Consider the following 72,089-nt stretch of genomic DNA (forward strand, 5'->3'; position numbering starts at 1 on the left):
GGAATTTGGTCTTTTTCCCAAGCCCCAAATCATGAAAAATGAAAGATTAAACCTATTTCAAGCCTATTATATTGATTTTTCATCAAATTCCTCTCCAAGAAAAACCCTATAGATTTAATTTCAAATTTCAAGAAGCCCAAATTCCATCATTCCTTTTCTAAATAATCCAAACTTCAAGGTTCCCAATTCAATATGTTCAAGAATAAATCTTCAAGAGCATAACTAGGAATTCAAATTCAAGTTTCTTCATCTATTTGATCAATTAAGGTATGTGGTGTTATGGACAAGGATACTCTTTTCATTCTTTTTCCTAAAACTAGCTTTTAATGATGTATTTACATGATTTACATGATTTTACATGAATTTCTATTTAGGGTTCATGCCCAATTATCATTATTTTAAGATTATGATATTACAAGTGTTTTAGATGATAAATTGTATGCCTATTCTTACACATTTCTGCTTGCGAAGTGGTTTTAGATATATTGAAGGTTGAATTCCATTATTTTTACTAGAATTGTACAAGAACTTCATGATTTTGACTATTAAGCATGATTTGTGATAATTTGAAGCATACGTTATTAAGCTCTAGTTTGAATATTGATATTCCAAGAATGATTATGCTTTTAAGCATCCTATGATTAGTTTACAATCATCTTTTGAATCAAGATTTGATCTTTTGATCCTCAGTTAAGACATAGAATTCATTTTACTATATTGCCTATAGTTTTGATTACAGATTAGTTTGATTACAGTTTTAAATAGATGAATGCACAATTGTTTTTTATTTCAAACCCTTATGCTAGTTTTAAAGTGGATTTCCTATAGAATGAGCATATAGATTAAAGGGAGTAGTATTTAGCATCGAGCGGGAAGTGTAGGGTTAGCGCATTCTACTTCTCAAAACTACGAGCCAACATAGGTACAAATTCAAATTATTCGTATTTATATGGATGACAGATACAGATTGTGATCACTTAGCTCAAGTTATACTCCTTTACATGAGTATGATATTTCTTCCTAACGTGAGATTTTTCCCTTAGGGGAACTAGACATTGGACTCCATGATAGCTCATATGGTTTATGTCGGTTAGAAGAACCTCCCTAGAGTAAAGTCCCTAACCAAAAAAGAATGACAGAAAAACTTTCAGAAACTAAGTGTAGAGGCTCACAACCTATTTCAGATATAGTTTTACATATGACATTAGCTATGAGATTTCAGTTTTCACTTTACAAATAAAAAAAAGTGAGTCCTTTCTACACTTAGCCTGCATGATTTAAAGATAGAATAAAAGTACAACTTTTAGAACTAAATGTGATGGCTCACAAAACTTACATAGTGTGCTTTATTATTTATGATCTATGATTCTAAGCTTTAAGTTATTCAAGCCAATATGAGTTATTACACTTAGCATGCATTCTTTCATGAATTTTTATGAACATTGAAATATTGATTCACTTATTCATTCACCCCATATGCTCAGTACATTATAAAAGTACTAATCCATATATATGTCTATGTATTACATTATTTAATAATGATGGTTTAGGTGCTCAGTTTCAGCAGCGTGAGTGATTTCGAGTATCTCCATATACATCCCGAAAATTGGTGAGTCCTCATAGTTTGGGGACCTATTTATCCAGTTTTCATCTTATTAAAGTAGTTTGATTCAATATTTTCAGTTAGTTCAAGTCAGCTGGGGGTTTATCCCAGTGATTCTCTAGTTACTAGTGTTACAGGCTTGTCAGACTATTAGATATGTTAAGTATTGTAGTTTTGGTTGTTCAGATTTCCTAGTTAAGTAGTTTCAGATGCTGTGTTCAGTTAAACTCAGAGCAGATTAGTTTAAGTTCAATATTTCAATAATGATTGTTTGCTTAAACCTCTTTAACATGAGTTTTAGATTTAGTAGAAGGCTTACATGGTTAGCTTAAGACAACTTGTAGTCTTGAGCATCGTGTGATGTCTCGGGACCAGATTTTGAAGAATTATAAACTTGGTATTAGAGCCTAAGATTTTAAAGAGTCCTAAGGAATCAAATAATCCACGCTACCTAGATTCTAGATCGTAGGTGTGAAGTGCCCCACATTTATGAGCAAGAGGCTACGGTACATTTTAGGAAAATCATTCTTTTATTTCATGATTCATCGTGCTTACATTTGTCTATATCTTCTTTTAACTCATACTATTATGTTACAGAATATGCCTCTTCGCTGAGATAATGCCCATAAAAATGATAATCAACCACCCAAGCCTAATGATCCTCTGAATGAGAATATGTCTCATGCTGAATTTTGTGCAATATTTCAGGTATTGGCCCAAGCTGTGACTGCTAATGTTCAGGCCAACCATCAGGTTGCAGTCTCTTATTTGTAAAAGAGTGATTTAGCTACAGCTAGACTTCCTGACTTTATGAGGATAAATCCACCTAGATTCCTTGGGTTGAAGGTAGGTGAGGATCCACAGTTGTATCTTGATGAAGTGAAAAAGATCACCCAAGTTATGTATGCTACTGAAGATAAGAGTGTAGAATTGGCTTCTTACAGGTTGAAGGATATTGCTTATGATTGGGCTGTTATGTGGAAGAAAGGTAGGGCTAAGAATACAACTCCCATGAGTTGACAGGTATTTTAGGATGTGTTTCTAGATAGGTTCTTTCCGCATGAATTATGAGAAGTGAAGGTTGAGGAGTTCATGAACCTGAGGCAGGGCTCAATGATAGTGAAGTAGTACTTCTTTATATTCAATCAGTTGTCTAAGTATGCTCCTGATTTTGATAACAGACTCTAAATCTTATATGAGTAAGTTTGTTACCAGAATGCTTGGTTTGGTAGTAAACGAGTGTAGGACTGCTATGCTTATTGGGGATGTGGACCTTTCTAGGTTGATAAATCATCCCCAACAGATTGAAGTGCAAAAGTTAAAGGGGAGAGATAGAGAAAATAAGAAGGCTAGAATTAGGCAGTTTGAGTACGACCAACCAGGATCTATAGGGGAATCATCCACAGTTTAAGAGTCACCCATCTTTACTGATGCCATCTTCAGCCAATGCTCCTGCACCCATAACCAAGTAGGAATAGTGGGGTGAGACTTCTATGCCTAGGTCTCAGAATAGTATGAGTGGAAATCCCAGTTATCCTGCATATGATAGATATGGTAAAAATTATCTTGGTGAGTGTTTGCTAGGACAGAAAGGTTGTTTTGGATGTCATAAGTTAGGTCACAAAATCAAAGCACACCCGTATACTAAGCAAGGAAACAGGGATGTTCATCCCTAGACTCAAGCTACTAGTGCACCAGCTCAACTAGGTTGCCTATCCTCTCCTCAGGGCGAATAATCTAGTACCATTGGCAGGCAGCATTAGAATTAGTTCTATGCTTTATCATCCCACCAAGAGTAGGAGAGTTCACCAGATAGTGTTACTGGTATTCTTTATCTCTTTCATCTTGATATTTATGTGCTATTAGACCTAAGGTCAAATCTCTCTTATGTGACTTCATTGGTTGCGGTATATTTAGGAGTAGATTCTGAAAAGCTTTATAAGCCTTTATAAGTTTCTACCATTGTGGGTGAGTCAGTTGTTGCCAAATAGATCTGTAGAATATATCCTATCACTGTCCTTCATAAGATCATAATAACAGATTTAATAGAGTTAGATATATCGACTTTGACCTTATTCTAGGCATGGATTGGCTTTATTCCTGTTATGCATCCATAAATTGTCACACCTAAGTGGTGAAGTTTTAGTTTCCTAATGAGCCAATCATTGAGTGGGACGGTAATTCAGTGTCTCCCAAGAGTCATTTCATATCTTATATTAAGGCCAGAAAGTTGATCTTAAAAGGATGCATTTATAATTTAGTTTGAGTCAAAGACACTAAGTCTAAGGCTCCAACAGTTCAGTCAGTCCGTGTAGTCAATGAGTTTCTTGAAGTTTTTCCTGACAATTTACCAGGGGTACCTCTAGACAGAGAAATAGAATTCGGTATTAATCTTCTTCTTGATACTCATCCCATCTCTATTCCTCCATATCGTATGGCTTTACCCAAGCTTAAAGAGTTAAAGGAGCAACTCAAAGATCTCTTAGACAAAGGTTTCATAAGGCCCAGTGTTTCTCTATGGGGTGATCTTGTCCTATTTATGTGAAAGAAAGATGGTTCACTGTGAATGTGCACTGACTATTGTCAGATTAATAAAGTCATAGTTGAAATAGTTACCCTCTTCCCAGAATTGAAGACTTATTTGATCAACTCCAAGGTATTTGTTACTTCTCTAAGATAGACCTTTGATCTGGTAATCACCAGCTTAGAGTAAGGGAATGTGATATCCCAAAGATAGCCTTCAGAACTTATTATAGTCATTTTGAATTCCTAGTAATGTCTTTTGGGCTAATAAATGCTCTAGTAGCCTTTATGGACTTGGTGAACTGGGTGTTCAGACAGTATCTAGACATGTTTGTCATAGTCTTTATCGATGATATTCTTGTCTATTCTCGTAGCGAGGATGACCATGCAGACCATCTTAGAATTGCGTTACATATTCTTAGAGATCACCAGTTGTTTGCCAAATTTAGTAAGTGTGAATTCTGGATAAGATCAGTATCTTTCCTCAGTCATATTATTTCTGTAACGGCATTAGGTTGACCCCCAAAAGATCAAAGTAGTGAGGAACTGGCCTAGACCTATTTCTCCATCAAACATTAGGAGTTTCTTTGGTTTAGCTAGCTATTATAGATGGTTTCTTGAGGGGTTTTCGTCCATTGCATCCCTCATGTCCATGTTAACTTAGAAAAAAGTTATGTTTTAATGGTCAGATTCTTGTGAGAAGAGTTTTCAAGAGTTGAAGGCTCGACTTACTTTATCCTAGTCTTGACGTTACTTGATGGTACAAATGGCTTTGTTGTCTATTGTTATACTTCTATAGTTGTTCTAGGTTGTCTTTTTATGTAGAGTGGTAAGGTCATAGTCTATGCCTCTAGACAGTTTAAGCATTATGAAAAAAACTATCCTACTCATGATCTCAAATTAGCTGCTGTTGTGTTTACTTTGAAAATCTGGAGGCACTATCTTTATTAGGTGCATGTTGATGTGCTTATGGACCACATAAGTTTGTAGTATGTGTTTACATAGAGAGAGTTTAACCTCCATCAAAGAAGGTGGTTAAAGTTGTTAAAAGATTATAACATGAGTGTTTTGTATCACCCGAGTAAGGCCAATATTGGGGAAGATACTCTTAGTAGACTGTTGATGGGTAGTGTCGCTCATGTAGAGGGTGATAAGAAGGAATTAGTTTGAGAAGTTCATTAGTTGGCTAGGCTAGGTGTGCAGTTATTTGATTCAGCGGAGGGAAATATTTATGTGCAGAGTAGTGCAGAATCTTCTTTAGTTTCTGAGGTAAAGGAGAAACAAGAAAAGGATCCCAATTCAGTTAGGTTGAAGGAGTCAATTATTTATCAGAAGATAGAGATTTTCTCCCAAGAGAGAGATGGTGTATTGAGGTACCAAAGTAGATTATGTGTGTTGTGCGTTGATGGTTTGAGGCAATGCATTATGGCTGAAGCATATGGTGTGTGTTACTCCATTCACCCAGGTTCTACTTAGATGTATCGAGATATGTGGGAAGTCTATTGGTGGAGTAGTATGAAGAAATATATTTTGGAGTTTATGGCTAAGTGTTATTTTTGTCAACAGGTTAAGGTGGAGGACTAAAGGCCTTGTGGTACCTTGCAGGAGTTTAGTATCCCACTTGGAATTGGGAAGAGTTGAACATACATTTCATAGTAGGGTTACCCAATTTGAGTCATCAACATGAGTTAATTTGGGCTATTATAGACAGATTGACCAAATTAGCCTATTTCCTATTAGTTCATACGTCCTACTCAACTAAAGATTATGCTAAAGTTGTATATCAGAGAGTTGGTTAGGTTGCATGGGGTTTCTTTGTCTATTATTTCAGATAGGGGTACTAAGTTTACCTCTCACTTTTGGAAAGCCTTTTAGAAGGATCTTAGTACCCAATTTCATCTTAGTTTAGCTTTTTATCCTCAGAAAGATGGTCAGGCATAGAGGACCATTCAAACCCTAGAAGACATGTTGAGGGAATGTGTTCTTGACTTCAAGGGTAGTTGGGTTGAGCACTTACCGTTGATTGAGTTTTCCTACAATAAAATTTATCATGCTAGCATTCAGATGGACCCGTTTAAGGATCTTTATGGGCGGAGATGTAGGTCACCTATCGGTTGGTTCAAAGTGGTTGAGGCCACTTTTATAGGGCCATATGTGGTATTAGAAGCTATGGATAAAGTCCAGTTGATTCAAGAAAGGTTGAAAATAGCTCAGAGTCATCAAAAATCTTATACAAATGTGAGGACAAGGGATCTTGGGTATGGAGTTGATGACTTATTTTATTTGAAGGTTTCACCCATGAAGGGGGTGAAGAGGTTTGGCAAAAACGGGAAGCTTAGTCCCCGATAAGTTGGTCCCTACAGGATATTGAGTCGTGTTGGAAAAGTAGCATACGAGATTGAGTTTATTTTACCCTGTGTTCCATGTATCCTTATTAAAGAAGTGTATTGGTGATCCAGCTGTTGTAGCACCCTTAGAAAGCATAGATATTCATGATAGCCTTTCTTATGAAGAGATTCTAGTTGAGATTCTTGATCATCAAATTTGTAAAATAAGGAACAAAGAAGTTCCCTTGGTCAAAGTTCTTTGGCAAAATTAATCCATTGAGGGAGACACTTGGGAAGCGGAAACAAATATGCGAACCAAGTACCCTCATATTTTCTCCACAAGTTCAAATTAGTGTAAGTTAACAAGTTTCCTTAGATCATCTCTTTTCATTCTATGTTTCAGGTTTACATAGTAACTTTCTTGATAATGCATGCATTTACAAATCAGTTTAGTCATGCTTTCAGTTGTGCATGCCAGTTTATAGTCTCAGTTCCTAAGTATCCTCAGCTTAATTAGTCTCATTTAAGGACGAATGTTCCGAAGGAAGAGATATTGTAATATCCTGAACTTTCCTAGCTTAGCTCAAACCTTAGTACGTTCCTATAGCACTTAGAACCTAAAAATAAAGTTAAGTGTTAAGGGGTTAAGTCATTTCTAACTCCCTTTAAACTTCGATGATTTTTTAAGTTGACATTCTAGGCCCTGAGACGATGATTTTTGAGTTAAATTAAATTCAGGGGTGTAAATAGCATGTCTGGGTAATTTTCAGATATTTTAGGCAGGGTTTGGATGGTGTTTTACTTGGCAAAACAGTAGCTCACCATGATTCCATTGCATCGGATTCACTTATGATTCCACGTCGCACCTCTCAAGAGATAGAATTTCCCATATATAAGTAGGAGATGATTAATGTGGATTTTGTTACTGGTCTTCCGCGATCTCGGAATCAATGTGATTCTATTTGGGTTATTGTGGATAGAATGACCAAGTTTGCTCACTTCTTTCATGTAAGGAACAATTAGTCAAGAGAGGATTATGCAAGGTTATTCATTCAGGAGGTAGTTTGGTTGCAAGGGGCCGCGATGTCTATTATTTATTACTAAGGTACACAATTCTCTTCTCATTTTTGGCATTCTTTTCAGAAGAGTTTGGCACTAAAGTGAATTGTAGTACTCCTTTCCACCCTCAAACAGATGGATAAGTAGAGCGTACTATTCATACTCTAGAGGATATGCTAAGGGCCTATGTAATTAACTTTAAAGGAATTTGCGTTGATCATTTGTCACTCATTGAATTCATGTATAATAATAACTATCATTCCACTATTCAAATGGCCCTTTTTGAGGCCCTTTATGGTAGGGGGTGTAACTCTTCAATTGGTTAGTTCGAGGTAGATGAGACTAGGTTGTTTGGGCCTGATTTGGCACATCAAACTATGGAGAAAGTAAAGTTAATTTGATAAAGTTTTAAGACTTCTCAGAGTCTCTAAAAGGATGTAAGAGGAAGGGATTTGGAATTTGAAGTCGATGATTGGGTATTCTTGAAGGTTTCTCCTATGAAAAGAGTTATGAGATTTGGAAAAAAGGTGAAGCTCAATCCCCGATTCATAGGTCCATATCAAATTATGAGGAGAGTTAGAAATATTTCTTATGAATTAGAATTACCCATGAGCTTCCTTTAGGTTGATCTCATATTTCATATATCTATACTCAAAAAGTGTGTCGGTGATCCTTCCTTAGTGGTGCCTATTTAGGATATCGGTATTAAAGATTCGCTATTGTATAAGGAAATACTCATTGAAATCTTAGGTAGGCAAGTTCAAAAGTTTCCAACTAAGGAAATAGCTTCGGTGAAGGTAATGTGGAGGAACAAAAAAGTAGAGGAAGCTACATGGGAATCAGAAGTGGATATTAAAGCTAAGTACCCATTCTTGTTTCCAACTTTGGACGAAAATGCTTAAGGTATGAATCTTATTCTTTCCCTTAGGGTATTTTGAATTTGTTATTGAGTTCCTATGCGTCCTTCCGTATATCAGGCTTAATATTTCCAAATCTCTCATTCGAGGGAAATGATCCTATGGGGGGAGAATGTAACACCCTGAGTGGTATGGAGTATACGGTACAAGAAAATGGGCATAACCATGATAACCCCATAGACTTTTCAATGACTTTAATTTGGTACCTCCTTAGTGTTTAGTGATAATTTTTTAGTGGAATCATGATGAGGGAAGGTAATGGGAACCTTAGGGAGTATTTAGGGATTTCTAACCACTTTTTGGGATATATCGGGACCCCAAAATAGTAAATTTCTACAATAAGGGCATGCCACGAAGGGGTGGCACACTCTTACGTGGAACGAGTGAATGTCTATGATAAAAGCATGCCACGTTCTTTTGGTTCCAAAAGAAGAGTGTTCCATACCTTTTACACATCATTATATGGGAATGACATGCCCTTGGGCTGGAGCGATAAGGACGTGCCATGACCATGGGTCCAAAACATTAATTTATGTTCTTTTAGGTTTGGGTGGGGGCTTTTTTGTCCTTTTACCTTTCAAATTACCTTACACGTCCTTTAACACTTATTTTTCATCAACTATCAAGGATTTTCAATACATTTCCTCCTCTCAATTCTCAAGAAAATCAATTAGGGTTATTATAAAACCCTAAAATTTGGGTATTTTATTTTTGGCCTTTCCATTCTTGAAATATCCTTTTTTGACTCAAATCATGTTCGGGATGTAAACAAGGCAACCTAGAGAGTTTCAGATAATGGGGTTTGGGGTAGTTTGGGTCACAAAGGCAGTAAGCCTCCGCGATAGCCCCACAACATAAGAGGTAATCACGTAATAAGGTCTGCTACAGCCCTGTAGCGTGGAAGGTAATCACTGCAATGAGTTCCACAATGCGGACTTGTGTATATTTGTAGTAGTTTTGTTTAATTAAAAAGTGAAGAAGGGTAGTAGGGTCCTTTCACTTATACACAACCTTTGAAATATATAAGGACCACTTATCATCAGTTTTTCAATATGCGAAGGTCACTATAAATCTTAAACATCCTCTCTCAAAAGCACCTTTTTAACTCAAGGCTAGGGGTTCAAGGAGGTGATCATCTAGGGTCCTAGGGGTGTGGTATTCTTCAAATTTCTTGAAAATTAAGGCATGTATCTCTTTCCCTTTAATTTTATTTTCTCAATGGTATAAGTTGATTATAAATGCATGATCTTGATATGGGTTTTGACATAGTTGAGGGCTTTTGACATGATTGATCATTAAATTGATTTTCCATGGTTTTCTATACAGTATTCTTGCTTTATTAATGATTTTGTACATTGTGTAATACATGGGAATGGTGATTAAACTGAGGGGTCATGGTTAACCCCTAACCTGATGAATTTACCTTAATTATAAATTTGAAAATTTTATGCCTTCAACATGTTTGTGAAATTATTAATAAAAAGGGCTTTTGTCACATAGTTGGTTTACCACTGGTAATAATGTATTTCTATAAAAAGGATAATGAAATATGCATGTTTTCGTTGAATGACCTTGGTGACCCTGTATAAATGGTGGGATTTGAATCTTGTGGATTCTGTTGACTAAATGGGTTCGAGTCCCAAATGATTAACAATGAGTTTTGAATAATGAACCTTGTTCTGTTTTCAAGTGAGTTCACATGGAATGCATTATAGTATGTTCTAAATATTATGACGTCCACATCGTGTTCATATGAATTCAGAATAAAACCCTCAGCTTATGATTTGGTTATGTGACTATGCAATCTTTTCATGTTTAAAAGGCATCCCTATGTTAAAGTCTTAGTCCCCATGTGTTTGATGAAATGCTGAGGTGAATAATTGTGAACAATGATTTCCTTCTATGGTTTCAAAGCTTCATGGGTCTTTGTTGTTATTTTTATCGAGTCCTAGGGGTTATGAATACCAAAAACTTAATTGTTTATAGAATTTTAGTAGTTACAGAATAGTTTTTATAAACCATAAGCATATTCAGCCAGTTAGCCATCATGATTAGTTCCTTGTCCAATTATGCTTAGTTTAGTATCATAATCAGTGTCAGTTCAGTTGGGAGTAGGATTCATCACTGAGCAAACCTAAGGATGAGGGCTCACCCATCAGTTAGGAATCGGTCCTTAGAAGTAATCCCTATGTTCCAGAACTACGTAGCCAGAATAGGTTATGAGATGTCACTTGCCAGTTTAGGATTGACACTCTCAGGGGTCACCCGCTAGATTAGGACTGACTCTAAAGCCATTTTTAGTACTCATGGCATGGTACTAACACCTTTCCAACTGGGGTCACAGGTTGGAACTCAATTAGCTCATACTAAGGAATGTCGATTGGATGATACCTCCCACAGTTTCAATTTATGTACTCAGCTCATAATTCAGTTTTAGTTTTGGTTGACCATAGTCTACAGATATCAGTTAATCAGTTATTAAATTTTAGTATTTCAGTTTACTAATTATATTCAAAACATATTTATGCTTGGTCATGAATTTTCAGTATTTACAGATTTCATGTATTCTATTTAGTACATTATGTTATTCATTCAGTTAGTTAATTACTCATGTACATGATACTATGCATATCAGCCTACCTCATTTAGCATACCAGTGCATTCATAGTACTAATTGCATACTTATTCCTTATGCTATGATGTCTTATATCATAGGTACAGACGCTCAGATTTCTAATTATACTTATACTCTCTAGTGCATTAGCAATAGCAGACGTGGTGAGTCCTCATCCTTCGAGGATAAGTTACCTTATATTTAGCTATGTCAGTAGTTCAGCTATTTAGTCAGTCGAAGTTAGTTGGGGGTTTTTCCCATCAAATCAACAGTTAGACAGTTTAGTGGCTTTCAGACTAGTACAGGCAGGCAAGCAGCTTTCTGTTGTTATTATTAGCCATTTTATCAGTAAGGTCAATATTATTTTATAGACATAATCAAAACTATGATTTAAAACCTTATGGTAGTTTCAGTTAAATTTTGCATATGACTTCTATCAGCAGTACACTATTCAGTGTTTACAGAAGGTACCAGCTCATGGGTTAGCTTGTGTTCCCTCAGGACTATAAGCACCGTGTGGTTCCCAGGGTGTATTCTTGGGGCATTACAAATTCTTTCTATGAAACTTTGTATTTCAGGTATATTACTCTTCTCTAATTGCTAATTTATTAAAAGCATATGTTTTAAAGTGTTGTTCATATGGTATTGATGTTGGTTTTGAAACATGAGTTGGGGGTCTTGAATAATTGTCATTTATGTGATGTTTCATATTTTTTCCTGTATGAGTTACATTTAAATGGTGGTTTTTAAAACAATTTGATGCATGGATATGGTGAATAAACTAAGGAATTGTGATTTTTCCAAACTTTTGACTTCTTAAGTGGTTATGACCTCAGCCCCATATTGTGATATTGGTTTTTGAATTAGAAAAGTATGCATATTGAGCTACTCTTGAACTATTGCCAAAGGTGAAAAACTAATGAAGCATAATGATTTTTAAATTTAACCAAGGGAGTTGTGAATTCCCCTAAGTTATAGTAATTGGTTTGGCATGTTGATATTACCTTGCAAGTTTAGTTGGTATGACGATACCAACAAGGTATGCCTAAATGTATATCATGGTTCAATAAATGATAATATATGTGTTAATTATTTTAATTGGTCTGTAATGAGGGTTGTGTAGCTGAGCCATGAAAGTAGAGGTCTTAAAGAACCAATACTGGAAATCACAGTTGCTGATGCAGGGGTCTAAATAACCAATTGGTTCAAGTCTCCCTTATTATTATCATATAATTGGGAGGGTTGATTCTCCCATATTATACTACGTGATTTGGTTTTTGCGTCACCTTGATATGCTGGGAGGTTTGAGTCCCTCATAGTGAATATGTATACTCTCTTATTGATCATGGAATTTGTTATACTTATCCCCGAGTTACATGCTAGTGTTCACCCTACTAACCACCTTTGGACGTTGTATCCCTATGTGATGTAGGCATTGGAGATACCTCCACTTATAAGGGAGAGGCTATGAGGCATTAACGAATGTTTTTTTTTCTTGTTGTACTATTTTAAGATATAAAGTCTAAGATTTTGAATCTCTTCTAATTTCCATATGTTCTCTTTTTAGATCATGCCTTCAGAAGATCTGATGTTTGTGGAAACTCTTCTATCCCATTTAAGTACAATATGGATAGAAATCATCCTACTCCAGGAGTTAAGACCTGGACAAAGGTTGCTCATTTGGATTGCCCTGAGGGAGCTCCACCAGTTTCTCCTATCCCTCCTCAGGCACCCTAGGCTGGTGTATCAAATGCAGAGTTTCACCAATCAATTTATTTGCTTAACCAGTTAGTGGCATCCCAGACTGAGTGTGTTGTTTCTGTTGCTCCATCCTCCGAGGCTACTAGAGTTGGCCAATTTATGAGGTTGAGTCCTCCTACTTTTACTAGTTCTATAGTTGAGGAGGATCTTTCGTGTGATGCATGCTACTGATATAAAGGGTGTAGAGTTCACAACTTATTAGTTGAAGGATGTAGCATACCAATGGTATAAAGAGTAGGAGCATCTTAGGGGAGATGATACTGAGTTTGCTATGTGGGATGACTTCTCTAGTATTTTTTCTTGATCGCTTCTTTCCTCAGGAGTTCAGAGAGGCGATGGCTGAGGAATTCATGAATTTGAAGTAAGTTAGGATAATAGTAAACGAGTATGCCTTGAAGTTTTATCAGTTATCGCGTTATACTCCTGAATTAGTGTCTAACATGAGGGCTAGAATTAAGAAGTTACCTCTAGGTTGTCCCATGAATTGATCTTCGATAACAAGGCTGCCTTGTTGAACAAAGATATGGACATCTTTAAACTTATGGTGTATATGCAATAAGTGAAAGAGGAAAAAAAGAAGCAAGCAAAGATAAGTGAAAGGAAGAATAAGAAGTTTCACTATTCAAATTAGGGTAGAGGTCAGCACCAAAGTAGTAGAGATGGGGGAAAATGGTCTAAGAAGAAGTAGGGCAATTCTGGTTCCTACTCTATGTCTAGTGCTCCTTATCCAAAGTCGTTGGGTGATTTTTGTTCTTAGTACGATAGTGGTTTTAGAGCACCAAGAGTCCAGCCTCAAGATAGTGGGGCTCAGTCAGCTATATCGTACCATCCTTGTAGATTCGGTGGTTAGGTTCTTCGTGGTATTTGTGAATAATAGAGGAATAAGTGTTTTAAATGGGGTTATATTGGTCATATATAGAGGTATTTTCCTCCTTCTAGGGTTGTTTTTGGAGAAAATAAGATTCCTATTTCTACCTTATCAGCTTCTACACCAAAAGGTATTACTTTTGCTTCTGGCTCCAGCACTGGTCGAAATTGTATGTATGCTCTTGCCACCCACCAGGATTCTTAAGTGTCCCCTAATGTTGTTACTGGTACGTTCAAACTCTTCTCTCATGATGTGTATTGTCTATTTGATCCTGGGTCTACTCTCTCTTATATGACCCCTTATATGGCTATCTTTTTTGGTTTTCATCCTAAATGTATTTCGGACCCTTTTTTCTATGTCCACCCAGGTGGGTGACTCTATTATGTCTAAAAAGGTCTATAGGTATTGTCTGATGTAGTTCTATGGTAGGGAAACCTTGGTAGACCTAATAGAGTTGGAAATATTAGACTTTAATGTGATTTTGGGGATGGATTAGTTGCATTAGTGCTACGTGTCTTTTGATTAGCGAACTCAAAAGGTCAGTTTCCATTTCCCAAAATGAGTCGATGATTGAATGGGAAGGCAGTTTCCTAGTACCTAAGGGAAGGTTCATTTCGTATCTTAGAGCCTGAAAATTGATTTCTAAAGGGTGCCTTTATCACTTAGTGCATGTTAAGGATTCTAGATTCGAAGGTCCTTATTTGAAGACTGTCTCTATGGTCTGTGAATTTCTCGAAGTGTTTCCTAATAATTTTCCTGGTATTCCTTTTGTTAGGGAAATTGATTTTGGGATTGATCTTCTTCTAGACACTCTTTCTATTTCTATCCGTCTTTACAAAATGGCTCCAGCAGAGTTGAAAGAACTCAAGAAGCAGTTGAAAGATCTTCTTGATAAGGGTTTTAGCCACCTTAGTGTGTCTCTGTAGGGTGCTCCTATTCAATTTATGCGCAAAAAAATGGGTTCCTTCGAATATGTATTGATTACCGCCAGATGAATAAGGTAATTGCGAAGAATAAGTATCCCCTTCTAAAGATTGCTAATCCGTTTGATCAGCTTCAGTGTACTAAGTTTTTTTCTAAGATTGATCTTCGGTCGGGTACCATCAATTGAAGATTAGAAAGGTAAATATCTCTAAGACTTCTTTCTGAACTCGGTATGGTCATTTTGAGTTTTTGGTGATGTCCTTTGGTTTGACTAATGCCCTTATAGCATTTATGGATCTTATGAATAAGGTTTTTTGTTAGTTCTTGAATTTGTTCATAATCATCTTTATTGATTATATTTTGGTGTATTCTAAGAGCAAGGCGGATAATGCTGATCACCTTTACCTTGTGTTGCAAACCTTGAAAGACCAACAGTTGTATGCAAACTTTTCTAAGTGTGGGTTCTAGTTAAATATTGTGACTTATTTAGGTCATATTTTTCTAGTAAAATGATCATGGTATATCCATAAAAGTTTGTAGTAGTTAAGAAGTAGCCTAGACCCATGACTCCATTTGATATTCAGTGCTTCTTGGGTTTAGCTGGCTATTATAGAAGGTTTGTAGAGAGTTTCTCTTCTATTGCTGCCCTATTGACTAAGTTAACCCAGAAGAAGGTGAAATTCTTATGGTCTGATACTTGTGAGGGTAGTTTGAGAAGCTAAAGAATAAGTAGACTTCAGCTCCGGTCTTGACTCTACCTAAGGGCACTGATGGTTTTGTTATCTATTGTGATATATCCCAGGTGAGACTGGGTTGTGTGTTGATACAACATGGCAAGGTGGTTGCTTATACTTCTTGACAACTGAAAGTTCATGGGAAGAATTATCTGACTCATTATTTAGAATTATTGGTTGTGGTGTTCACATTAAAGATCTGGTGATATTATTTGTATGGGGTCCATGTTGATATTTATTCTGACATAAGAGCTTGCAATATGTGTTCACTCGGAAGGAGCTAAATCTAAGGAAAAGGAGATGGCTTAAGTTGATCAAGGACTATGACATGGGTCTTTGCCATCATCTAGGTAAAGCTAACGTGGTTACTGATGCTCTTAGTAGGTTGTCTATAGGAAGTTTATCTCATATGAATGAAAAGAAGTAGGATTTGGTAAAGGATATTCACCGTTTAGATAATCTTAGAGTTCATCTTTTAAACTCCAAAAATGGTGGTGTGATTGTTCAAGAGGTGGCGAAGTCATCTCTTGGTGCTGAGGTAAAGGAAAAATAGATGTTGGATCCTATCTTGATGAAAATTAAGAATAATGTATGTAGGAAGAAGGTGATGATTTTTTAGATCAGTGGTGATGGTATCTTGGGGTATCAAGGTAGATGATGTGTTCCCAATATTGATGGGTTGCGAGGAAGAATTTTAGCTGAAGCCTATGAGTCACGTTATACTATTTATCTGGTTTGATAAAAATGTATCATGATCTTAAAGGGATTTATTGGTAGAAAATATGAAGAGAGATGTGGCTAATTTTGTGACTAAGTACATAGTGTGTCAGCAAGTGAAGGTGGAGCACTTGAGGCCTGGTGGGTTGACTCAAGAGATTGAGCAACCAGTGTATAAATGGGAGATAATTAATATGGATTTTGGTTACCGAACTTCTGCGGTCTCGCCAGTAATTTGACTCAATTTGGGTCATCGTGGATAGGATGACTAAGTCTACTCACTTTTTGCTAGTAAGGACTAATTTCTCTTCTGAGGATTATGCCAAGTTATTCATTGAGGAGATTGTGAAGTTGCATGGCACTCCAGTTTCCATCTTATTTGATCAGATTACTCAGTTCTCATCTTACTTTTGGAGGTCGTTCCAGCAAGATTTGGGGACTAAGGAGACCCTTAGTACCATTTTCCACCATAGATGGATGGGCAAGCCAAAAGGACAAATTAGGCTTTAAAAGATATGTTTCGGGCTTTTGTTTTTTATTTTGGTGGTAGTTGGGTTGATCACTTGTCTCTCATAGAATTTTCCTACAACAACAACTATCACTCTAGAATTGGTATGGCCTCGTTTAAGGCCTTATATGGTAGGAGGTATAGGTCTCCTATTGGGTGGTTTGAGGTCGGTGAAAATAAGTTATTTTGTCCTGATTTGGTTCACCAAGCCATGGAGAAGGTAAAGGTGATTTGGGATAGACTTAAGACCACCCAAATCTCCAAAAGTCCTATGTGGATGTGGGGTAGAGGGAGTTGGAGTTCAATGTTGGTGATTGGGTGTTCTTGAAGGTGTCTCCCATGAAGAAAGTGATGCATTTTGGTAAGAAGAGGAAGCTCAGTCCCCGTTATGTTGGTCCATACTTGGTTTTGAAGAGGGTTGGTAATGTTGCATATGAACTAGAGTTGCCTTTTAGTTTGAGCTCCATTCATTCGGTATTTTATGTTTTAATGTTGAGAAAGTTTGGGGGTGATCCTTCGACGGTTGTTCCTTTGGAGGAGGTGGGTATTTTGGATTCCTTGTCCTACAAAGAAGTCTCGAAAGAGATTTTAGATCTGCAAGTCCGTCGGTTACAGACTAAGGACATGACTACGGTAAAGGTTCTTTGGAGAAACCGATAGGTTGATGAAGCTTCTTGGGAAGCTGGGGAGGACGTGAAGTCCAAGTATCCATTCTTGTTCCCCATTCTAAAAATCGTGCTAGAGGTATGTGTATTCCTTGTGTCTTTGTTTTTTGTCTTTATTAAAGGTAAGTGTAGTTGTGTGTGGAGTCAAATTGTGCTAATAAATACCTTATCCTATCATTTGAGGATGAATGATCCTAAGGGGGGAGCATGTAATGCCTTGGGTTTTTGTTCCTTAAAAATTTCTGAAGTTTTATCCTCACCGTCCTAACTATGACTCCCCTGACGAGTCGTAGGGAGTCTTGATGAGTCATTGGACTTGAATCGTAACCAAATTAGTAAGTGTGTGACTAAATTCTACTCTGAGTAAGAGTGACTCACTAAGAGCCATAAGGGCTTATTATGATTTGTTAGATTCAAATCGTAGGGTGTCCAGTGTATACCCCAAATGGTTGTTGGGTTGACAACATATGGATCCTACGAGTCGTAGGGTCCTATTACGAGTCATATAAGTTGAGTCATAAGGTCAACAGATTATGAGTGCCTTGGAGACTGTCTTAGCAACGACTTGTGGTGATGAGTCATAATGAGTCTATACGAGTTGTATAGTGACCCATAGTCACTGACGACTAAATTTTAGCTTGTAAATTGAAGGCACTTTAGACAATTCCCTTTTCACCCAATTAAAACCAAACGTTTATAAAGAACTTAAGAAGGGTTATTTCTCATTCATAATGTACTCAAACACTTCCAAAGCTCTATTAAATTCTCTCAAGCAGTCATACTTAGGGTTTCCAAGAAGTAGGTCATCCAAGGGCTCAAGGGATGAATTATTTCCGTGAAACTTGGTATTTTAGGCATATTTCTCTTACCTAATTGATAATTTGTTAAAAGCATATGTTTTAAAGTGTTGTTCATATGGTATTGATGGTGGTTTTGAAACATGGGTTGAGGGTCTTGAATAATTGTTGTTTATGTAATGTTTCATGTTTTTCCCTGCATGTGTTATGTTTAAATAATGGTTTTAAAATCATTTGATGCATGGGTATGATGAATAAACTAAGAGATTATGATTTCCTTAAACTTGTGACTTTTGAAGTGGTTATGACCTCAGCCCCATATTGTGAAATTGGTTTTTGAATACAAAAAGTATACATATTGAACTACTCTTGAACTACTGCCAAAGGTGAAAAACTAATGAAGCATAATGATTTTTAAATTGAACCTAGAGGGTTGTGAATTCCTCCAAGTGATGGTAATTAGTTTGGAATGTTGATGTTACCTTCTAAGAGTAGTTGGTATGACGATACCAACTATGTAAGCCTAAATATATATCATGGTTCAATAAATGATAATGTATGTGCTAATTGTTTTAAATAGGTTTTGATAAGGGTTGTGTAGCTGAGTCGTGAAAGTGGAGGTCTTGAAGGACCAATACTTTGAGGTTGCTGACTCGGGGATCTAAATGATCAGGTGGTTAGAGTCCCCTTATTATTATCATATGATTGAGAGGTTCAAGTGCCCCGTATTATACTACATGATTTGGTGCTTGTGTCACCTTAATATGCTGGGAGGTTTGAGTCCCCCATAGTGCATATGTATACCCTCTGGTTCGTGTGGCGACACGCATTGGGCCCCTACCAGCTGAGGGTAAGCTGGGCCCATATATACCCTGGGTGCCTTTTTATGTTATGATGGTTGAGCTAACAATCCAGATTAAGGTTTTCAAAGTTCATGTTAAACCTTATGCCCTATCCCGGTATGTGATATTTATATATGTATATGTATTTTCTCATGTGCATGGGTTTTGAATGATTTTGAACTATTAATCATGGCATTATGTTATCCTTATCCCCGACTTACATGCTAGTTTTCACCCACTAACCATCTCCGAATGATGTATCCCCATGCGATGCTGGAATCGGAGATACTTCTATTTTTCTTGTGCAGAGTTAGATGGATCGGCTTGGTTCATCGGTTCATTATGGTAAAGTGGTGAGCTTCTACACTTTGAAAGACTTAGACATTTCATCAGATCTTATCTTAGATTAGAGTTAAGAGTTTCATCATCATTAACATTTTCATTGTCATTGTCATCTGTCAGAGTCAGGGACAAGTCCCGACCAATAATGGTTTTTAGGTCATTTGTTAGAAGGCTTTGTCGGATTAATGTGGACTTAGGTGATGTTGGTTGGTTATTTTGGTCGGTCAATGGTTATCGGTTATAGACATACCCTTTATATTTTAAACTTACCTTGTTATATGTTTGAAATTCATCCGACATCGAGGATATTGTGTTGTTTGTTTAGGAGCACAGGGGTGGTCTCTGATACTCGATGGAGTTGAGATACCCGTCATGACCAGGCCCTGATTTGGGTCGTGACAATATCGGTCGGTTTAAAGAATATTTTTGTGTAAAAGTTATTAACTTTTATTTTATAACCTGTCTAAATTTAGTTTGTTCATACCTATATAATTAGTGGTTCGGAGATTCTACATATTTGTTTCACCATAATTTGAATGGTATGAAATTAAATTGCACTTTGCAACTAAATACAACAGCAATATTAAGTGTCTGTAGTTTCTTGTTCATTGTGTTTCAGTGATGTATAAGATTTTGGATAGATAGTTTATAATATTGCCTTGTGTGTGTCTTGTTTCCTTCATTATCAAGCTGTGTATTATAGTTTTGTTGTGTGTTTTTATATTTGTTATTTATTATACTTTTATTTGTGATGAGTCGGGGGTCTATCGAAAATAACCTCTCTACTTCATTTGAGGTAGTGGTATGGATTGTGTACATTTCACCCTCTCCAGACTCCACTTTATGAAAATACATTGGGGATGTTGTTGTTGTTGTTGCTGTTGTAATTGTGTATTTTTTTAATATTAATTTGTCAATATGTAGTTCACTTGATAAAATTATATTAAATATTATGATTATTTTTTTAAGACACTATTGTAATTGTTACTCTGAATCTATGTTACAAACTAAATTTTAAAATTATGGGTGAAGTGCGGAGAAAGAGCATGACTATATTTAGAGCGATCGAAAAGTGATACCGACTATTTGATCAAGAAGAGGGATTGAAATGGTATGAAATTTGCAGGCCAAATTTTTCACTTCTAGGATGGAACCAAGTCAAATTATCCAACTTTGTGAATTATCAAGCACTAATCATCGGCTTACTAAAGACACCAACAGTAATTTAAGAAGTTGTCAATATATTTCACCTACCTCATGGTATCTTAGATATTTACAACTACGATATAACTAACAAAATAAATTTTTCATCTTTACATGTTCAAAAGATGTTGCATTTAATTATTGTATTCATATTTATTATTTAAATTAATATCTTATTTAGTGTAACATTTAAGTCCATTAAAGTGAGGTACATGTAGGGGCTGACCTATGTGGGTGTCAGGGATTCACCCATACCCCCTCGACAAAAAATTACGTTGTCTATATACGATAAAAAATTTATATTTCTGTACATATATTCTTTTTGAACCTTTTGAAACAAAGAAATGAGACACCCTAGTGGTACTAGATTGCACTACTTGGGTTGCAAGCACCAGCTCCATTTTTCGGGCTTGATTATCACTACGGGTGCAAGTTGTCTAAATTTTTTAAAGTTCACTGCTGCCTAAATTACTACTATTGCATTTCTTAAAATTGTATTTTGTTGACTTATTCACACATTTATATTTTAAATTTTCGAACTTCCTGAAGAAAAATTTTAGATCCACCATTGAGTACACGCACCTCGCACGTACACCTAAATTAGTTATCTAAAGTAGGAAGATAAAGATGAGGTAGTGATACTATATTTTTATTTCTTTCCAATGTTGAAGTATTACAATAGTGGAGTTGGATGTAAAAATAATTAATAAATTTTTATAATATAACAACAACAAACCCAGTATATTCCTACATCGTGGGGTTTGGGGAGGATAGAATGTACGCAGTCCATATCATTACCTCCAAAGAAGTAGAAAGGTTGTTTTCGATAGACCCCCGGCACAGAATATATAAAAATAATTAATAAATTTTTATAATATAAAATATTATTTTTCTATTTATAAGAAAAGGTGGTTTCGACATACGACAGTTTTCTGTCATTGTTGACAAAGATATAGGGCTATTTGGTCATTGAACGTACTTGCAATCAAATGATCAACAAATTATACTGTCTACTAAGTCGCCACAAGCATCCTCTCCTTCTATTTTTTATTGTTTACTCCATTCATTTGTTTATTAATTGGTGTATTAATTTCATTTATTTATTTAATCAATCGAGTTCTTACTATTTATTTTTATATTTTTTTTTATTTGTCACATTTTGATCTTTGAAGCTAAATAAATTAAATTAAACTAATTAATGTCTTAAATGTAAATTTTAGATGTTCAAAAACTTTTTTTTTTATTTAATTTGGGGTTTTATTCATAATAATCAATTATTGTGCATATACAATGGGCCAGCCCATCCAAACAAAACAAAAATAACAAAATAAAAGGACCGATCCATAAAGAGATCCGATCCAAAAGCCTAAAAATGAACATATATCAGTAGGGTTTCCAAAAAGGTGCAACTTCAGCTCCCTCTTCACCGTTGCTCTACGTACTCTTCCATAGCTGTCCTTGAAAATCATCAGTTCGTGCTTCTTCTTTTGTGGGTGATAAACACCGTGCCATGGATGGATATTAGCATCTTGCCTTCCAGCTTGCAAGAGTAAGAGACTCTTTCCATTTCGGTAACATGAACTACCTCTCTCTTCAGCTTCTTGTTTTGATAGTTGATATTTGTTTGCAGTTGTGTTCTCCAGTGTAAGGATCCCTTCTGTTCTTTTTGGTGCTAAAAATGTGGTCTGGTCAGTTGAGCTTTGGTACTTAGTCCAGGTAATACACCTTTCCTAAAGTACTTTAGATGACTGATTGAGCTCATTGCTGAAACTGATTTTGTTGCTTGTCCATAGCTATGGAAGGGAGGAAGATTGTATGGAGCTCGAATCCACTTGTAGTCGAACAAGACCAAAAACCTCAACGGCATGAATTGAAGATCTGACCTAAAGACCTCCCCATCTACTGAGAGTCCTTTTTGTTTGGTTGGTGTATGTAGGCTAACTTTTTTTTGTAGCTGAAGAGGTTGTAAATATAACCCTTTCCCTTTAGCCTTTCTAGTTCATTTAGCTTGTTGCTACTACTAATCTCAGATAACATCTTTGCTGCTTATCATTATTCAATATCTTCCTTTCTGCACTTGGTAACTGATTGAAGGAAGTATATGCGAATTGTTCATGTTCCAAAGTTATGTTGGCTAAGTCATCTACTAATTGATTGTCTTCCCTGTAAATGTGTTGAATCTGCATCTGCTTGCTTGATAATGTCTGTCATATTTGATTGATTACATCTGCTAACCTCCATGAAATTCCTCATTCCCTATTTAACAACTTGTGCATCAAAAGTGAGTCAGTCTGAATAATTACTCTGGCCTGCATTAAATTCTTTGTTGTGAATTGTTGCATGTAGAATAGCCATTGCCTCAACTTCTATACTATTTGTATCCTCTATCGTAGCCCCTTCTGCATGTATCAAGTCACCTTGTGAATCTCTTAAGCAAAATGCCCAAGAGTTTCTACCTAGGTTACCCTTTGAGACCCCATCAATATTATATAAAAAAAATACAACAAATTACTATCTTTGTCATATTAATATGATAAAAAAAAATAGCAACCTTCATATATTTGCCTTTGAGAATACGATAACACAACCATGTAGATATTCTAGAACTTTGCTTTTGTAATATGCTCCTTCCATCAAACTTAATATGAATTTGTACTAAATAAATAGTATTTCAAAAGAAAACAATCTTAAATTAAAGATACACAGAATGTAACAAAATATTTTTTAATTTTGTGATTTTAAATATGTCAAATAGGAGTTGGAATTAAAAAATTTTTAAAAAGAGAAACATTCTTTTTAAAACGAATTAAAAAGGAAAATACGTTAAATAAATTAATTTGTACAGAGAGAGTAATAAGCTTGCCTTTTTAATCTTGAGATCTTTGCATTTTACAATTTATCGTAAATACTTTTATAATCAGAAAAGTGATCAGAATATTTAAACTTAAAACATAACGATCACCTTCCAATTTACCTTCAAGTTTTTGCAAATAAAGTTGTATAGCATTTAATTAATCATACTACTCCAAGTTAATAGTTTTGGTAATTGAAACTTTAAGCATTAATTGTCTGTTGGCTTGTAATCATTTTAATCACATTAAATATACTACTCCTATTAGTTAAGATGTTTTGTAATGGAAATTTTGAGCGTTAATTACTTGTTTGCTTATAGTTGTTTTAATCAACTCAAACTCAAATCAAATATTTTCATGTTTCATTTTTTCAACTTAATATATAAAATTTATTTTACTCATAATTTATTCAATGGATTTGATTTTTTCTTGATTTATTTTTCTAAACTGAAAACCTACTGAATCTATGATTTAATTAAAGAAACCCAATAAAGTGTTTCTTTGATTTCTAAAAATTCAGTAACGTTCTTAGAATCAATTAAAAGATTGAAAAATGTCTTTTTAAAATACTTATGATATTCCTAGACAATTGAGAATTTAAAATTTATTTTAAAACATCAATTGGCAGTGAAAATATTTGTATAAAATACAGATGATGTATATTTTCTCTATGTTTCTTCTAATTGTATTTGGAAAAAAATATATATATTAGTAGTTTTGATTTTAATAATGTTAGGCATGTGTTGACAATGACCATTTCTGTTAGTAGTAATAAAAATGTAACATTTATGTTTTATAGTGGTGATGGTGATGGTAATTGGTGATGTTAGTGTCTAATTAAATGTAGTGATACTAATTGTGATGGTAGAGATAGTTGATATTGTAACTGTTGGTGCCACGGTAATCGTTAGTAGTGATAATTATAATGATGAAGTTGTTTGATATTAGTAGTTGACAACGTTGATGCTCATAGCTAAAAATGTGTGATTAGTGATGATGGTAGGGTGATAGTAGGAAATTAGCTGCGCCAAAAAGGTTAAATCCACTATAGTCAATTTGCATGCATCCTCTTTTTTTCATCTTGGCCTTAGATCTAGTTTGACCATTGATTTTGAAGATAGATTGTCAAAAGAAATAAATTAGCGTTCATGAAATTTAATCAGTTTTTTAAGATTTATCTTTAAAATTTCATATTCAAACACAATTTTAAATTTCAAAACTAATTTTCAACAAACTTCAAGAACTTTTTTTCCAAAATTCAACAAAATCTATGCTTGAACACTAAATTTTGCCATTGTGACTTAAAATAGACAAAAATAAACATCTAAACTATTTGATTTCAAAATCTAATCAAATTTCTTGATTAAACAGACATTCGAAGATAATTTTTAAAAATTTATGATCAAACGCTTAGCGCTAAGGCACCGCTTGATATCAAATCCCGTCAGTTAACAATTTCACCTACTATTTTATTCCTTTTTTTTGGGGTGGGGGATGGGGGTGGGGGTGGGGTGGGAAGTTCGGGTGTTTGGTTGGTAAACGCACACTTTTGTTCGACTTGCTATACAGCAGCACAAATTTTGACAAGTATAACAAGAAGATTTCACATGTATTAGAATCATGCTTCGTTGTGCTTTAGAGTAGCAACAAGTATTAGAATCATGCTTCGTTTTGCATTAGACTAGGCAATGTAATATAACATGACTCTAAGACAGACACTTTAGCGCAATAAAGGAAGAATTCAGCACCTTGTAACGGATGAGAACAAAGTCTTAAAATCTTTTGCATTACACACGAGTGTTGCCTTTTAAGACGCTACAGCCAAGAGATTATTGCTAATCACCAAATCACTTTCCGATTTCAATCCCAGCATGTGTAGGACCAAAGTCTAGTTACTACGTCGTTATTAGAAGATCAACAGTAGTTAATGCAAGCTCCAGCACAGGAGCAGAACAAAAATTCATATAACATCAAAAACAAATCCCAAGATCCATCCTCGTTCTTCATTCAGGAGTATCAGATCGGAGGGCTGTAAAAAGAATAGCAGAAGTATTTGTTAGAAGACCGAAGATGCAGTTTTTGCCATGACAATAAGATAAAAATTATGCAATTATAACATAAACGACCAGTCAACCCTACACTCTATCCCCTATACCTTCTGACTCTTGCAAGATCGAGAAAGAAACACTGCACTCATATCGAAACAAAAACTTGATACTCCTATTCTTCACCAAGCAAAAAGTATAGGAGCATAATGACAATTGCATTAACATCTTGCATTCTGGGTTCTCCCCATATTATTGATGAAAAATTGTCGTTTAACCAAAGAAATAAACAACGATAAGATACAAGCTTATGGCCTTCACTTCTTTTTTTTAAACTGGCCATGAATCACATCCCCTTTCCCTTCATTTAAGTTTCTCATCCACCGTCATCCCTCACTAGTTCAATCTTCAGAGGTAAATATAGGTCAACAACCCCTAAGAGGGTGGCCTAATGGTCAAAGAACTGGAGTAACAACCTTGTGATCTAAGATTCGCCTCCTATTTGAATACGCCCACCTACTTAAACCTAAACCTTAGTGGGCAACAAGTGAATTCACCGAAAGTACGTGCAAGCTAGACACGACACCATTGTAACCAAAAGACTATATAACAATCACTACCGTATCTACACAACAGACATGTTAACACGATTCTTTTTTTTTTTTTTCTGAAAAATAGATGAAAAACAATACAACTATTTTTGACAGATTCAACTGATACAACCACTCCAATTAGAACTAATAGTGGCACGTAATATCATCATTTAATTTTCTTCTTCCTTTATCTACTTCTATTGTCCTAATAGAAAGTTCAAAGATTCAACCTTGTACTATGGGGGAAGGTAACAGAATGCACTAAGTTGTCAAGGAAAATTGCATCTTAGTCAAACAGTGTATGCATGATTATTGTGGCCAAGGAAGTAAAAGAGTCGCAATCTAATAAAGGTCAATCATTGAACATGTTCTCTTCATGTTTGAGTTTAATACCGAACAAATATATTAGATAATGACCTAGCTTTGTTCCTTTTCCCCCTAAACAAGGACATAGTCACCTTTTGAGATATGACTATATTTGTGTAGTTGTGATGACTACACTCCACATCACAGCTTTTCAGTGAAGATTTTTACAAGAGGGAACATGAAAATAAAAGTGGACAGTTCAACAACCTGAGAATACATTTTTCGACATCGATTACTACTAATACTACGCCTTAGTCATAAACAACTAGAGATCAGCTATACCAATCCTTGCTAACCACATTCCCCATGTTAATTCATCTCTTTGTATCATAAGGATTCATCATGAAGTAGCTAGCTTTATACCGGCTACCAGCCTACAGCAATTCTCCTACCTTATCCAGTCTTAGTACAGACAATCTGAGCATGCTTAGACTGACAAAGTTAGCCGAGAAAATTCAGATGACAACATCAAAGCTCATTAATATAATGTCTTTATTAGATCATATGAAACCAACAGAAATAACATTTTGAGACAGGTTAATGGTACTGCCACGGAGCTTGGGTCTAGTGGTAAAAGAGCAATGCGCGGTGTTGTAGGTTAGGCGCATGTCACTGGTTCAAACTTTGCCATATAAAAAATAGCCAACCCGGTATTTAAGTGTAAAAGAGTGAGAGGCAGAAATACGGTACTGGTTGTACACAATTGCTGAAGGATTAAAGTATAAATATCATTGATGGTTAAGAGCTATGATCTATGTCCTGGCAGATACTTGGGAAAATTCGGCATTGATCTATATCAACATGAAGACAAAGATATCCATTTGATTCTAATTATGACAAAGGAGTCTATCTGTATCCTTGTGGAAACAAAGGCAAGATTAAAGTGTGTCCCAGTGACATGCTATCACCGCTCTTCGCAAAATCCAAAAGACAGATTAACCAATAAAAAGGTAAACTAGGAAGTCTCCAAACGTTTAAATCAAAAGCTAAAAGCGCCTATAAGAAATTCTTGTCATAGTCCAACTTCCACATAGAAGAGTGATTGAAAACACAAACACAACCAAGAAATAAACGACGTAACTATCGGATCTGCAATAGGGACACCTATTGCATTATCTAACTGATGCTAAGGAGGTAGTCTAAAAGATACAAAATGTCATGATCCTATTGCAAGGTATGGGCCCTCGAGTCCCACATTGGTTAACTGGGGCTTATAAGACCTTGAGTTCACCCACCTTAATAGCTAGCTTTTGGGTTGTGGTTTTCGTTGGATTGTATAAATGGTATCAGAGCCACCCACCACTCTTCGTTCCAACCAAACACCATGTGGGGTTTGGGGCCACATGATGATGAAAAGAGGTACCTAGGAAAGAGCTACCCACTTGTGGTAGAGTGGAAGCTACTCAGTGTGGAGCCATCAAAGACGATCGATGAACTGTGGTGGTTTGTTATAATCCTATTGCAAGATATTGGATTTGACCCAACATTAGTTGAATGGGGAGCTACTCTAGGGCTGATATAACCTTGGATTCCCCCCACCTTAATAGCTATAGCTAGCTTTTGGGTTGTGGTTCTCCTTGAGTTATATCACAAAACCACCAAAGTTATCTTTCGTAAAGCCCAAAAAAAACAAAAAAAGATTAAATGTACCTGAGCAAGAATGTAGAAAAAACTTCAAAACTCTACCCTAGCAGAGTTAAGAATACCAACAAGAACCTCAAATCGAACATACCTGCACACAGACAGAGGCCAATAAAATCCCATCTACCACTTATAATTACTCCACCCTCTGCTACCAATCAAAATAAGCATTTTTTTGGATAATCGTGGTGTCTAGCTTGTGCACCTCGACTAAATCCACGAATACTTGCCACCTCCCACCAGCAACAAGTACCAAGTAACTTTGTCCACCAAAACTAGGACATATAAGAAGAAATCACCTATTGTTTTGTCTCCGCTGGAATTTGAACCTGAGAGCTAATGGTTCTCAACTACTTCATTGACCTCTATGCCACACCTTGGGAATACTATCTTACAAACGAATCAGCAGAAAGATCTCTCAATTTTACACAGCAACCACGTTATTAATAAAAAAATATGTCAAAATGTCAATTTTACACACCCCAAAAGCTCGTGCAAAGGAACTAGGATTGTCCAAGCCTTAAAAAGAGTCAAAGATCTCATCTCTTATCCAGTGCCGAATCCAAAATATAGTGCTTAAGATTTGAACTTGAAACCTCAAGGTGAAATTAGATTCAAAATTTATATATACACAAAAAAAATTGAAAAAAATACAATATATATATATATATATATATATATATATATATTGTGTATTTTTTAGTCTACGGGTCTACCCGAACCCCCTCACTACACTCTAGATCCCCTGCTCTTATTGAAGTGTGATTCATTCCATTCATCACTCCCTCACACCCAGATCCAGTCTGGTGGGCTAACGGTATTTCCACCCGCAACTGCTCAGGACCGTGCGGCCCACTCAAATCAGTTTTTGAGCCTAGCCCAAACCGCAAAAACGAGCTCGAGAAGGGGGAGGATTTTCCGAGCCTTACAAGGAGTGCACGGTCTCATCATCACTTACCGATGTGTGATTTCAAAAAAGATAAAGACAGAGCAAAGAATACTTACTGGGTTTCTGAGGTTTGCCATCAACCCATTTAGAAATGGAATAATGGACCTTCTCACGGCTCAAAGCTTCCGTCTTGTAAGGTTCCTTGAGGCAGTTCCTGACAAGATTAGCACAGAGATTTGAGTATGTTATGTAAGTCATCCCAGCTGACCTCCAAAATGGTGCTGCTGCGTTCGATGCCATTTCTCCGCCGCTCTTTCTTTCCTTCACAATTATTGCTCTTCCTATGGAAAACAAAAGGGGTATTTGTATATTCCTCTAACTTGGATTGCTCAATTGTGGTTTTTAGTACCTCAACTTTTTTGTCAAGTATGATTTGATCTTTCTAATATTCCACTTAGGTCCAGTTAAACTTAAATTATTATTTTTTTCTTTTTAAAAGAACTTCGAATAAACTAAAATATTTTATTTTAGGTCGTTTTCATAGATTAAGAATAATTAATTTTGCAATAGCTATTGACGCAATAAAGCCTATATGTTTGTGTTATGTTACTAGCTCATATCTTATGCATGTTTGTGTCATATAATTTGTTATTTCACATGTTTTGAGCTTATTACGAGTTATAGGAAATATAATCTATGATTCTTCTTTGAATGGTACGTGTAACTACTTTTTTGAATATGAATTTAAGAGCAAATATGAAAGATCATCTCAAAATAAAGATAATATATGTTGTAAGAAAATTGGTTATTTGAGAAACGCTTTTTTAAAATGAATTTATAGAAAAGTGCTTCTAAGAAAACGCAATTTATGTTTGACTAATTCATTTAAAAAGTGTTTGTATAAATAAATTGTGTTTAGTTAATTTTTTTTAAAAAATATTTTTGAGAGATTACTACCAAAGAAAATGTATTAATAGGCTTTTACTATTAAAATTATTGTATATAGAGAAATAATTTTAAATATCTATTATAATATATTTAATTTAATTTTTATTTTTATTTAATTAAAATGTACATATTACAAAATTTTCAATCACTATTTATATACATAAATACATTCAAAAATATATTAAATGATGATAAAATTAATAGAATGATTTAAATATACTTAAAAACATCAAGCAAAATAAATTTAAAAACTATTCCAGAAATTAAATCACTATATACAAAAAGGTTCACCATAAAAATAAACAGTTCTTCAAACATCAACAAAATTTTAAAATAAAGAAGTTAGTAGTAAAATAATAATAATAATAATAATAATAATAATAATAATAATAAATTATAAAATAAAATAAAAAATTTACAATGTAAAAATCAAAAATAAAATTTTAATCAAACTTATGATATCTATACTAATTAATTAATGAAATTTGCTAACCTTGCACATCAAACTAAATGCCCTCATTCTTTCTTTCTCTTAAATGCCCTCACTTACATATTTAAACATATTTAAACCAAAAATTGAACTCAATTCTCTCAAGTCTCATATCATGTTCGTTCCCTTCTCTCTCCATCTATGTTGCAAATGTTGGAACGTTTAACCTATTTACAAAAGCTCCTCTTGTCATTCTTCAACTTGTCTATGTGATTTATGAGGAAGAAGATTTATTTATCTAAAAATTACTTAAAACTACAGTCTAATTTTTTATTATAACATAACATCTCAAATCTCAAAACCAATTACAATATCCCTCTCTTTACAAACATCTCAAATCCTAAGCTTAATGCTCCCACGAAAAGTGTCTATAATCAAGAAACCTCAATCAAGCGGTTTGCAAGTTTAAATTTATAATGTGTTTTTCTCCAATTTCTCAACATCAACTTTCAACTTACTAACAAACTTCATTAACATTCTTCTTCAATTTTGTTTTGGAGGTTAGTAAAAATTTTTAATTTTTTCAACTTTACTCAATAAAAAATAGACGAGAGAGTTTGTTACATGTGCTTTATTTACTAAATCTCGCTTAGTAATGGAGGATTCTCCGTCATTTAGTTTAGGACTAACTCAATTAGATGATAATGAACAAATAAATCGTGTTTTTGGATTTGTTCCTAGAGCTTTTGATAATGAGGACCCCAATTTCAGAGAAGACAGATCTAAACACCGCAACAATCCCACTAAGATGAAGAAGTTGAGGAAAGATGAACGTAGAAGCTCAAAAAAAGTCATCGGTGAATATTTAAGAAAGAAAACAAAGATACATCACGACCCCGTCTCCACCAAGGTACAGTGCTTTGTGTCTGAATCTGTTTATTTTTATCAATTTTTATATATAGCTATAAATTAACAGTTCTTACTTTAACCCTGATACATATCGTGACTATGTTTGGGTTGGAGGTACTCGTTCAAGATACGTTGTTATTTCAACCCTTATACATAACATTGTTATGTATATTGATGTATTACATAGTGAAACGAGTCTGGCTTTTGATCTCTGATACATAGCGAGTTTTGTATATGTATGACATTGTCAGATCTATTAGGTTTTATTCTAACCCATATACATAACTATTGTATGTAACATAATTGCAGTAACTTTAGTCATAGTTATGTATTTTGGTTGGGGATTTTCTGTAGGCTCGGTGTTATTTCACTTATGATACATAACTATGCTACGCAGGATTGATATAAATGAAGTCTTTAAATTTGATGCATAGCATACCTATGTATATGATTTTCCTACATATACATGATGATATGTCATTCTTGATACATAACTATGCTATGTATAAGAGTGGAATAACTCAAGTTAATGCAAATCAGATACATACAATAGGTATATATAGTTAAGTATATCTGGCTTATTTATGAAAAAATTTCATCAGTTTGCACCTTCAATGATTAAGTTTGATTTTATATTTAACTAATATTGGTATACAATTTTTGTGATTACAGGGGATGAAATACCGAATAAAAGAAGTTCCACCTTATCTTTTGCATATCGATAGTTCATGCAATCATGAATTTGAAAAAGATATCAAAGATTATTTGAATGAAGAAGTACTTAAGCTACTTCGCCAATCATTTTTTGGTGTATTTCTCAATATGCCTCAATGCAGCTTCTGAGGTCAAATATCAAATTGGCTACTAATGCTTGAGATAGAACAGGATAATCCGAATGAAATTCATGTATATGTCAAGAGAACTGCTCTTATGTTTACTATTTTTGAGTTTTCTCTCATTAGTGGTCTTAAATGTATCAGCAATATCAAGGATTGCCTATATCCTGACTCCTCCAAATCCACTCTAATAAAGAAGTATTTCCCAAAGGCAAAAACTAGAATAAGCAAACTTACGTTGGTTCAACATTTTAACACGAAAACTTTGACAATAATTGAGATTCTTTGCACATGTCTATATTGTATTTCGTACATATGTTTTTGTTTTCACAATTACATGATGTAACAGTTGGAAGAGTAGATTTTCTGATGGTGAAGGATGGATGTTATGAACAATTTCCACAGGGCAAAAATGCGTTTGAGAAGCTGATGACAGCATGACGATAATATTTTTTTTATCGAAAACAGCTATACCGGTTAGGAGGCATGCCTATTGTATTGAATGTATGGATGTATGAATGTTGCTCTGAAGTTAAAAATAAGATAGTTGTCTGTCATAGAAACATCATTCCCCAAATTTTTAACTGGTCAGTTGTTGGAGTGAAGCCAAAAATTGAAAAGTTCATGGGTTGGATGTTCAATAAGATAAATCTTAGTAACTATATAATTGTTTGTGATTTGATTCCAATACATTTGTTCTGATTGACTATTAATAGAAGATATATTAATTAGTTGGCCAAACCTATCAGCAACACCCTAAACTTCGCACGATCTTTCACTTTGGCACCTCAACTGGACGTTGTTCACTTTTGGCACCTCAAATAGCTATTAACTATGTCATTTTGACACCTTTTTTACAATCAGCTAAAATTATAAATAGTGTGTAATACACATACTGCTAACATGGCATTCAATCAATTAAAAAAGAACACGTGGCATTTTTATATAAAATAATAATTTTAAATAAATTATAATTAAAAAATCTATTTTTAACTAATTAACTTAATTTTTTCTTAATAAATCAATAAATAAATGCCCCCACCCAATCATCTTTTTCACCCCATCCTCCCCCCATCCCGTCCAAATCATCCCATTCCCCCCGCAATCATCTTCTTCACCCTAACCTCCCCTCCCCCGTCTAAATCATCCTAGCCCCCCCCTCGAATCACCTTCTCCAAACACTCCAGCCCTCCTCCCACCCACTCAAATCACCATCTCCAAACACTCAGCCCCCCACCTCCGATCATCTTCTCCAAAACACCCCAGCAACCCCACTCTTACCTCCAAACCTGCTTCTTCAAAACGCACATCAATAGAGGTTGAATTTAACAAATTTATTCTCACCAACTTAAATTAATTTTAACCGATTTTTAACTTATCAAAGACGATTACTCTCAAGTTAATGAAAAACTTCTAACATCAATGGCGATAATCAATGGTGATGAAAAACTTCTAACATCAATTTTCAAAACTTTATATTAACAAATCTTTTGCTCTTCTTCTTAATGAAATTTTAGATTTGATGATAATAAAAATAGAGAGATTATGTGTATCGGCTTTGTGAAAGTGTTGTATGCTATATTGATATCATTGGGGAAGATGACAGTTATGTTTTATTTATTTCACAAGAATTTTTTTTTTTAAAAAAGAAGTTGATAAATGGGCAAAATTGATGTTTAGAAATAAAAAAAAAGGTATAAAAAATGGAAGAAATTAAATATTATTATTATGACCAAGTTGGATGCCATATTAGATAAAAAAAACAACAATCACGGGCCTGAAATGGGTGAAAAACACGCGAGCTGCCACCTATGCTAAAAGTGTCAAAATGACGCATCCGTACATTAGTTGAGGTGTCAAAAGTGAACAACATCCAGTTGAGATGCCAAAATGAAAGAGCATGCCATGTTTAGGGGGCCATTGATGGGTGTGTCCTAATTAGTTTGTATAACATTATTGTCACAACCCGAACCAGTGCTTAACCATGATGGGCATCTCCAATCCACCGTGGATCGAAGACCACCCCTCTAAACCTCACCAAACACCATACACAACCCAACATTGGTTGAATTTTGAATATATAACACGATAACACAAGCTAAGTTTAAAGAATAAAAGACATGTCTATAACCAATAATCTCTAACCGATTAAAATAACCGACCAACATCACCAAAGTCCACAGTAATTTGAAAAAACCTCTATCAAAACTGAATATCAATAGAGTGTTAGGACATGCCCCCAACTACGGCCAAAAACAAATCTGAGACACAAAAGACCAAAACATAAAATGTAGAATTCCGACATATGGAAGCTCAACACTTCAATATCAGCTAACGAACTGATCCTAAATCCTAATCACTGAGCAGGGGAAGTAGAAGTATGGTCAGTTCCTGGATCACATGGAAATACAGCGTCTGAAGATGGTTAGCGGAGTGAACGTTAGCATGTAACTCAGGAATAAGGGATAAAATAATGCCATGGATAACAAATTTAAAACTAGTCAAAAATCCAATGCACAACATTATATGCAATTACATATATTCATAATATCCCATGTTGAGGTAGGGAATAAGACTTAACATAAACATAAAAAACCTTAGCCTGGATGGTGTAGCTCAACTTCCATAACATAAGAAGGCACCCATGGGCTATATGGGCCTAGCCCTCCTCTAACCGGTAGGACCCCAATATGTGTAGTCGCACAAACCAGAGGGTACATATATGCACTATGGGGTACTCAAACCTCCCGACATATAAAAGTGTCACAAGCACCCAATTATGTGATATAATATGGGGGACTCAAACCTCCCAAACATATGATAATAATAAGAAGGACTCAAATCACCCGAGCATATCAACCCCCATGTCGGCAACCAAAGTTTCCAGTATTGGTCCCTCGGGACCTCAACTTTCACGACTCAGCTATACAACCCTCATTAAAGCTCAATTAAAATAATTATCACATATTTTCATTCATTGAACCACGATACGCATTTGGGCATACATTATGGGTATCGTCATACCAACTACACTTGCAAGGTAATATCAACATGCCATACCGATTATCATCACATGGGAAAATTCACAGCCTTCTTGGTTCAATTAGACATTAACTTGGGGAATTACACAACCCCTTCAGGTTCAATTCAAAACCATTGTACTTCATTAACTTTTCACATTATGCAATAGTTCAAGAGTAGTTCAATATGCATACTTTTCATATTCAAAACTAATTTCACAATAAGGGGTTGACGTCATAACCACTTCAAAAGTCACAGGTTTGGGGGAATCACAATTCCCTAGTTTATTCACCATACCCATGTATCCCACAACTTCAAAACCATAATTAAAGCATGAATAGTCATAGGTAGATCATGGCAAACCTTGTTCAACAACAAACATTCAAAATCCTCAACCAATGTTTCAAAACCATCATCAATACCATATGAACAACACTTTAAAGCATATGTTTTTAATAAATTAGCAATTAGGGAAGAGAAACATGCCTGAAATAACCAATATTATGGAAATAATCCAATCTCTGAGCTCTTCGATGGCCTAATTCTTGAAAACCCTAAGTATGGATGCTAACGAGACTTGAGAGAGAACAAAGAGTGTTTGGAGTGGATTATCAATGAAAATAGGGCCCTAAGTATGTTTTTTTATAGGTCGTAGGCTATTATGGGAAAAGAGGAAAATGACTAAAATACCCCCATTTAAAAAGCTGAAAAAATAAATCGTCAGTCATTACGGGTCTCATAATGACTCATCTCACTAGTCATTGTTAAAATAGTGTCACCTGGCACACACACTATTGACCTTACGACTCGTATACCATGGCTCATAATGGGACCCTATGACTCATAGCGTCCAGTCATAGTCAATAGAGAAACCAATTGGGTAATCACTGGACATCCTACAATTTGCATACCACGACTTTAACGAGTCCTTACGACTCATAGTAAGTCACTCATACTCAGAATAGAACTTATCCACATACACATTATTTAGTGTATGATTTAAGTCCAATGACTCATCATGGGTCTTTACGGCTCTTGTCCCCAAGTCGTATTCAGGATAGCAACTGAAGAAGCATTCACTTGACACCTTATGAATAGGGTCATATGACCCATCAAGACACCCTACGACTCATAAGGTGAGTCATAGTTAAGATAGTAATGATAAATTTAAAAAAAATAGAAGGACTAAAATTTGGGGTGTTACATTCTCTCCCCGCCCTTAGGATCATTCATTCTCAAATAATGAGTTAAGGCATTAATTAGCACGGTTTGACCCCAAACTTACCTTGAATAAAGATAGAAAACAAAACATCAATGAATTCATAATTTCCTTTAACAAAGTCAGAAAACAAAGAGGCTAAGGAATACACATACCTTAAGCTTGATTATCCAGTGCGGGAAACAAGAACGAATACTTGGACATCATGTCCTCCTCGGTTTCCCAAGTAACTTCCTTAATCTTTTGGTTCCTCCAAATAATCTTTATCGAAGCTACATTCTTAGTCCACAACTGATGGACTTTTCAATCCAAAATATCAATTGAGACTTTCTCATAGGACAAGGAATCTAAAATTCACACTTTTTACAAAGGAACAATCATCGAAGGATCAACCACGTACTTTCTCAAGATTAAAATATAAAATATCGAATTAATAGAGCTTAAACTAGGAGGAAACTCCAATTCATATGCAACATTACCGACCCTCTTCAAAACTAAATACGGACCAACAAAATAGGGACTGAGCTTTCCCTTATTTCTAAACTGCATCACTCCCTTCATGGGAGACACCTTTAAGGACACCTAATCACCAACGTTAAACTCCAACTCCCTTCGCCTCATATTTGCATAGGACTTTTGGAGACTTTGGGCGGTCTTAAGCTTATCCCGAATCACGTTTACCTTCTCCATGACTATCTATTTTCACCAACCTTAAACCACCTAATCGAAGACCTACACCTCCTACCCTACAAGGCCTCAAGCAGATTCATACCAATGCTAGAGTGATAACTGTTGTTGAATGCAAACTCTATGAGGGGCAAGTGATCAACCCAACTACTACCAAAATCAAATACACAAGCCCTAAGCATATCTTCCAAGGCTTAAATTATCCTTTATACTTTCCCATCCATCTACAGGTGGAAAGCAGTACTAAGGGTTACCTTAGTCTCCAACCCTCACAAAAATGACCTCCAAAAATGAGATAAGAACTGGGTACCATGATAAAAAATGATAGAAACAAGAGCACCGTGCAACTTTATGATCTCCTTAATGAATAACTTGGCATAATCCTCAGAAGATAAATTAGTCCTTACTGACAAGAAATACACAGACTTGGTCATCCCATCCATGATGACCCAAATCGAATCAAATTGTTGACGAGACTGCGAAAGACCATTAACGAAACCCATTAACCACTTCCCATTTCCAAAGGGGCAATTAAATCTCTTAAGTTAACCCAATGGGCCTCAAGTTCTTAACCTTCACTTATTAACACACCATGCACTTAGCTACAAAATTGCAACATCCCAATTCATATTATTCCACCAATAAATCTTCTTAAGATCATGATACATTTTCTTCAAACCAGGATGAACCGTATAACGTTACTTATGAGCCTCTTAAAAAATTCTTCCTTGTAAGCCATTAACATCGGGAACACATAATCTACCTTGGTACCAAGATACCATCACCACTAATCTTAAAAGTTATCACTTTTTACCTACCTACATCCTTCTTGATATGTATCAAGATAGGATCCAACATCTACTTCTTCTTCACCTCCACACCAAGAGATGACTTTGCCATCTTTTGAACAATTACACCACTATCTTCAGAATTCAAAAGATGGACTCTCAGATTAGCCAAATGGTGAATATGCTTCACCAAATCCTACTTCACCTTGTCCACATGAGATAATATCCCCATGGACAACCTACTAAGGGCATCGGCAACCATGTTAGCTTTACCTAGGTAATAGTGAAGACTCATGTCATAGTTCTTTAGCAACTCAAGCCACTTTTTTTGCCTAAAATTTAGCTTCTTATTAGTGAACACGTTTTGTAGGCTCTTATGATCAAAATAAATATCGACATGGACCCCATACAAATAATGTCTCCAAATCTTCAATCCAAATACCACCGCTGATAATTCCAAATCATGAGTTAGATAGTTTTTCTCATAAACCTTTAGCTGCCTAAAGGCATATGCAATATAATACCTCATAATATCTTAGCTCAATTCAACTCTCAATTGCATGTTGAAAGGGGTCCAAGACTTAGAAATTTCACTAAGTGTTTAGGTCTTAGTTATTTCCAAGACCCCTAAACTTTGACTGTTTTATTTTAGACCTTCCGACCTTGGAATGTCGATTTTAGAGATGATTTATGATCGAGGTGGTTCAAAGTATGTCTCGTGTGATTTTTAGATTTTTCGGATGAGGTTTGGGATATGTTTGGATGGTCAAAATAATACAGCACAGTGATATGGCTACGATGCATCGCATATTGCATAGGGAGAGATACACGACACATTAATTATTGTGTGGGGAGAACTATGCAGTGCATTGAATATCACGTGGGAAAAGTGGCATGATGCATAGGTTAGTACCACACAATTATATGAGTTACATGCCCACGAGGGCATTTGATTCATTTTCCTTACTCTATTTCATCCATAACATAAAATTAGGGTCTCTAAGGAGCATTATTTGCCCTTTTACTTATAAAATCTCCCAAAGAAATCATCTTCCATCTCAAGAACAAACCCAAACTCTTTCACAAATAATCAAGGGATTCAAGATTCAAATCACAAGAAAACTCCCAAGGATTTTCATGAATTCATCTAGTGAGGTATGTGTGATGTTCATACATGGGCCCCTTCCACCCATGGAGTCCCAAAACCTCTTTTTGATTTTGAATTATGAGTTTTCCATGTTTAATTCTAAATATCTCCATGAATCTCTTGTTAATTCAATTACAAGATATGCTTATAAGTGTTTTCAAGTGGGATGAGCCATTACATAGCTTAAATGTTGTAATCTTCACGTTACATCCCTAGTTATGATTTTGGTCTTGTAATCATGTTATTCTCACATGTTCTACCCATTCCCGTGCTTAAGTTCATGACTCTCATGTGTTTGATAAAATGCCTAAGTGTTGGGTTTTTGAACAGTGATCCCCTAATATGGTTTTAAAGCTTTTATATGGCATTATTATTAATTCTGTTCAGTGCTAGTGAGTTATGAACACCCAATACCTACGTGACTTATATAAATTAGGTTTTTCAAGTATTCAGATAGTTAATCCATGAATCTTATCAGTATACTTAGATATTTATATTTATGACGAGTACTATCAGTCATGTAACAACATTTAGCTGAGTTTAGTTTAGTTTAGTACTAGTGTCAGTTCAGTTGGGACTAGGATTTAGCATTGAGGAAACCTAGAGATGGGGGCTCACCCTCCAGTTAGGATTGGGTCCTTAGTTGCAGTCTCTAAGTTCTAGAACTATGTAGCCATCCTAGGATTATGAGATATCATCCATCAGTTTAGGATTGACACTCTCTTAGGGGTCACCCACCAGTTTAGGACTGACTCCCTAGTCCTTCGGGATATCAGATTAGTAGATCCACACAGCTAATGTTAGTACCCGTGGCACGGTACTGACATCCTTTCAACTGGGGTTACAGGTTGGACCCAATTTAGCTCAGATTAGGGCATGTTAGTTAGATAATACCTTCCACGGTCTCAGTATAGTATTTAGTGTATCTTTAGTTCAGGTTTTCTTAATTAAATGTACAGGATTTTGGATACTTAGTTTTTTTTTTTTTTTTTTTTTCCAGTTTTTACACTTTCAGATTATAGATTATCTTAGTAACATAATAGATATACACTTAGTCTTGCATTCTCATATTTTACAAGTTTTATGCATTTATGTTTAGTTGTCTCATACTATTCAGTTAGTCCTTATTTTATATACATAGTACACCATGTATGTCAACCTGACCTCATCTCATATACCAGTACATTCAAAGTACTAACTGCATACTCTTCTTTGCGCTATGATGTCTTATATCATAGGTTTGAATGCACAGTTTTCTAATCACGATTAGATAGCTCATCGTAATTCAATATTCGTAGTGGTGAGTCCTTATCCATCGAGGACGTATTATGATTATTCAGATATTTTAGTATTTTATTTTATTCAGTTGGTTGGAGTTATTTGGGGGTCTATCCCATCAACTCCTCAGTTAGTTTAGCGGCTTTCAGACGCTTAGACAGTCAATTACTTTCAGTTTTATCAGATATTTCAGACTTATAATTGATTTAGTATCTCAGTATTCAGATTTACATTTCTTTTTCAGTTTATCTTCTGCACATGTGTTATGTTTATATTTTGTTCAGTGCTTACAACAGGTACCAGCTCATGGGTTAGCTTGAGCTCACTTGTGATTATAAGCATCGTTGTTGCAACTAGGGGGTAGCCTCGGGTCGTGACGTGCAACCACCTTGACATACTGCATCAACACACAATGTAGTCCTACTTGAGATGCGTCACAATAAACAATGAACCCATCGGTACCCTCAGTAAATTCAAAATCAAATCTAAAGTCAACTTATCCTTCAACTTTTCGAAATTACCCTTACACATGTCAGACCACAAGAACTTTATCTTCTTTTGGGTCAACTTAGTCAATGGGGAAGCAATAGAAGAGAAACTTTCTACAAACCTTCTATAATAACCATCTAAACCCAAGAAGCTCTGAATGTCGGTTAGAGTCGTGGGTCTAGGTCACTTCTTAACTAATGCAACTTTATGTGGATCCACCATGATCCCTATACTAGAAACAATATGACCCAGATAGGTCACAACATTCAACCAGAAATCACACTTAGAGAATTTTCCATACAACAGCTGATCTTTCAAGGTTTGCAACACAAAGTGGAGGTATCAGTATGATCCGCCTAGCTCTTCGAATAAACCAAAATATCATCAATAAAGATAATAACAAACAAGTCTAGAAACTGATGGAAAACATAGTTTATAAGATCGATAAATGTTTTTAGGGCATTTGTCAAACCAAAAGACATCACCAAAAGCTCAAAATGACCATACTAGGTTTAAAAAGCAGTCTTAGGAATATCTGCCTCCCTAATATTCAACTGATGGTACCCAAACTGAAGATTAATTTTGGAAAAATACTTAGCACCCTAAAGTTGAGAAAAAATACTTAGCACCCTCTTATGCCATTTCATGGGTTAGCTTGGATCACTTGTAGTCCTAAGCACTGTGTGACGTCCAGGGGGTAGTCTCGGGGCGTTAAACTAATTTTTAGGTCCCCAAAAGTAAAATTAGGTTCCAAACTCCATAACTTACCATTTTTCATCCTCAAAATTTCAAATTTTCAATTTGTTACTCAAGTTAGCATGTGGGACTTGAGACCATGATGGGCTGATCACATAGTCCCCTTACCTGGAAATCGATGATTATAGCAATGTTTACCATATTCCTAAGAAGGTTCAAAAGCTAAAAACCTATAAAAACAAAAACAACAAAAATGTGAACACTAAAATATAGTGGGTTACCTCCAATTCACCACTTGATTTAACGTCGTGGCAAGACATGGATGTATTGGTTTCTAAGACAAATCCCATGGGTTGCCTCCCATGTATTACTTGATTTAATGCCGCGGCATGACGCGAGTATCTTGCTTACTAAGAATTCATACAGATACCCATAGGAATATCCTCTAGGGTCATCAATACAATCAATCAGCAACATTACTTTCATGTTGGTTGGCTACTTCATTGTCTTTCAAATGTTGAATGTCGCCTCCTCACCATTCACTTAGAATTTTAGCTAACTCTTTTCTATGTCAAGCATAGCTATACCTATGTCCATGAATAGTCTTACCCAAATAATAGGCATCCCGATGTCAACTTCACAGTCCAAGATAGCAAAGTCAATTGAAAAGACGAACCTGTCCACTTTTACAATTACATCAAACGAGATTCCAATAGGATTTTTCACTCTGCAGTCAGCCATCAATAGCCACATCAAAGTCAATTCTCGAGGGTTTAAGCCTAGTTGGTTGAATATGGCCAGTGACATCAGATTAATGGTGGCCCCTAAATCACATAAGGCTTGGGCAAATCTAGATGTCCCAATAGTGCATGGTATAGTGAAATCTCCAGGGTTATACTTTTTCTATGCCAAGGACCTAGTCATGACTGTACTGCAGTGGTGCACACAATCAACATTCTCAATAGTCGCTCCTTTCTTCCTTGTAACAAACTATTTTATGAACCTAGCAGATAAAGGGATCTACTTTAACATCTCAAGATAAGGTATGTTCAAGCTCAGTTATTTCAGTATCTCAATAAACTGCTTGAACTTACCTTCCTCTTTTTTTTTGCCTCAGTCATTAAGTAAAAGGTGGAGGTGGTCTCGAAATTTGTTTGACTTCTAGACCAATGATCGAATACTTATCTTTATCTTTAGCAACTATACCTATATTACCTGTTACCTTCTCAAATCAAATATTAGGTGTCTCATCAGCAAAAACTTCTGTAGTAGGTAATTGGGGATCAATACTAGTGATACCACTCCCCGTGGTAATAACAAGTGCGTGACCTTTATTTTTCAGATTTTACACTATATTGCTCGGAAGGGTACCTAGCTACCTCTGGTTTAGAGTGGTTGACATCCACCAAAATTGGTGCTTCAACAATTTGATAGTAGTGGTATGTGACTATGCCTTCTTGGTTAACCTTGAAATATTAGGCTTAATCTCCCTAAGGTTGGTTTCCTGATTTTCCTGATCCTTCATAAACTTAGCCAACATTTCCTCTATTCTGGATTCTTCATCGCGTTTACCTGGTGGAATATATCTTTCTCCCTTCTATCTGTAGTCATACTTCTTCCTTCAATCACTATCTTGCTCTCTAATACAGTCTCTATTTCTATCATAATAGTTTTGACCTTGGTTCCCTTTCCCTTAGGCTTGAAAACTCACCATCGAATGATCTAGATAGTTAGCTTGCTCTTTTAATTTTGACTCGTGCGCTTTGGATGTTGTCCTATATGCTGCTACTGTATTCACTTTCTCATAACTAGCCGCTGCAAACTGCTTTGCTAGCACCCCTAAATTAGTCTTTAGCAATGCAATTTCTTATGCTACTATATCATCAGCTTCTTTCTAATCGCAGGAAACACCAATAACATAAGTACTAGATCCCCTCTCAGCCTGCTAAGTTTTCCACCCTCGGTTAGTGAGTAATATCCAATTTAACATCTCTAAAGCTACCTTTCACTGTAATCTTATAAATGCTCATCCAGTTATGATGTCTTCCATAGCTTTGAAGCTGATGGTCAGGGCTCTATAGAATATCTATGATAAGGTTGTCTCTGTCAACTGATGATTAGGCACTATGCTCAGCTTTTTCTTAAACCTAAACCAAGCATCGTACATGGATTCTGACTGCAGCTGCCTAAAATTATATATCTCATCCTTAAGCTGCAACACCCTTGATGGAGAAAAGAACCTGTTCAAGAATTTTCTGTGCAACTCGTTCCAAGTTATGATAGAGCCTCTTGGAAATTCCCCCAACCATAAAGATGCTTCTCTTATAAGTGAGAAGGGAAAAAGCCTTAGTCTAAGTGATTCCTGATCTACCCATAGAATGGTATACGAGGTGCAGATCCCAAGGAAATTTGCAAGGTGCAAGTTTTCATCATCAGTAGGCAATCCTACAAACACACCTACAAATTCAAATGTTGGATTATGGCACTCGTGATGTCAAATTTGATGCTAAGGGGAAAAGTAGGAGGTACTATGGCTCCAGCCTCGATCAGCTCAATATATCCCATATCTTCTTCATCATCTATATATGGTTGCATGTACTGCTATGCTGGGATTACTTGAACACGAGCACCTCTGTTATTCTGATTTCCACTGAGTGCTTTTCGGCGGTCTGTTTCTTCTCGCTACTCGGAAAGATCTGCTTCCCTAACTACTCTCTAAGCTTATTTTGTTGCCCTTTTCTTGGGTTTAGCTTGAGCTACCAACTCACTGGTCTGATGGTCAATAATATGTTGTACTCCTTCAGTGGAGATACAAAATCATGAACCCTTTTAGGATTATAAGTTCTTTTTATCTCAGACATCCTACCAGGTGTTTGTAGGATCCTTATTGGATTCGGATCATTGGGAGCAAGAGATTTTCTCAACTCTATGTTCAAGGTATACACCGGCGTATGCCTAACTAAGAACAAAAAAGAAAAATTAAAAGCCCAAAAACTTGTAATACCTTGTAAGATCCTAGCTCGAGTCAGATCATGATTGCATGTTAAAGGGGGCCAAGACATAGAAATTTCACAAAGTGTTGGGACTTATTCATTTTCAAGACCCCTAAACCTTATGGATTCTTAAATTGACCATCCCGACCTTGAAATGTTTATTTTTAAGTTGATTCATGTTTAAAGAAGTCAAAAGTACATATCGAGAGAGTTTTTGGACTTTTAGATGAGGTTTGGGGCATGTTTGGATGTCCAAAATAGAGGGGTATCATGATGGCCTCACAACACATTGGCTTCTTGACCTGACTAGGGTTAGCGACGCATTGGGGTGGTGTTGTCCAACTTTTTATCCTTGTCTTTCCTACACCCAATTTGTCCATAACACGAATTTGGGGACCACAAGGAGCATTATTTGCCCCTTTACTCATAAATTCTCTCAAGAAAAGCCCCTTTTTCCTCAAGAACAAACCCTAACCTATTCTCAAGAAATAAAGGAATTCAAGCTTCAAAACTTAAGAAATTACCAAGAATCTTCATGAAATCATATTGTGAGGTATGTGCGATGTTCATCCATGGGTTCCTGTAACTCCCCGGAATTACACCTTGGACGCCACATGATGCTTATGATCACAAGTGACCACAAGCTAACCCATGAGCCGGTACCTGCTGAATTACACAAACATTACTAAATTATAAGTCTGAAAATAACTATTTGAAAACTAATAAAAAATAACAAACTAACAACTTTCTGAAGTGTCTGCAAGCCTCTAAAACTCACTGAATAAGAGTTGATGGGACAGGCCCCCAACTAACTCCAATTGACTACTAAACTAGAAACACTAAAATAAACATAATCGGTTATCAAAATATGAGGACTCACCATGATTAATATTGCTGATACACTGGAATGTCTAAGCACAGTCTGCAAGCTAAGCATACGAACCTATGTTATGTGATATCATAGTGCAAAAACCAAGTATGCAGTCAGTACTTTGATGTAATAGTATGCTAGATGAGGTTAGGTTTATATGCATGGGCTCATGTATATGAATAATAACTGACAGAATAGCATGAGATAACTGAATAACTGATATCAAAATATGAATACTGTAAAATTTAAGAATGCATGACCAAGCATATAATATGATTCTGAAATAATCTGTAAACCAAAATACTGAAATTTGATAACTGAATAATTGATAAACTGTACGCTATGGTTAAGTAAAACTATATTGAGTTCTGAATTGAATATTAAAATTAAAATTGTGGGAGGTATTATCTAACCGACATGCCCTAAATATAAAATGATAGGGGTCCGAACTGTGACCCTAGTTGGAAGGGTGCTAGTACTGTGCCAGGGTACTGACAATGGTTGTGTCAACCGTAAACCAATAGGAAGACATCTTGTTAACCCTAAACTAACAGGAAGACATCTGAAACCTATGCTGTCTATGTAGTTTTATAACTCAGGGATTTCTACTAAGGGTCAAACCCTATGCTAAAAGGAATTCCCCCTTCTCTGGGATCGCTCGGTGTTGAATCATAGTCCTAAATGAACTGACATTGATTATGGGATTGAACTAAGTTTAACCGAAGAAGGAACTAACTCGAATTACTGAACTGATCTAAGTTTGATTGACATGATAACCGACTAAACTGATAATGCTTATAAGTGTCTAAAACCATTCTGAAAATATAGAACTTAGTAAATAGCTAAATTTCGAGTATTCATAACCCCTAGGACTCGATAACAACAACAATAGAGACACATGAAAGCTTTGAAACCATGAAAGGAAGTCATTGTTCAAAATTATTCACTTAAGCATTTCATAAAATGCATGTGGTAAAGACTTTAACATGGGGGTGCTTTTAAACATGGTGCTGTGGGTCACAAGTGACCACAAGCTAACCAATGAGCTAGTACCTGCTATGAACACTGAATAAAACTAATAATAAAAGATACACATGGGTAGAATAACTAAATATTCCATAAGGTTTGAAATACCAAAACATTACTGAATTATAAGTCTAAAAACAACTGTCTGAAAACTAACAAAATAATGATAAACTGACTGATTGTCTGAACTATTTGAAAGCCTTTAAAACTAACTGACTAGGAGTTGATGGGACAGGCCTCCAACTAACTCTAACTAACTACTGAACTAAAACACTAAAATAAACATAATCAATCATTAAATTATGAGGACTCACCATGGTTACTTCTACTGTTTTGCTGGAATATCTAAGCACGGTCGGGAACCTGAGCGTCCAAACCTATGATATGAGACATCATAGTGTAAAAAACAAGTATGTGGTCAATACTTTGAATGTACTAGTTTTCTAGATAGGGTTAGGGTTATATGTATGGGCTCATGTTCATGAACAATAACTGACAGAATAACATGAGATAACTGAATAACTGATATCGAAACATAAATATTGTAAAATTTGAGAATGCATGACCGAGCATATAACATGATTCTGAAATAGTCTGTAAGTGAAATACTAAAATCTGATAACTGAATAACCGATAAACTGTATGCTATGGTCAAGAAAAACTGAATTGAGTCCTAAATTGAATATTAAAACTGAAACTGTGGGAGGTATCATCTAACCGACATGCCCTAAATCTGAGATGATAGGGGTCCAACCTATGACCCCATATAAAAGGGTACTAGTACCGTGCCATGGGTACTAACAATGGTTGTGTCAACCCTAAACCAAGAGAAATACATCTTTTTAACCCTAAAATAAAAGGAAGATATCTCAAACCTACGCTATCTACGTAAATCTTTAACTCAGGGATTACTACTAAGGGTCAAATCCTATACTAGAAGGAATTCCCCCATCTCTGGGTTCGCTCGGTGCTGAATCCTACTCCCAACTAAATTGACACTGATTACGAGATTAAACTAAGTTTAACTGAAGAAGGAACTAACTCGGATTACTGAACTGATCTAAGTTTGACTTACATGATAATTGACTGAACTGATAATGCTTATATGTGTCTAAAACTATTCTAAAAATACTGAGACTAAGTAAACAACTAAATTTTGGGTTTTCATAACCCCTAGGACTCGATAACAATAATAATGACACATGAAAGCTTTGAAACCATGGAAGGAAATCATTGTTCACAATTATTCACTTAAGCATTTCATAAAATACATGGGGTCAAGACTTTAACATGGGGGTGCTTTTAAACATGATATAATTGCACATTAACATGACCAAATCATAAACTGAGGGTTTTATTCTCAATTCACATTAACATGATATGAAAACCATAATATTTAAATTATAATATAATACATTCCATATGAAAACAATTGAAATCATAACTTGAAACCAAATTACCAAGTTATAGATAAACATAATTCAACTTTCAAATGTGTAAGGGTTTTTTCTATCAAAACTCTTAGAAATGTAATACATGATCGAAATTCATAAGATTTTCATGTAGATAATTTATTGTAAACATGTAACAAGTAGCCATTGTTTAAAACCGAATCATTTAGGCATTTCATCAAACACTTGGAATTCATGGTTTTAAGCATAGGAATAGTTTAATTCATGGGATAATAACATAACTTCAATACTAAAATCATGGGTTAAGGATTTAACATGAAATTTTCATCCTTCAAATATGTCAAGGGCTAATTGCAATGAAAACACATGTAAAAATGGTATAAAAATTGAAATTCATAGGAGTTCATGGATATAATTCATGCTAACATGTAAAGATCATGATTCTAAACTTGAAAATGGATTCTTGGACTCCATGGGTTAAAACAACCCATGGATGAACATCTAACATACCTTAAAGATTTAATCTTGGAAGAGAATCAACTTGTCTTGAACGTTCTTAGATTGGGAAGCACAATTTCTTAGTATTCTTGAAGAGAAGATAATAAAATTTTTGATTCTTGGGAGGTAGTTAGGATTTCTTTTAGAGAAATATGAAGGAGAATGGGCAAATTATGCCCAAATTACTGATATAAGTCATTTTATGATGACTTGGATTGAGGGGAAAAGACGTTACTACCCCTCAGATATTTAAATTCACAACTGGAATAATGATTAAGACTTCACCACGACGCACCAAGGGCCTAATCGCTTCTATGCCACAATGTTCCACAATCCTGTTGGGGATCTAGAATTCAAATCCAAACATGCCTCAATCCTCATAAAAAATATCCAAAACTTCCCCGAGAAAGGCCCCTTACACTCTTGGACATTAATTAACTCAAAAACTTACATCTATGGGTTAGGAAGGTCACTTTAAAAATCATCTAATTTAAGAGGTCAAAAATTAAAACTAAGTCTCCAATACTTAGCTAATTTTTTAGGTTCTAAGCCTCTTATGCATGCAATATGAAGCTGAACTGAGCTAAAACTAATATGGGGTATTACAGTTCCTTTCACCCATGGAGTCAAAGAATCCCTTTTTGGTTTTAAATTATGAATCTTCAAGTTTAAGTTGAAATATCTTCATGAATATCTTGTTAATTCAATTATAAGTTATGTTTGTGAGTGTTTTCAAGTGGAATGAGGCATTATATGTTTTAAATGTTGAAAACTTCACGTTAAATTCCAAATCTATGATTTTAGTATTGTAATCATGTTATTCTCACATGTTTACTCATTACCATGCTTAAGTTCATGACTTTAATGTGTTTGATGAAATGCCTAAATATCGGTTTTGAACAATGATTCTCTACTATGATTTTTAAAGCTTCTATATGACATTATAGTTAATTCTATTCAGTGCTGGTGGGTTATAAACACCTAATGCCTATGTGATTTATATGAATTCAGCTTGTCAAGTACTCAGACAGCTAACCCATGAATCTTATCAGTATACTCAGACATTCATATTCATGATGAGCACCATCAATGATGTAATAGTATTTAGTTGAATTTAGTTCAGTTTAGTACTAGTCTCAGTTCTGTTGGGAGTAGAATTTAGCATTGAACGAACCCTAGGATGGGGGTCACCTTCCAATAGAGGGTGTGACCCTTAGAAGTAATCCCCGAGTTATAGAACTATATAGCCAGGGTAGGTTAGAGATGTCTACCTATCAGTTGAGGGTTGACAAGGTGTTCACCTGCCAGTTTGAGGGTGACACATATCTCATTAGAGCACCTGCCAGTTTAAGGGTGACTTATTATTCCTTTGAGATACTAGTTTAGTGGATCCATACAACCAGTTTTAGTACTCATGGCACAGTACTGACACCCTTCTAATTGGGGTTACAAGTTGGACCCTAATTAGCTCAGATTGGGGCATGTCAGTTAGATGATACCTCCCATAGTTTTAGTATAGTACTTTAGTGTAGTCTCAGTTCAGGTTTGCTTGACGAAATGTATAGACCTTTAATTATTTAGTTATATAGTTTACAGTCTTTTAGATATCAGACTTATGATGAAATATAAATTTATACTTGGCTTGCATTCTCAGATGTTACAATTTTCATGCATTTATGTTCAGTTATCTCATGCTATTCAGTTAGTCTTTATTTTATATGCATAGTACCTTATGTGTATCAGCCTAAACTCATCTCATTTATCAGTACATTCAAAGTACGGACCGCATACTTTTCTTTGCACTATGATGTCTTATATCATAAGTTTAGATGCACTATTTTCCAGCTACAGTTAGACAACTCATCATAATCCAACAATCATAGTGGTGAGTCCTCATCTATCGAGGACATATTCTGTTTGTTCAGTTAATTCAATATTTTAGTTTGTTCAGTTAGTTGGAGTTAGTTAGGGGTCTATCACATCAAATCTTCAGTAGTTTAGAGGCTTTTGATAGTTTTTAGATAGAATAGTTAGACAGTCAGTTAGTTACTTTTAGTTCTTATAAGTTATTTTAGTTATTCAGTAATTCATATTTAGGTATTTAGATACATATTACCCTTTCTTTTTATATTTTGCACAGATATTATGTTTGTATTTATTTAGTGCTCACAGCAGGTACCAGCTCATGGGTGAGCTTATGGTCACTTATGACCGTAAGCACCATTGTCGCGACTAGAGGGTAGCCTCGGGTCATGAAAAAACTTGGTATCAGAGCCTAGAGTCTTAAAGTTTCCTAGGAAGTCTGAAAGCCGCATTAAGTAGAGTCTTGTGCATAGGTGTGAAGCGCGCCACACTTATGAACCAGAGGTTACAAGATGTTTTAGAAAAGTTTCCCTTCTTTCAGTATTTATACTGTACAAATGTGCATGAGCTCTATTTAAACTTTCTTTATAACTCATCCTTTATTTTGTTTACATACTATGCCTCCCAAAAGAAATATTAGAAGAAGGAACAGGAACCAGCCCGCACCACCGCCTATTTAGGAAGATCCTCTGAATGAGCATGTCTTTCACACCAAATTCAAAACCGATTTCACTACCTTATCTTACTTAGTAGCTACTCAAAACAATCAATAGTTTGTTTCCCTAGCTAATCTAGTGGTAAATATAGCTGCAGCTAGGATTTGGGACTTTACCCGAATAAATCTTTATTTGTTTTGGGGATACAAATCTGAGGAGGATCCGTAAGATTTTCTTGATATGGTTCAGAAGGTGAAAGATATCATGGGTGTCACTTTGAGTGAGAGTACAGAGTTGATTGCATATCAATTGCATGATGTAGCTCATACCTGGTATAAGAAGTAAAAGAAGGATACGGGTACTGAGGTAGAGCTAGAGAATGGGAGGAGTTTCTAGACTGGTTCTTCTTATTGGAGTTGAGAGAAAATAAGGTATAGGAGTTCATTAACTTAAAGTAGGGCAACATGAGTGTGAAGGAGTACTCACTTAAGTTTATTCGGTTAGCGAGGTATGCTTCTAATATTGTGGATGGTAATAGGTCTAAAATAAGTAAGTATATGTCTGGTGTATCTGATAGTGTGGTCAAAGAGTGTAGGACGACAATGTTGATTAAGGAGATAGATTTATCAAGATTTAAGGTTCATGCTCAACAGATTATAGATTAAAATCTTAAGAAGAAAGAAAGAAAGAGAATAAAAGGGCCAGAACAGGTAGTTTTAACTTTTCTCAGTGGAGGTCAGGGGGTGGTAACCGTTCATAGTTTTATTAAAATTCTTCATCCCAGCCCTATCTTTAGCTAGTCCGCTAGTGGATGGGAACATTAGGGTATGTGTTGAGCCAACAGTGATGAATTTTTTGGATGTGGCAAGATAGTCCACAGGGTTAGAGATTGCCCAAAGGCCTGCCAGTAGGGTCAGTCTAATCATCCTCTAGTTTCAGAAGGTCACCCAACTCAGTAGGGTGTCGCTGCCAATGCAACCAGTGTTCATTGTCAGAATAGGTTGTATGCTCTCCAGACTTGACTGGATCAAGAGAGTTCTACTAATGTGGTTACGGGTACATTATAGGTCTTTTATTTTTATGTTTATACTTTATTAGATCCCAGAGCTTCACTCTTCTTTGTAACTCCTTATATAGCAGTCGATGTCGGTGTCAGTTCCAAAGCTTTAGTAGAACCCTTCTCAGTGCTTACTCCAGAATATAGCTCTAATGTAGTAAGGTAGGTATACAGGAATTGCCCGATTACAATGTCCCAGAGAGTTACTTTAGTTGACCTCGTAGAGTTAGAGATGATCAATTTTAATGCCATTCTTAGCATGGATTATCTCCACTTATTTTATGCCTTAGTTGATTGCAGAAATAGAGTTGTTCAGTTTCAGTTTTCCAATGAACCAATTATTAAATAGAGGGGTAGTACTTCAGTGCTTAGGGGTCAAATTATTTATTATCTTAAGGTAAGAAAAATTATATATAAGGGGTTCATGTACCATGTTGTTTAAGTCAAAAACTCTAATTCTGAGACACCTAGTCTCAAGTCAGTTTCAGTAGTAAGGGAATTTCTAGATGTGTTCCCTGAAGATATTCTTAGAGTTTCTCCCATAAGAAAAATTGACTTTAAAATAGATCTCCTTTTAGATACCTTGCCTATCTTTATTCCACCTTAGAGAATGGCTCTAACTGAGCTTAAGGAGTTGAAAGAATAGATGAAAGATTTCTTAGACAAGGGTTTCATCAGTCCGAGTGTTTCTCTATGGGGTGACCAGTCCTTTTTATGCATAGGAAAGATGATTCCCTTAGAATGTGCATCGATTACAATCAGTTGAACAAAGTCATAATCAAGAATAAGTATCCACACCCTAGAATTGATGACTTGTTCGACCAACTTTAGGGTGCCATTTATTTCTTTGAGATAGACCTCAGATCTGGATATCATTAGCTTATAGTCAGAGAATGTGACATTCTGAAGACAGCCTTTAGAACTCGGTATGGGTACTTTGAATTCCTAGTTATGTCTTTTGGAATAACAAATGCCCTGCAGCTTCCATGGACTTAATGAACATAATGTTCAAGCAGTACTTGGATATGTTGTTCATAGTCTCCATTAATGATATTCTTGTCTATTCCCGTAGTGAAAATGAACACACAGACCATGTAAAATTATATTGCAGACTCTTAGAGCTCATAAGTTGTTTTCCAAATTTAGTAAGTGTAGATTTTAGGTAAGATCAGTAGATTTCCTTGGCTATATTATTTTTGATGATGGCATTAGAGTTGACCCTTAAACTATTAAAGTAGTGAGGAACTGGACTAGACCCATCTCTCTATCAGATATCAGGAGTTTCTTGGGTTTGAATGGTTATTACAGATAATTTGTTAAAGGGTTTTCTTCTATTGCATCCCCTGTGTCTTGATTGACTCGAAAGAAAGTCAAATTTTAGTGGTTAGATTCTTATGAGAAGAGTTTTCAAGAGTTCAAGACTCGACTCACGTCAGCCCTAATATTGACTTTATCAAATAGTTTAGATGGGTTTGTGATTTACTGTGATGCTTTTAAAGTTGGTTTTGGTTGTGTATTGATGCATACAGGTAAGGTCATAGCCTATGCCTCTAGACAACTTAAACCCCATGAAAAGAATTATCCTACCCATGATCTTGAGTTGGCATCTGTTGTGTTTTCTTTAAAGACATGGAGACATTATCTTTATAGGGTTCATGTGGATGTGTTCACTGAACACAAAAGTTTACAGTATGCATTCTCACAGAAAGATTTGAATCTTCATCAGAGAAGATGGCTTGAATTGTTAAAAAATTATGATATAAATGTATTGTATCATCTGGGCAAGGATAATATGATGGCAGATGCCCTTAGCAGGTTGTCTATGGGTAGTGTTGCTCATGTTGAGGAGGATAAGAAGTTAGTTAGGGAGGTTCATCAGCTTTGTAGCTTAGGTGTCTGGTTGGTTAACTCAGATGAAGGCAGTGTATGCGTTTAGTATGTTTCAAAATTTTCTTGGTTGTCGAAGTAAAGGAAATGCAAGATAGAGATCCTAGTTTGGTTAAGTTGAAGGAATTAGTTAAAGATTAGAAAGTTGAGGTTTTCTCCCAAAGGGGAGATGGTGTGTTGCATTGCCAGGACAGGTTATGTATTCCGAGTGTTGATGACTTAAGATAATATATACTTGCAGAAGTGTGTGGTGCGCGATACTCTATTCATCTAGGAGCCGTTAAGATGTACCGTGACTTGTGGTAAATCTATTGGTGGAGTGGTATAAAGAGGGATATTATAGAGTTTGTAGCTAAGTGTTCTAATTGTTAGCAGGTTAGGGTTGAACACGAGAGACCAAGTGGCATATTACAAGAGTTTAGTATACCTACTAGAAAGTGGAAAGTGGTGAACATAGACTTTGTGATAGGGTTGTCTCGAATGTGTCATCAGTATGATTCGATAAGGGTCATTATAGACAGAATGACCAAATCAGCTTATTTCTTGCTAGTTTATACTTTTTACTCAACTGAGGATTATGTTAGGATCTACCTTAGGGATTTGGTTAGGTTGCGTAGGATTTCATTGTCTATCATATCAGATAGAGATACTCAGTTTACCTCTCACTTTTGGAAGGCTTTTCAGAAGGGTCTTGGCACCCAAGTTCATCTTAGTATAACTTTTCATCCTTAGACAAAAGGTCAGGCAGAGAGGACCTTTCAGACCTTAGAGAAAATATTGAGAGAATGTGTTATTGACTTTAGAGGAAGTTGGGACGATCACTTACCTTTGATTGAGTTTGCCTATAACAACAGTCATCACTCTAGTATTCAGATAGATCTGTTTGAGGATCTTTATGGAAGGAAATGTGCATCCCCTATTGGTTGGTTTAAGGTAGGTAAAGCTGCTTTGATAGAGCCATATGCAGTGTTTGATATGATGGAGAAAGTTTAGTTTATTAGGGAGAGGCTGAAGACAGCCCAAAGCCATCAAAAATCCTATGCAGATATGAGGAGAAGAGATCTTGAGTTTGAGGTTGGTGATTTTGTTTATCTAAAAATCTCTCCAATAAAAGGAGTGAAGAGATTTGGAAAGAAGGGGGAGCTTAGTCCCCATTATGTTAGCCCATATAAGATCTTGAGTCATTTTAGAAAGGTAGCTTATGAGCTAGAGTTGCCTGCGGATTTAGGATCAATGAATCCAGTGTTCCATATTTTCCTGTTAAAGAAGTGTATTGGTGATTAAGCTGTTGTTGTCCTATTGGAAAGTATGGATGTTCAGGATAACCTTTCTTACAAAGAAATCCCAGTTGAGATCCTTGATTGTTAGATTTGTAGACTCAGGAACAAAGAAGTTCCTTGGATCAAAGTTCTTTGGCAAAATCAGACCGTTGAGGGAGCTACTTCAGAAGCAGAAGCGAATATGCAAACCAAGTACCCTCATCTTTTCTCCATGAACTCAGATTCAACTTAAGGTAATGTTTTTCCTTAGATTGACTCTTTTTCGTTCTCAATTTTAGCTATGTAATCCATCTCTTGTCATTGCATACATTCAATTCATGTATCATGTTTCAAACTCAGTTATGCAATCATGTTTTCAGTCATGCATGTTCAGTTTATGATCTCAGTTTTCCCAGTAATCTCAGCTAACTAGCCTTATTTGAGGACGGATGTTCCCAAGGGGGAGATATTATAATACCCTGTAAGATCCTAGCTCAATTCAGCTCACGATTGCATGTTAAGGGGGGGGGGTCCAAGACTTAGAAATTTCACTAAGTGTTGGGACTTAGTCATTTTCAAGACCCCTAAACTTCACGGATTTTTAAATCGACCTTCCTAACCTCAAAATGTTAATTTTTAAGTTGATTCATGTTTAGAGAGGTCAAAAGTACATCTCGAGAGAGTTTCAAGACTTTTATATGAGGTTTGGGACGTGTTTGGATGTCCAAAACAAAAGGGTATCATGATGGCCCCGTAACGCATTGGCTTCTTGACCCAAGCTATGGGTTGCGCCGCATTGGATGCTTGACCCGACCAGGGTTTGCAACGCATTGGGGTGGTGTCGTCCAGCTTTTTATCCTCATTATTTAATGGTATTTGGGTCTTTTCCTTAATCCAATTCGCCCATAACACAAATTTGGGGACCCCAAGGAGCATTATTTTACCTTTATCTCATAAATTCTCTTAAGATAAAACCCTATATCCTTAAGAACAAACCCTAACCAATTCTCTAGCAATCAAGGAATGCAAGCTTTAAGGCTCAAGAAATTCCCAAGAGTCTTCACAAACTCATCTAGTGAGGTATGTGATGATCATTTACGATGGTTTTTAAAGCTTATATATAACATTATAGTTAATTCCATTCAGCGTTGGTGGGTTATGAACACCCGATACCAATGCGATTTACATGAATTTAGTTTTTCAAGTACTCAGACAGTTAACCCATGAATCTTATCAGTATACTCAGACTTTCATATTCATGATGAGCACTATCTATTATGTAATAGAATTTAGTTGAATTTATTTCAGTTCAGTACCAGTGTCAGTTAAGTTTGTAGTAGGATTTAGCACCTAGTAAACCTGGGGATGGGGTATCACCTGCCAGTAGAGGTTGTGACCCTTAGTAGCAATCCCCTAGTTCCAGAACTACGTAGCAAGCATAGGTTAGAGATGTCTACCTGCCAGTTTGAGGGTGACACATATCTCATTAGAGCTCTTGCCAATTTGAGGGTGAGTCATTATTCCTTTGAAACACTAGTTTAGTGGATTCACATAGCCAATGTTAGTACCCGTAGCACAGTGCTGACACTCTTCAAACTGGGGTTATAGGTTGGACCACAATTAGCTCAGATTGGGGCATGTCAGTTAGATGATACCTCCCACAGTCTCAGTACAGTTCTTTAATGTAGTCTCAGTTCAGGTTTGCTTGACCAAGTGTATAGAACTTCAGCTATACAGTTTATAGTCTTTTAGATTTCAGACTTATTCTAGATTACAGATTTATGCTTGGTCTTGCATTCTTAGACAATATAGTTTTTATCCATTCATGTTCAGTTATCTTATGTTATTCAGTTAGTCCTTATTTCATATACACAATACCCCATGTATATCAACCTAAACTCATATCATATTCCAGTACATTCAAACTCTTGACTTCATACTTTTCTTTGCGCTATGATGTCTTATATCATAGGCTCAGACACACAGTTTCCCGACCATAGTTAGACAGCTTAGCATAATCCAACAGTCAGAGTGTTGAGTCATTATCTATCAAGGACATGTTATACATATTCAGTTAATTTAGTATTTTAATTTGTTCAGTTAGTCAGAGTTAGTTGGGGGTATGTCCCATCAAGTCCTCAGTTAGTTAAGAGGCTTTCAGACATTCATAAAGAAAAGTTAGACAGTCATTTAGTTACTTTCTGTTCTTATTAGTTGTTTTAGATATTTAGTATTTTGTATTTCAATATTTAGATACATATTACCTTTTCAGTTTATATTCCACACAGATATTATGTTCATATTTATTCAGTGCTCACAATAGGTACCAGCTCATGGGTTAGCTTGTGGTCACTTCTGATCATAAGCACCATTGTCGCGACTAGGGGGTAGTCTCAGGTCGTGACAAAACTGCAATAAACTTAGTCCATAAATCAAAATTGTGTTCCCCGGTTACGACGCTAATTTCATGATGGTGTCCAAGTAACATTTCCTTTTGGAAGATGATATAGTTACTATCAAGATATAGTAACCCAAGTGAGGTTGGGGTCGAATACCAAGGAAATACTTGGCTTGTCAGATTTCGGTGGTTGAAGTCTATTGGTAAAATAAGAAAAGTAAATGGGGGATTTTCTTGTAATAATCTCGAGCAAAGAACAATATAAACTTGGTTGAAGATCAGTTATAAGAGAACACTAGGATTGTATTCCCCCGGCATCTCAACTCCGTAGGCTTATCGTGTGTTGTTGAACCTATCCAATACCTTGCATGCCAAATCGATAAGTTATGTACCCTCTACATACTTTTGGATGAGTAGAGGGATTTCACCCTTTTCCTTTTGAGTCTCAAGATGTCGTGTTACTAACCCTTATCTTGATCCCAGTTAACTATTGCCTTTTGAGTCTCAAGTTATTAGATGAAAGCTAACGTCCATTCACTATATTCCATCGTGTGTTAATCGATCGGTAATTAAATCCCAAATTACTGTTGTCTTTATCTTTTCCTAGTCACTACTCCTCTTTTGGAGTAAGTAGAAATATCTAGGTGGGATTCTAATATGTGCACCCATTATGGAATCAATCATAGCGAAGATAAATCAATGCATGCCATGGGTATTGGTTCAGATCACCAATCGCACTTCCCCTACTTCGTCAATTCGCCTGGGTTTCACAACCCTAGCTATGGGTTTTAGCCACTCATGATTGCGAAAAAAATAAATAACATTCATATTTGAAGGCAAAGATGAAATCACAATAATAAGATGAATGAAAACCCACAACCATAAACTGAATAATCAATCAAGGACAATACAAGGAAATCCCAAGAACCAAGATGGATCTTGAAATCAAAATATGTTTCTGAGTATTAAAAATGCATCCTCGCTACTAAAAAGTACATAAGGGGTATTTATAGTACAAGAGAAAACTCTAAAATCTAAGCCCAAATGAAATAGGATAAAACAAGGTTACTGGCCACCTACTCTAGGTATCTGTAGTCTTGCAGGGCGCAGGTACTACCTGCAAAGGGCGCAGGTAGCAGGAGTAAAAATCCTACAATGTTCAGCTCATGAGATTTTGACTCTCTGGCACCTGCTTTGTGTACATGTGGTCCGTAGGTCCTACTTGTGGCAACATATTGACTTGGTAGGAATCAGGAGTTAGTTTTCAGCTCTTCTTTGACTCTCGTAGATGCATTGATCACGATCAACTTGAAAACATCCAACATATCCGTAATCGCTCCAAAAAGTGGCCAAAAATATCTTTTACACCATTTTCACAAACTTATCAACCAAAAGCTAATTTTCTGAAAAACATACCCCCAAAAAGATCAAATCTAACAAAAAGGCCTCAGAAACCTGCATATTTTCCTTGTTTTAGGCGTCAAAATGCTATATTTCTATAGCACATCACACCCTTTGGTGCAGGAGCTGGTGAAGTGGTGACAAAAATCTTATTTGGCCCAAAAGCAACCCTAGAAGGACAATCCCTCTGCGTATGACAAATCTGACCACATTTTAAACACTTTTTCCTCCTATATTCACAAATACCATGATGCAAGTAGCCACAAAATCTACAAGGAGGATATTACGGAGCCGACTTAGCCTTACTAGCCTATGGCTGGGCACCCTATACTGTGGAACCAACACAATTTTGGAAATGACGATCACCCAATGACTTCAGATAAGGAGCACTATCCATAGAGTAGTAACCAAAATTGCCCCACTTTTTCTTAGACCATTTTCCACTGTCTCTACAACTTTGCTGCAGACCTCCAGCCTATTTTAAATATCGAAATATCTTATTCTGCCTTATACTCATCTCTGCTTGCTTCTTTTTTTTTTTCCTCTTCCACTTGTTGCAAATACACCACAAGTCAGGACATATCCATGTACTTATTCAATAAGGTAGCCTTGCTCTCTAAAATCAATTCATGGGACAACCCGGAAGCAAACTTCTTCATTCTAGCCCTCATGATAGACACCAATTTTGTAGCATATCACGACAGCTAATAAAACTTCAAGGCAAACTCCTTTACTATCGTCCTGCGTTGCATAAAATTCACGAATTCCTTAGCCTTCGCCTCCTTCAAATCTAGAGGAAAGAAGCAATCAAGAAAAGCACTAGACATGTCATCCTATAAAGTGGACTCAACATCATCGCCCCCTAGATTGGTCCCATTCCTCATACAACTGATACTCCACGTCCTTCAATTGATTAGGAAAGAATTTCACATTCTCCACATTAGTAGCATGCATCATACAGAATATTTTTCCATCTCATCATTGAAATTTTGAGGATTTTCCTTAACTTTAGAATTAGTAAAAATCGGAGGAATTAACCTCATAAATTGGCAAACTTTAGTGGTCTCGGAGGATGGAGCAACTGAAGCAACACGTTCTGTCTGAGAGGTCGCCAACTAGGTAAAAAATGGATCAACTGGTAAAGCTCAGTATGAGACACATCAACTTGAGGTTTCTGAGGGGGACTAGAGGGAACCGGGGGAACTCCAGGAGGGAAATCAGGAACTGGACCCCTAGACTGGGTCTGTACCCCATAAGCAGGGTGAGTCCCATCAATATTTTCCCCAAGCGGGACAGAGTAGTTTACATGAGCTTAAAATATTTTGGGAGGTATGATTTGAAAGACGAAAAAATGAGAATTAAAGAAGATTCAAGACCTCAAATGTTTTCGCTCGAACTACAAGAAAGGGAAATATCCCTAAATGCCTAATAGCCTCTCCATTATAAGTGTGGCGTGATACATACCCATAAAATATACTCTAGTTAACATGGCTTTATGGATACCTAATGACGCTAAAACTAGGCTCTGATACAAACTTTGGCAAACCGTCGTGATGGGCATCTCTAATCTACCATGGATCGGAGACCACCCCCTGAACCTCACCAAACACAATACACAACCCAACAATGGTTGAATTCTGAACATATAATAATATATCACAAGGTAAGTTCAAAGAATAAAAGACATATCTAGAACCGATAATCAATAACCAATTAAAACAATCGATCAACATCACCTAAGTCTACAGTAATCCAACAAAGCCTCTACCAAAATTGAATATCAATAGAGTGTCTGGACATGCCTCCAACTATAGCAAAAAATATGTCTAAGATATAAGAGACAAAAATATGAAGTGTAGACTTTCGATGTATGAAAGCTCACAACTTCAATGTCAACTCACGAACTGATCCTAAATCCTAATCACTAAGCAGAAGAAGTAGAAGTATAGCCAGTTCCTACATCACATAGGGATACAGTTTCCAAAGACGATTAGTAGGGTGAACACTAGCATGTAAATCATGGATAAGGGATGAAATATGCCATGGATAACAAATTTAAAAGTAGTCCAAAATACAATTCACAACATTATATGAAATTACATATATTTATAATATCACATATTGGGGTAGGGAACAAGGCTTAACATGAACTTTGAAATCCTTAGCATGGATTATGTAGATCAACCGCCATAACATAAGAAGTCACCCACTGGCTATATGGGCCCATCTCTCCCCAGTTGGTAGGGCCTCAGTGTGTGTGGCCGCATGAACTAGAGGGTATATATATGCACTATGGGGGACCCAAACCTCCTGTCATATCAAGGTGTCACAAGTACCCATTTATGGAATATAATGAAGAGAACTCAAACCTCTTAATCATATGATAATAATAAGGAGAATTCAAACTACCTGGTCATATCAACCCTACATCGATAACCGCGGGTTCTAGTATTGGTCCCTCAGGACCTCAACTTTTACGACTTAGATACACAACCCTTACTACAGCCCAACTAAAATAATTATCACACATTCTCATTCATTGAAACACGATAGACATTTAGGCATACATTGTTGGTATCGTTATACCAACAACACTTGCAAGGTAACATTAACATGCCATACCAATTATCATCACATGGGGGAATTCATAACCTTTTTGGTTTAATTAGACATTAACTTGGGGAACTACACAACCCCTTAAGGTTCAATTCAAAACCATTGTTCTTCATTGACTTTTCACATTACATAATAGTTCAAGAGTATTTTAATATGTATAATTTCATATTCAAAATCAGTTTCACAATATGGGGTCAAGTTTATAACCACTTCAAAAGTCACAAGTTTGGGGGAATCACAATCCCCTATTTTATTCACCATACCCATGCATCCCACAAGTTCAAAACCATAATTAAAGAATGGATAGTCATAGGTAAAACATGGGAAATATTGTTCAACAATAGACATTCAAAATCCACAACCCATGTTTCAAAACCATTATCAATACAAAATGAGCAACACTTTAAAACATATGCTTTTAACAAATTAGCAAATAGAGAAGAGTAACATGCTTGAAATATCCAAGATTAAGGAGAGAATCTAACCCTTTAGTCCTTGGATGACCTACTTCTTGAAAACCCTAAGTATGGATACATGAGAGACTTGAGAGAGAAGAAAGAGTGTTTAGAGTGGATTATCGGTAAAAATAGGGCCTCAAGAATGTTTATAGGTCATGGGTTATTATGGGGATAAGAGGGAAATGTCTAAGAACACCCAATTTAAAAAGCTAGAAAAATAAATTTTTAGTCATTACGGGTCTCATTACGACTCATCACGAATCATCTCAATGATTCATTGTCAAAATAGTATCACCTGACACACACACTGTTGACCTTATGACTCGTATTTCATGGCTCGTAATGGGACCTTACGACTCATGAGATCCAGTCGTAGTCAACACAGAAACAAATAGGGGTAATCACTAGACATCCTATGATTTGCACAGCATGACTCGTAATGACTCCTTACGACTCATAGTGAGACACTCATACATCGAACAAAACTTAGCCATACACATATTATTTAGGCTACGATTTGAGTCCAGTGACTCATCATGGGTTTTTATGACTTATGTCCCCAAGTCGTACTCAGGCCAACAAATCAAGCACTATTTACTGGACACCTTACGACTAGGGTCATGTGACCAGTCAAGTCACCCTACGATTCATAGGGTGAGTCATAGTCATGACAGTGAGGGTAAAATTTCAAAAATTTCAAGGACCAAAATCTGGGGTGTTACAATTATACATCGTAACTATGCATATAATAACCGGGTCATATTATCTATATTTCCATAGTGTTAATTAGTTAATAGGAACCAATTGTTTCCTTGTACATTCAATCTTCTAGTTTTCTCATATTTATATGTTCTTATATAGTTCATAGTTTGCTTATAAAAACCTACATCTAATGCTTAAAGAAGTTTAGAGGCTTGATTTGCCAATGCGAGAGGGTATTAAAATTATCATAATCCGAACTAGGGCCTAGTAATGACGGGTATCTCAAGCCCACCATTGGCCAGATACCACCCCCTTAGCCTAATCTCCAGAGCATAATAAAAGAATACCGTAAAAGCCAACAAAAATAGTAATAAAGATTGCTAAATCTAATCAAATTCTAACAGTCAAAACGCAATGACCAAACCATGCCAATACTATCCATAAATGCCTCTAAACTAGATAATACCAACTAAGATGGGACATGCCTCCGACTATGACCAAAAGAATCCAAAAGTACTAAAATAATAAGAAAACCAACGAAATAATAGGGCCATCCAAAAGATGAAGGCTTTCCACTTCACAGTAGATCCACAAGAGTATCGAATCACCTAAAGCTGCATAGGAGTAACAAAAAAGTCCTCCGAACCTTCATTATAAAATGATGTAGCGTCTGAGGATAATCAGTGGGGAGAGCATTGGCATGTAACTCAGGGGAAGGAATAAAATAATGTCATGCCAAAAGCTAGTTCAAACCACATGGACAACATTTATATACATATATATAGGATGCTGGGGTAGGGACAAGGGTCATGAACATGAAAAGTTAAACCATTAGCCTGCACTATGTAGCCCATTCCATCCTAAAAGAACCCATGGGCTATAAGGGTCCGACTCCTCCTGCTAGAAGAGCCCAGTGCATGTTAGCTGCACGAATTAAGGAAATTAAAGATAGACTAAAGACATCAAGATGATAGCCATCTAAAATATAAAGTGTACATTTAGCCACATACACCCCCACATCCACAAATGTGGTTTCCAGTGTTGGTCCCCTCGGAACCACACCTTCACGGTAAACTACACAATTTACTTTAATCCCAAAGTAAAACAGTTTGCATATAATCCTACCATTAACCTAGGAGTCATTTATTAAGGCATTTACCAACTTGGAATAATCCTAACAATATGTTTGCAAGCTATTTCAATTATGCCAAACCAATCCATATAACCATTTCACTGCCAAGTTCTATTTAAAATCCAAACCATTGTTACCAAGGGTATTCCAAAACTATTTTCATTATCCATTTATCCTTTAATTCAATTTAATGTTCAAAAGTTAAAGTTAAACTGTGTGATATTCATATTTAAAACCAAGTTTACAAAGTGACTTGAGCTTAATGCCAATACCAAGACAAAAATCCATCAATTTAGGCAAATCCATGTTCCCCATTTCATCCATTAGCACAATGCACCAATTCAATTCTAAAATCAATCAATTAAAGCATAATCAACATATTTAAAATATGGGGAAAATAATTAAAGTAATAACCATACAAAAACCTCAACCCAAATTTCAAATCCATCAAATAAAATCATATGAATAATAATTAAATAAATGCCCCAATGTAAAATTCAAGTTAAGGATAAGAAACATTCCTGAAATACTAAAGAATTTGAAGAGAAATAAATATTTGGATCTTGAATGGTAAATTCTCTGAACAACCCTTGAGCTTTCTTTGGTTGGGAGTTAGAGAAGAGAATAGTGGGGTTTGATATTTGAAAATTGAAGAAAAAGGGTCAATTTTATGTTTATAAGTTATTCAAGGGTTAAAAGGACCAAAATCCCCTCACCCCAAGTGAAGAAAATAAAAATTGGGCGAAAAATACATATTAGCGTAGCACACCGCTATCGTGGAGCTTATCCTCTACGTCACGCCTTTATCGCAGAGGCTAAGTGGCATGGTACGCCACTATCGTGGATGCTTACTGCCTCGGTGTTCCAAAGTGGCTCCAAACTCGTTCCAAAAACTCCTACGCTTTTCCAAAACACACTTTTAATAACCCTAAATATAATTCAAGTCAAAAATTGACATTACGCATGTGGGAGGGTCAAAACTAAATTCGTTGAAGTTTTGTGGGGTCTTACGTTATCTCCCTATTTGGATCATTCATCCCTAAATAAGGAGTTAGGATATGCTTAGCACACCAATAGCCAAAATACATCAGAATCCAAGGAAAAATTTGATATGCAATAAGATAAAAATAAAACTCATACCTTAAACATTTTCACTTAACATGAGGAACAAGAATGGGTACTTGGCTCTCATATCTTCCTCATCTTCCCATGTAGCTTTTTCCACCTTTTGTTTTCTCCAAAGGACCTTTAACGAAGCTACATCCTTTGTCCTTAATATACGAACTCTCCTGTTCAATATATCAATCGGGACTTTCTCATAGGACAAAGAATCTGCAAAACCAACATCCATAACCAACACTATCGAAGAAGGATCACCCACACACGTTTTCAACATAGACACATGGAAAATAGGATGAATAGAAGCCAAACTTGTTGGAAAATATAACTCATACACGACATTTCCAATTCTCCTTAGAATTCGATATAGACTAACATAATGGGGACTGAGCTTCCCCTTCTTCCCAAATCTCATGACTCCTATCATAAAAGAAACCTTCACAAACACCCAATCACTTACTTCAAACTCTAACTCCCTTCGCGTCACATTTGCATAAGACTTTTGGCAACTTTGAGCAGTCTTAAGCCTTTCTCTAATAACTTTCACCTTCTCCATGGCTTGATGAACACAGTCAGGACCAAACGACCTAGTCTCACCAATCTCAAACCATCTAATAGGAGACCTATACCTTCTACCATAAAGAGCCTCGAAAGGAGTCATCTGAATGATAGAATGATAACTGTTGTTGTAAGTAAACTCAATAAAAGAAAAATGCTCAACCCAACTTTCCTTTAAATTAATCATACAGTCCCTTAGCATATCCCCTAAAGTCTGAATAGTACATTCTGCTTGCCCATTTATTTGAGAATGAAAAACGGTGCTAAGGTTCATATGAGTACCCAAACCTTTTTGAAATAAACCCTAGAAGAGAGAAGAAAATTGTGTACCTCAGTATGAAATGATAGACATCGATGCTCCATGCAACCTAAGTATCTCTTGAATGAACAACTTAGCATAATCATCTCCTGAGTAGTTAGTCCTTACAGGCAAAAAATGAGCAGACTTAATCATTCTGTCCATAATGACCCAAATATAATCATACTAATTATAAGATCACGGAAGACCCATAATAAAGTCCATATTGATCATCTCTCACTTCCACATAGGCAACTCTATCTCTAGAGACATTCCACGAGGTCCCAAACGTTCAACCTTGACTTGATGACAAACCATACACTAAGTAACAAAATTTTCCATATCTCTTTTAATATTATTCCACCAGTAGATTTCCTTCAAGTCATGGTACATCTTGGTCAAACTCGAATAAATTGTATATCTGGACTCTTGAACTTCAATCAAAATCCTTTCCCACAGTCCATCAACATAAGGAACACACAACCTTCCTTGATAGCTCAGAATGTTAGCTTCTTCAATCTCGAATGCCATAATCTTTTGTTGACCCACACCATCCTTAATTTGCATAAGTATGGGATCCAAATCCTATTTCTCCTTTACCTAGGCATCAAGAGATAATTTAACCACTTCTTAAACAATCACTGCTCCATCCTGAGAGTCCAAGAGATGAACTCCTAAATTAGCCAACTTGTAAATATGCATCACCAACCTTTTTTTCTCCTTATCTACATGAGATACCATGGATAACCTGCTAAGAGCATTAACAATAACATTAGCTTTACCTAGGTGATAATGAAGGCTCATTTCATAATCCTTAAGTAGCTCGAGCACCACATCTGCATGAGGTTTAACTCCTTTTGTGTAAATACATACTGCAAACTCTTATGCTCTAAATAAATTTCTATATGCACCCCATATAGATAATGGTGCCAAATATTCAAAGCAAAAACCACAGCCACCAACTCTAGATCATGAGTCGGGTAGTTCTTTTTATGAACCTTAAGTTGCCTAGAAGCATAAGCCATAACCTTACTATGTTATATCAATACACAACCCAGTACCATATGGGATGCATCACAATACACAACCAAACCATTAGTACCCTCGAGCAGGGTCAAAACTGGTGCAGAAGTCAACTTATCCTTCAATTTCTCAAATCTACCATCACAAGTATTAGAGTATAAAAACTTAACTTTTTTAGTCAACCTTGTCAATGGAGTAGAAATAGAGGAGAAAATCTCTATAAACCTCTTATAATACCTAGCCAGGCCCAAGAAGCTCCTAATATCGATTGGAGTTGTGGGTCTAGGCAATCTCTTAACTACCTCAAATTTCTGTGAATTTACCATGATCCCCTTACCATAAATAACATGCCAAAGAAAGGTCACAACACTTATCCAAAATTCACACTTAGAAAAAATTGCATACAATTTCTGGTCCATAAGAATCTGCAACATAATTCGAAGGTGATTGGCATGATCCTTCTCACTCTTAGAGTCTACAGAGATGTCATCAGTGAAGACTATAACATACAAATTCAAACACTTTATGAACAACTAATTTATGAGATCCATAAAAGTAGCCAAAATATTAGTCAACCCAAATGACATAACCAAAAACTTATAATGACCATAACGAGTATGGAAAGTAGTCTTGGGAATATCAACCTCCCTAATTTTCAACTGGTGGTAGCCGAACGAAGATCAATCTTAGAGAAACACCTAGAACCCAGAAGTTTGTCGAAAAGATCATCAATCTTAGGGAGAGGATACTTATTTTTCACTGTAACCTTATTCAACTAACAATATTCTATACACATCCAAAGAGACCCATCTTTCTTTCACACGAAAAGCACAAGACCACCCCACAGAGAAACACTAGAATGGATGAAACCCTTATAAAAAATATCCTTTAACTGCTCTTTTAGTTCAACCGGAGAAATGTATAAGGAGCAATAGAAATGGGATAGGTATCCGATAGAAGATCAATTCCAAAATTATTTCTCTATCTAGGGAATTCCAGAAAGATCATCGGGAAAAACTTTAGGAAATTCATTAACCACAAGAATAGATTGCAAAAAAGGACCCTCAGAGTTAGAATACTAACCCAAACTAGTTGGTACAGAACCTATTGGATATCAATTTAAGAGATCGAAGATATGAAATAAACCTCTTCTTTGGTATTAAGGAACTCCCCTACCATTCAATTACTAGTTCACTAGGGAAATGGAAACTGACTTCTAAGTTCTACCATTAAGAGAAGTATAGCACGAATAAAGCCAATCCATTCCCAAGATTGCATCAAATTCTACCATATCCAGTTTTATCAAATCTATTGATTTCTCTCTATGAAATATATACACCACACAACCCCTATAGATTTTTTTAGCAATAATAAAATCACCCATAGGAGTAGGAATAGAAAAAGGATTGGAAATATTTTAGGACCAAAATCTAGGTGTACAACCATATATGGGGTCATATAAGATAGGATAGAATCTGGATCAAGAAAACAATAAACATCATGAGAGAAGAGTTGTAACATACTAGTGACAACGTCTGGCGATGCCTCAGATTCCTGATGGGTAGCAAGTATATTGAGACAATTTCGGCTAGTACTGGTATCTAAAGCGGCGCCTTAGGTGCAGGTGCAAAAGAAGTGTCGATCGGGACCTTATTAGTTTTCGTGGCAACTTTAGCTATGGGACAATTTTGCTCCAGATAACTAGGATGACAATAATTAAAATATAAATTCCTTCTTTCATCACAATACCCATGATGAAGTTTCCCATAAAATTAACATAGAGGGTAGAGTAGGTTCGATTGAGCTCCACTAATCTGCAACTAGGCACCTTGTGCCTTAGGACCATTTCTAGCCTGAAAATAACTATTATCAGAAGGCTTAGGATAAGGAGCGCTAGCTGTCAAATATAAATTTCCCTAATTCTTCTTCTTGGTCCACTGTCTACCATCTCTCCTACTATTCTGCTAACTTGCACCTTGTTCTGAATATTTAAATGTGTTGCTTTGCCTCTCTCCCATCTATACCTACTTTTTTTCTCATTCTCCACCTGTTGTAAATAAACCACTAACCTGGAGATGTCCATATAATTATTCAACATCGCAACCTTACACTCTAATATGAAATCACGGGATAAACTAGAAGTAAACTTCCTCATTTTGGACCTTATATTAGACACCAACTCCAAAGCATAACAAGATAGTTGCAGGAATTTCAGGGCATACTCTTTCATACTCATCTTACCCTGCATCAAGTTTACAAATTTTTTGGACATAGCTTTCCTCAACTCCTGAGGAAAGAACTGATCAAGGAAAGCACCTGAAAAATCATCCTACACCACTGACTCAACATTCTCACCCTTTATTAATTTTTACTCCTCATACCACTGGTAAGCCATATCCTTCAACTGATAGGTAGCATACTCCGCACACTCTAAATCAGTAGCATGTATAACCCTAAAAATTTTCACCATATCATCAATAATCCACTAAGGATCCTCCTCAACCTTAGAGCTTATAAAGGTTGAGGATTAAATCTCATAAACTTGCCAACCCGAGTAACCTTCTATGAACTAACTGCAGGACCAACATGATTATACTGATAAAACTGTCATGGTACTAGTTGGGTAAACATATGAATAGACTAATAGAACTTTTCATTAGAAATATCTCCCTGAGGCAACTGAGCATAAGTATCATCAGCCCAAAGAGGACTAGTAGGGACTGGTGGAACCCAACATGGAGCGGTGCAGTCAGAAGCAAGGACCCTAGATAGGTTTTGCACTCTATAAATAGGGAGAGTTCCCTTCATATCTTCCCAAGGTGGGATAGAGGTTCCAACAGAGTTTATATGATCGTCAGAACTTTGGGGAAGCATAATCTAAAATGCAAGTAGGCCAAGAGTTAGAGAAGATTTAAGGTAACTAGACTCTATAGCCTGAAATAGAACACAACAAAAGGAAACATTCATAAATGCTGCAAAGCCTCCTCTTTATAAGTGTGGTGCACTACATACTCATAAAAGTGACTCTACTCGACACGACTTTATAGATACCCAAATATCCTGAATCATGCTCTGATGCAAAACTTTTCACTATCCAGTTTAGGGCCTAGTCGTGATAGGTATCTCAAGCCTACCATAGGTCGAAGACTACCCCCTTATCCTAACCTCTATATCTCGATAAAAGAATACAGTGGAAGCCAATCAAAATAGTAATAAAGATAGATAAGTCTAATTAAATTCTAAGAGTCAAACTGCAATTACCAAACCATTTTAATATTATCCATAAAAACCTCTAAAATAAATAATATCAACTAAGTTGGGACATGCCCTCGACTATGACCAAAAGAATCCAAAATTTGTAAAATAATAAATAAAATAGTGAAATAATAGGGCCTTCAAAAAGATTAAGGCTAACCACTTCATAGAAGATCCACGAAAGTACTGAATCACCTAAAGCTGCATAGGAGCACTAGAAAAGTCCTCCGAATTGGCATCATGAAATGATGTAGCATTCGAATACGGTCAGTGGGGCGAGCACTAGCATGTAACTCAGGAAAAAGGGATAAAACAATGCCATTACTAAAAACTAATTAAAACCACATGAACAACATTTATATACATATATATAGGATGTCGGGATAGGGACAAGGGTCATTAACATATAAATTTAAATCATTAGCCTGAACTATGTAGCTTGTTTCGTCCTAAAAGCGCCCATGTGCTATATGGGTCTGACTCCTTTGCTAGATGGGTTCTAGTGCATATTACCTACATGAACTAAGGAAATTGAGAATGAGCTAAAGACACCAAGGAGATAGCTATCAAAAATATAAAATGTGGGCCAAGCACACAGTCACATAGACCCTATATCGGTAAACATTGTTCTAGTGTTTGTCTCTCTGGGACTTCACCTTCGCAATGAGCTGCATAATTTCTTTTAAGCCCAAATTAAAGCAGTTTACACATAATCCAACTAATAACCAGGAGTCATTTATTAAGGTATTTACAACCTTGGTATAGTCAAACTAATATGCTTTCAAGCTAATTTTATTATGCCAAACCAATCCGTATAACTATTTGACTCTCAAGTTCCATTTAAAATCCAAACTTTTGCCACCAAGAGCATTCCGAAATTATCCTTTAATGCAATGCAATATTCAAAAGTTAAGTTAAACTATGTGAACAGTCATATTTAAAACCAAGATCCATCAACTACCACAATGCATCAATTTAGTCCCAAAATCCATCAATAAAAGTATAAACAACACATTGAAATTATGGGATAACCAATTCAAAAAATTATCATTACGAACCCATAACCAAAATTCAAACCCATCAATTAAAATCACATAAAAAATAATTAAATAAATATTACAATATAAAATTCAATTTAAGAATAAGAAACATGCCTGAAATACCAAAGAATTTGAAGAGAAATCAAAGTTTGGAGCTTGAAGGGTGAATACCTTGAGCTTTATTGGGTTGGGAGTTAGAGAAGAGAATATTAGGGTTTGATATTTTAAAATTGAAGAAAAATGATTAATTTTATCTTTATAAGTCGTTCAAGGGGTAAAATGACCAAAAGCCCCTCACCCCAAGTGAAAAAAATAAAAATTGGGCGAAAAATACATAGTAGCATGGCACGCCGCTATCATAGATCTTAGCCTTTGTGCCACACCCTTATCATAGAGGCTAAGTGAGTGGCATAGCATGCCGCTATCAGGTGGCTTACTTCCTTGGAGTCTCAAAATAGCCTTGAACCCCTTCTGAAAATTCTAAAACTTTTCCAAAATACCCTTTTAACATTCCTAAACATAATTCAAGTCAAATTTATATTACACACGTGGGAGGGTCAAAAATAAATTTATTGAAGTTTTGCAGGGTCTTCCAGAAATGTATGATCCCACCACATTATCTGTACCGACCCCGTCGAATGATGGTCATGGGAAAATGGTTTGTGATGATAAGCTGTAAGATTATCACATATATCCTTAAGTTTTTAAGGATTTTAATAAAATACCATAACCTGAAATACTGATCAAGGTAGGTTTAATTACTGAAACATTAGTTGCACTACCTTCAAAAAGAAGAAACACAGATACTTTTTATAAAAAAAATCAGTCGAGATGCAAGAATGAGAAAAATCTATATCACCTGATTCAAAAGGAAAAGTATGGAGAGGGTGACAAAAATACCAATGAAGACATGACTAAATCGCCTAAAGAGTTAGCAGATGCTTCACTGTAGCGTGATGTAGAGAAGACATTTCCTAATTCTTTCAGCAAGCCTGAAGATCCATATTGATGAAAATCGATTTAAATGACATAAAGTCATTCATACAGTCTTATATAAGTATGATTTCAGTTATGTTAATTCAATTGAATCACTTTAATTCCCATATACTTATTGTTATGTGTGAAAGTTGATAAAAAAATTGAGAACCTTCAAACTTTACTCGTAAAATAACATGTTGAAGTGATGAATGCTTTAATAAAGAAACAAGAAAACAAAAAAATGATAAACATTATCAACTTGATTTTTTATACAGCTTAACTTCTTAAATTGTTGTTGTTTCTGTTAACATAGGAGGAGGAAGTAACTGATAATACAATCAAAGATAAATC

The 72,089-nt window shown here is 35.8% G+C and overlaps 1 protein-coding gene and 1 long non-coding RNA gene across 2 annotated transcripts; one reads left to right on the forward strand and one right to left on the reverse strand.

Annotated features, from left to right (window-relative positions):
- The first annotated feature begins 21,748 nt into the window (after nt 1-21,748).
- LOC107850015 lies at nt 21,749-22,574 on the forward strand. Its single transcript, XR_001668386.2, has 3 exons — nt 21,749-21,953; nt 22,035-22,120; nt 22,198-22,574. It is a non-coding gene; the product is annotated as an uncharacterized LOC107850015 (long non-coding RNA).
- A 2,441-nt stretch (nt 22,575-25,015) lies between these two features.
- Nucleotides 25,016-29,262, reverse strand: LOC107851316 (ATP synthase subunit epsilon, mitochondrial). Its single transcript, XM_016696273.2, has 2 exons — nt 28,907-29,262; nt 25,016-25,285 (listed from the first exon to the last, which is right to left on the reverse strand). The coding sequence occupies exons 1-2, from the start codon at nt 29,088-29,090 to the stop codon at nt 25,260-25,262; spliced, it is 210 nt and encodes a 69-aa protein (XP_016551759.1). The 5' UTR covers nt 29,091-29,262; the 3' UTR covers nt 25,016-25,259.
- Between the last annotated feature and the right edge of the window lie 42,827 nt (nt 29,263-72,089).

Source organism: Capsicum annuum, chromosome 12 (assembly GCF_002878395.1).
Source record: "Capsicum annuum cultivar UCD-10X-F1 chromosome 12, UCD10Xv1.1, whole genome shotgun sequence".
In the NCBI taxonomy this organism is placed as follows: domain Eukaryota; kingdom Viridiplantae; phylum Streptophyta; class Magnoliopsida; order Solanales; family Solanaceae; genus Capsicum; species Capsicum annuum.

Excerpts from the sequence above, each read along its gene's own strand:
- LOC107851316 (XM_016696273.2), bottom strand. The coding sequence starts at position 29,090 with ATGGCATCGAACGCAGCAGCACCATTTTGGAGGTCAGCTGGGATGACT. Across the intron at positions 25,286-28,906 it reads TGGCAAACCTCAGAAACCCA|CCCTCCGATCTGATACTCCT; the intron begins GTAAGTATTCTT and ends TTCTTTTTACAG.